The sequence below is a fragment of the Bidens hawaiensis genome, unplaced genomic scaffold (genome assembly GCF_021521415.1).
Source record: "Bidens hawaiensis isolate Kalapana, Puna unplaced genomic scaffold, B.hawaiensis_p1.1 tig00000636_1, whole genome shotgun sequence".
In the NCBI taxonomy this organism is placed as follows: domain Eukaryota; kingdom Viridiplantae; phylum Streptophyta; class Magnoliopsida; order Asterales; family Asteraceae; genus Bidens; species Bidens hawaiensis.
In genome coordinates, this window is record NW_027491038.1 from 5,256,041 (window position 1) to 5,328,129 (window position 72,089).

The 72,089-nt window shown below is 35.4% G+C and overlaps 1 protein-coding gene and 1 long non-coding RNA gene across 2 annotated transcripts; both read right to left on the reverse strand.

Annotated features, from left to right (window-relative positions):
- Window positions 1–3,112: 3,112 nt before the first annotated feature.
- LOC143529797 (uncharacterized) lies at window positions 3,113–5,688 on the reverse strand. The gene is made up of 3 exons (XM_077025508.1): window positions 5,394–5,688; window positions 4,098–5,204; window positions 3,113–3,705 (listed from the first exon to the last, which is right to left on the reverse strand). Exons 1-3 carry the CDS (start codon window positions 5,686–5,688, stop codon window positions 3,113–3,115), a joined length of 1,995 nt encoding a protein of 664 aa, XP_076881623.1.
- A 1,714-nt stretch (window positions 5,689–7,402) lies between these two features.
- Window positions 7,403–8,208, reverse strand: LOC143529516 (uncharacterized). The gene is made up of 3 exons (XR_013134677.1): window positions 8,030–8,208; window positions 7,796–7,858; window positions 7,403–7,705 (listed from the first exon to the last, which is right to left on the reverse strand). It is a non-coding gene; the product is annotated as an uncharacterized LOC143529516 (long non-coding RNA).
- Window positions 8,209–72,089: the final 63,881 nt, after the last annotated feature.

A 72,089-nucleotide genomic window follows, 5' to 3' on the forward strand; every position in this document is an offset into this window, starting at 1 on the left:
TTTAGAAAATATTAAAAATATACACGACGTGAACAGTATAAACATATATTTAATTTTCCCATATAGTTTCTCTATCCTCTACTCTTAATCATACCATATAATTCACAAAACTCACTCACATAAATATAACCCTTTTTATTTCTTTGAATGGCTATAACGCTCTGGTAATTAAATGATGATAAGACCATGTGTAGTCGTAAAGCTCCACATCCAGGGGTTATGCGCCACGTGGCGCCCAGTCAGAGTTATGGTTTTGTACAAAAACATGTTGTAGTCATAACTCTCCACATCCAGGGGTTATGCGCCACGTGGCGCCCAGTCACGTTTACACTTTTTTGCACCCACCACCGGATCCAATTATTCCGACCACCACGAAACCCACCGGATCCAACTATTCCGGCCACCGGATCCAATCACGAACAGTTTACTAAACACTTAAACTCACAAATATTTAAATAATAAATAAATAATAATAAAAAAGCACAAATATTTAACCTCACCGGATCCGTAGGAGTTCCGGCCACCGTGAAACCCACCACCACCATTTTTCCGGCGATCCCGTTACCACCCACCACCACCACCATTTTTCTCCTTCTTCTCCGATCTGTAACTCACCCACCACCACCATTTTTTCTCCTTCTCCGATCTGTAACTCACCCACCATTTTTTCCGGCGATCCCGTTACCACCCACCACCACCACCATTTTTTCCAGCGATCCCGTTAACAACAAGACCCACCCACCCAACGGCTATTTTTTTTATTTGTGTGCCAACCCCGCGTTTTGTATACAACGCAGCCAAAAACCAATTTCATATAACGCGGGGGGGGGGGGGGGGAGGGGGGCGGTGTACCGCCCGTGTTTTCGTCCTCAACGTTGGTGGCAACGTTGCCACTACGGGTTGTCTAAGAAATGAATCAAGTTACAATGAGCTGGCGAAGAACGAACTAGGTAAAATAACACATCAAGTCATAGCAACAAAAAATTAGAAAAAATTTCAGACTTAGATTATTAGTTTATAATAATAATAAGGGTTATTTCCCTATTTTGACCAAGAATTTCCAAAAATAACCTAGATTTAAAAAAAAATATTCTAAAATAGCCTATTTTTTCCGTCAGATCCAACATAACTTCAACACCGCCCGACAATATTTTGGAACATTTAAAATCGTGCCATGTGTTAAAGTATTAATGGATCTGACAAAATTTCTTAAAAAACCGAGACGATTTGACGGAATATTAGTGTGTTCGACGGAATTCTTTATCTTTTATCTGTTAAACCTTAAACCTCCATAACCAACCTACATCTCCATCTTCTTATTCCACGGAATCAAGCAAATAAATAGTGCAAATAGCTTAGTTTTTCGAGGTGAACACAACCATAGTGTTCAATTTCACTCTAAAACTCAATTTAAAAACCCCCCGAATTGAAAAATATAGGCTTCGTAGGACAAATTAAACAGTCGCATCCGACAGAAGCATGAACTGAATCGTCAAATCCGACTGTTTATTATTACATCGGGTTGTTTCATTAATCCATCGGACAAAACGGTAAATCGTCGGATTTGGCGGAATAGTATGCTTCCTGGCGCGTCATGATAGGGTCGTCATTAATCCATCAGATCATAAATGATTTTCCATCGAGTCCGACGGGATAATTATACTAGTTTGGGCATTTTGTTTGGTCTTTGGTTATTTCTAGAAACCATGATCAAAATATGCTGTTTTGAGATTTTTTCCTAATAAAAAGTCTACCAAAACACAAGTATATAAATATTTATAAGTTTTAATGCATGTATATTTTGGGTGTTAAATCATTTTGCTAAATATTTTGCTACAATATAACTTTGTTTTATTTATTGTTATTACAATTGTCATCAACATATGAAAAATGACATACATAGTTTCGTTTTTACCAAATTGGGGTTAGGGAAAAAAGTGTTTATCTAAATGAGGATTTTGAAAAGTATTTACCAATATTAGATGTTTTTGAATAAAGTTACTTTTCTCATCCTTAATATTTTTTTTAACGACCAACTAAGTAACGTTGGGTACTCCGTACGCGGCCCCATTGACTAGAGGTAGGGTAAAGATATTTTATATTAAACTTTTTTTAATTCAAATAATATAATAAAAAATGAATTAATAATAACAAAAGTTACACTTTTAATTCCGTAGCATATTTTTTCTAAAATAAGTTAAAATAATGTTTTGAAAACTGTTTTAAAATTTTTAAAATTTTGTTTTACTAGACCGATTCTAAACAAGGTTTTAAATTATTATTTACTAGTTTTTAGCCCGCGTGTTACGCGGGTTACTTAAATGTTTTTTAATGTACATAATATTGTGGAGTTTAGTGTAGAAATCAAGATATAACATCACCGTATGAATACAAAATAGTTAATAAAAAACAGTAAAATTACAATTACATTTAGTTCAAGTAAGAAAAGATTTCCTTGAAGACAACATTTTTTGTCTTGTTATTTTGTTTGCCATATTTGTCTAAAATAAGTATCTTCAGACCGTTTTTGCTTGTAACTCTTGATAAGCCAACATATAGTTGTCCGTGTGAGAAGACATCGTTCTTTAGGTACAAACCAATCCTATTTAATGACTGTCCTTGGCTTTTGTTTGTAGTCATAGCGAAACAAACTGATAAGGGATATTGTCGTCTTGTAAATTTGAATGCTATGTTTTCGTCAGAAGGTATTAAAGCGATTCTAGGTATAGATATTTTTTCACCAGTATTAGTTCCTGAAAGAATTTTCACTTCAATTACATGGGTACCTAAAGAAATAACCTGAAACCTTGTACCGTTGCATAAGCCTTTCTTTTGATCAATATTTCTTAGAAGCATAACCGGCACTCCTACTTTGAGTATAAGGCGATGGTTTGGTAGTCCAGCTATTTTTAGGCCGTTTAATAGCTCAGTAGAGTATAAAGTTGGATCAACATTTCCGTCTATATAGTCAGACTTTGATACATAATATGAGCTTAAGTACTCAACCGATTCACCTGGGAAGCTTTCGATCAGACGGTCGTTTATTTCATGTACGACCTCATTTGTTGGTGCAAGTAATACCCTATGTTGAAAGTAATTAGAGTCTTCTTTGTTATTTAAAATGTCTGGATACACAAACTGAATGAGCTTTGTGATAGGGCCCACCGACTTTACCCTCTTCAATGTCTAGCAACCATTGTGCAAACTTTTTTGTTTCCTCTATATCAGGAGATGGTTGACCAATTGTTAACCTTAAGTTCCTTGTTAATCTAAGGACACGACATTCATTCCAAAAGTATGAAGAACATAGAGATGCTTTTACTATTTGTTGTCTGCTTCCTTTCTGAATTACTGGCAAAATTTGTCTAAAGTCGCCTCCAAACACAACAACTTTTCCTCCGAACAGTAGTTTAGATTGCAACACATCTTTGCATGTTTTTAGAGCTTGGAACACATGTTTTTTGGTCATTGGTGCTTCATCCCATATTATTAATTTTGTTTTTTGTAATAGCTCCGCCTCATTCGAACCTCGTTCTATTACACAAGAGGAGCCCTCATTCAAGTTAATTGGAATGTGAAATCTCGAATGTGCTAATCTACCACCGGATAGCAATAATGATGCAATTCCGCTTGAAGCAACATTCAAAACAATATTACCTTCTGATCGTATTGCTGAAGTTAATGTCTTCCATAAGTATGTTTTCCCTGTTCCACCATAACCATAAACAAAAAAGGCGCCACCGTTTTTCTTGTGAACAGCTTCTTTTATTGTGTCAAAAATTGCTCTCTATTCTGAGGTTATCGTAGCGAAGAGGTTTTGGAATTCTTTTCTTTCAAATTTTTGATCGTATGACTGTTCATCAAGGATCACCCTATTATTGATAACAGATAAGGATTCTTCATCGGGAAAAGGCATCGTCTCATACCTACTTAAGCTTGTTTTGTTTTGTTGTAGTATTTTCTGGATTTCAAGTAAGGTAAGGTTCTTTATTTGTTCTTCAGTCAGTTGCAACTCTGTAGAAGTTTTAAACAAATTAGAATTGTAATCATTAAGTTTTAATTATGACATTTAATATTAGTTTGGACATAGCGTATACCTGGAGATTTTAAAAGTTTGCGTTGCTTATAGATTATGTCTTCCGAGAGGAGTTTCCATGTACTGTTCCATACATGTTCGGGTCTGGAGAGACTGTCAGTAGACAACATTGTAGCAAACAATGATCGTAGGTAATCACCTGAACCTGATAGACTTGCTTCTTCAATTTCCTCAATGTATTCTGTGTCAACATCAAGTAATCCAAGGGCATAACATGCATATCTGAAAGTATTGTATGTCTGGCCGTTAACGGTACGTATTTCTTCATAACTCCTTGGACCTTTCACTCTGTTTATAAGTACCCTTAAAAAATACGCTTCTCCAAGAGCAGGAGATATTGCGTGCACTCTACCAATACAGAATCCCGATTTTCTTCGTTGCCATCCACGTGGACTTGGATGCCAGACGAATTGTGTAGGGAATTCTGAGTATGTTAGTTTGCGTGCTTTATGATCAGTTCTGTTACATTCCATCCATAATTCGAACACTGAAGATGAAACAGTATCTGTTTTTTCCAACACATTTTCAATGTCATCATCTGTACCATAAATGACTTGTTTCTTACCAGGAAGGTGAAAAGGTAGTCTCATAACTGCTGGAACTTTGTGATGTACATCGTATGCAAAAATACGCCATGAAGCCTCACATGCTGACAGATATCGACAGTCATAGAACTCTTTAATCTCATCAATGTGTCGCTCTTCAGTATTTTTACCCTCTCCACCGTTAGCGAAATACATAGTTGCTCGATCAGGCCCTTTGTTTGTGTATTTGAAAAGATACTTGATAGACGACCCCTGATTACACCATTCAACATTTATGTGAGCCTGATATCTTTTTAAGAGTTTGATGTTGTATGGTACAACACTTCGGTTATCGAGCTTGATATCTAACTTTTGAACAAATGCACCATTATCACGTCTTCTGTATAATGGAAAGCCGTCTGTGTCTATTGAAGTTTCATCTTGAAAATTCTTCAGGAAGTTTTTGGTACACTTATTGTCTATAACACATGAGCAAGGTTTGTTATAATGCGCGCAACGACCGTGCACCATTAACTCAGACACAAGGTTGTATAATTCCGGGTCTTCGTTTTTATCCGGTATCTCTGCACTGATATAAGGATCAACATGCTATACGTTTGGGATTTTATCTTCTTTTTGCATAAATAAACAAAGATGGGCGTGAGGAAAACTAAGTTTTTGAAACTCCACTGTATAAACGACTACAAAAAATACAAAAAGCAGTTTAGCATATAAATAAAGTTGTGGGTTAGTAAGATGTATAGAATACCTACCTGCTTGAAGTTTACCAAGAACATGATTCTCTTTCAAGTCTTTAATCAATGAGTCCAGTTTAATTTTAAACAGCCTGCATAATATGTCTGGTCTATCATCTGCGTTTAGAGTTGTGTCTTTTAGGAATCTTTGAACCTCAGGCCATTTAGGATTGCATGTAACCGTGATAAAGAAATCAGGATATCCATACCATTTACAAAGGGTCATAGCATCCAAATAATTTTGCATCATATACCGAGCTCCTCCTGTAAATGAAGAAGGTAATATGATACCGTTGGCCAACCTTTGAGACATCAGAACACCCCTTATTCTTTAGAGATTTTAGGTTCTCAAATGTTACGAACCTTAGTTCTTTTTGTTTTGTTCTTATAAAATACAACCTTTCACTTTCAATCATCGTAAAAGCGTCTACCAGTTTCTGTTGTAACAGTCTTCTTGAGTATAAAGTATGGGAGAACTGACCAACTCTGTCTTGAAATATAAACGCAAACCATTCCCTCATTGTAGTATAAGGCCGTTTGTTACCATCATCATCTTCAACTCCTCTATGCTTTGATTTTAGTTCGGTAACCGTCCTCATCATTAATATATGTCAACGGGTACTGAAGAGGCATGTATAAAGGGTGTAGCTCATTAAGGTATTCTAGGTGTCCTATTTTTCTCACGACAATATCACGTGGCTCATACGATTCCTCAATATCTCCTACAATTAATGCTGCAACTTCTGAAGTAGTAGGAAGGTTATAAGTCCGACCATCTTTTTCCCTGTTACATATAAGGCGTAGCTTTAGTTCTTTATCAAGGTGTTCATTACAAACATCTCTTGCCATTCTATAATTTTTGACTAAAACATTTTGGCGATCAAGCATTTCTTTCAGCCATGTAATAATCTCAGTATTCAGTCTCTTTTCGTCATTTGACATACTAACTTTGTTGTCACTGAAATAATTATAATAATTACTATTAATGTTGGTAAATAAATACATAGGTAATAAAAATGATTAGACGATCATATGTGTACCTCAAAACTTTTTGTCTATTCTCAATTTCGTTTTCCGTATCATATATGTATAGTTGTGAGAATTTGGGTTTCGTGCCATCGTTGGGTAGAGACTGCCAATAGCATGATAATTCTGGCCGCTCAATTTGAACACATACGGACCTTTCCCCTTATTAACAGATTTGTCAATCTTTCCTCCCATGGAAGTAAAAGAAAACATCGAGTTATAACACCGAATGTTCTTCAAGAAGAATTTGCTTTTAGCGTCATTTGATTTAAATAATTCTTCATACTGAGGGTTCGATGTTTTTATTTGTGGTAACTCAACAGCCCCATATCGGCAACACAAATTAAAACTTACTTTTGATTTCTTTCGTTGACATCTTCTGCCCTCATTGATCCATAGTTTAGCATGACATATCTCACGCACAACTGACTGGTCTCCATGATCTAAGTATTCTGTAGTTAATAAGCAACAAAGTTAACTATTATTTTTAACCAGATTTGTAAATATGTAAAATCGTGTAGGAAGATTATGTAATTGTGCGAACCTTTAGAAACTCCTTTATATTTTTTATCGTCTTCAATAAAATGAATTCTTGTTCTCTCATAATCCATCTTTGCTCTCCTACTCATACGATTCTGTTTAGACACAGATTTAATCCTTGGATGAGTGAAACTTGATGATGATGCCATATTGGATAAGTAAGTATGTTTTCCTCTCTTAGCATCCAAAATAATTTTCCGTCTCACACGATATACTTTTGTGGCTTGGGAGTAACTAAGTTTTCCTCTTTTTGCATTCAACAATAATTTCCTTAGAAAACGATTGGTTTTTGAGATAGTCTTCTTTACCGAATGGCCTAAAACAATATATATATTTTTATGTGTGTGTGTGTGTTAATAACCAATCTAAATATGAAATATGACATAAGCTACTCATTATTAAACCATTTGATTCATTAGAAAACAAATGTCATTAAAGAAAATTGAAAACGTCAAATATTGTATCAAATCCCAAATAACCAAACCAAAAGCAATAGAAAGTAAAATAGTTTTAAAAAAACATAAAGATCATTCTCTCTCTTTTTTTGGGGTTAAGAGTTTGTTCTTGCCATAATTTTGAACGATAGCTTTTGAAGATCTTTTGGCTTTTGTAATAGGTTGCTGCGGTGGGTTATCAACATCATAAACATCTTGAAATTTTCTTTTGGAAGCTTCAGTATTCTTCTTGTCTTTGTTTATAACAGAAGTTTTTGAGATACTTTGCACAAAAGAAGTGACATTGTCATCCACAACATTTGTAGAATCCTAGAAATTAAGTTTTAACAATTTCATCAAATTAAAAATTATAAATATTTGGTTATAACTTTTTTAATAGTTTATTCTTTAATGATTTACCTTTTCCGATAAGCTTTCAATAGAAAATTCAACAGACTCGTCATTTGAATATGAAGGTTGCTCCTGCCAAATTAAAAATTAAATTTTTAAATATAACAAATATTAAATGCAAATAAATATAATAATATATTATCTACATATCTTATCAAAGTCAGCTCATGTTTTTCTTGTAGCTCAAATATAACAAATATCAAATGCAAATAAATATAATAATATATTATCTACATATCTTACCAAAGTCAGCTCATGTTTTTCTTGTAGCTCACTTATTATCTTAGGATCTTTGGTAAATTTTAAAATATTGTAAGAAGATCTTTCATTATTTATGTTGTATTGCTGAATGTTGATCTTCAAAGCATAAATATGATCCTCAATACCTTCTATCTCTTTAGGAATTATGTCTGCATTATCACCACTCTTCACATATATAAAAAAATATTCGTTTGTTAGGAATGTGTAATTATAGTTAATTGTAAAAAATGAATCATATATTTAAATTATATTTTCTAAACTTTGTATAATGATATTTACCTCTACTAACTTCTTAAAAAGTTCCATGGAAGTAATTTTGAAGATCGGTAAAGCTTGTCCTTCCCATAAAGTTAACCCCAGTGAACCAGTTGAGTCTTGAACATCAAAAGGAACTCGGTACCTGCATATTGATGATGAAATATGAATAATGTTATTATAAATAATATAATTATTTATATTAATAAAAGTTATTGTGCACGAACCTTGCAACTGCATCGACAACAGCTTCGTTGCATTTTTTGCTTGGGCACTTATACTTCCCTCTAAATTGGTTTATTGATTTTTCCGCAACGATTTCACCTTGATGACTTACCTTGTGTTCTTCCTTAAGTTGGCCAGTACATATTTTGCATGCAACATAATACCAACTATTGTAATTAGATGATGATATGCTTCCACAAATTACTACTTTTTTTGGCTGAAAAAAATAAACAAAAAAATATTTTTGGTAAACTAATTTTCAAATTATATTAACAGATATAAACATAAGAAAAAGTTACTGTTTCGATATCTTCGACTTCTCCAACATTACAGAAGTCCGTCTCATTAACAAACTCTTCAAAATAGGGATAACGGACACTTAATGGAGATAGGAGACTGCTTGAAGATGTGTCAGAACCAATCATTTGAAGAAAACTATGGAAAAACATTAAACTATTAGGTATAAAACATAAGATTTGTTAAAAAAATACGTGTAGTATTTTTAAAACTAAATATAACTGTTAACCTTTTTTTGAACTCCACAATATCAGGTATTTCTTCATTAATGATCAACTTTGTAATGTTAAGGGCATTAGAGATACCGGTACTCCTGAAAAACAAAAATAATATTTTATTTGAATTCTACTAAGTTAGCTCAAAATAAATAGAAACATTCATAATCTGAAACTGGTTTTGTTAGCTAACCGTCATAAGGTTTGTATATTATTTATTGGTTTTTATTTATCTTTGCTGTTTTGTTAAGTGTTGTATTATTAGTTTACAAGTTAGTTTTTTATGGTAGTTAAATTTTGAATTGGCCGGATTTAATATCGATATCGATATTGATGGGGTTCAGTTAGAAACAGTTCGGTTTGCTATAGATACTAGTTCGGTACCAACACTCGAAAAATTTACAATATTAAAAAGATATATACAGTAATTATTAAAAACATTTTCGTTTGAACAAAATCTATGCCGGAATGTCTAGAAAAAAGATAAACATAACTACAAAAATAAAAAAAACAAATGTGGGTACCGATTCCGATAAAACCGATAATGGGTACCCATGTTGATCAGTTAGAATTGCTTTGTTTTATCACAATATTGATATCAATACAATAACAATACTTGTGTAACTTACAAGAAAAATACACTATAGTTTTTTGTGTTAAAAAATTTACCGATATATTGCGAAGAAAGAAATTACAACTCGGTTTGCTAAAAATTTTAAATAACATATGTTAATGTTTCTATGTACCTGGTTATTTTAATGTTATGCGCTTTTTTTCTTTTTGCAATTTGCTATTTCGTGTAGACTTTTTTCCGAAAATATTTTCATGAATATTATTTCTTTTAATGATGGATAAAAAAAATATAAAAGAGCTGAAAAGTAAGTTTTATCATCTTATAATTTATCCTTTTTCTATCTTATATGAATTTAAAAAGTTTAATATAAATTATCTTTATCTAATAAGATAAGGGTTGAAAAAAAGTTACTTAACCAAAAACACCTAATTTGGTAAATACTTTTCAAAATCCCCATTTATATAAATACTTTTTTCCCAACCTCAATTAAAAAAAAAAGAAAGAAAAAAACTCAGGCTATATATAGGTGACGATATTTGATCAACATATGGTTAACTTCAAATTCATTTGTCGTTCATGTTATTTTGCAATAAGATTGTATTTTGGCTAATTTATCTTTAAATGAATTAAAAGTTTGACATTTTAGCATTAACATTATTGAAGTTATTATTTTTTTTTAAGATAAATTTCATTAACCAACAAAAACGAACAGCCACTAGAAGAAACAAAGCCCCTCCACCGAGCCCGGAGGAGCCACAACCAACACAACCAATTACATCAAGACAAACTTACACCAATTAACCCAATTACCAGAAAACAAACTAGATCTATTCTTAACCCACAAAAAACCCAAAGATCTAATTTCATCAAAAACCTCCTCCATTTTAGTGTCTTTGTCTTTGTGAATCTTCTTGTTTCTAGCCTTCCACAAACTCCAACAAGCAATAACCGTAATTCCTTGAATGATCTTCTTCTCTGTCTCGCCTTTGTTAACCTTGTTATAAAAATCTTTGGGTTTTTTGTGGGTTAAGAATAGATCTAATTTGTTTTCGGGTAATTGGGTTAATTGGTGTAAGTTTGTCTTGATGTAATTGGTTGTGTTGGCAGTGGCTCATTCGGGCTCGGTGGAGGGGCTTTGTTTCTTCTAGTTATTATTCTTTTTAGTTTGCTATATGTAGCGTATTAATAACTGGAAAAAAAATAACATCTATATACATATTGATACAATGATACATGATGGACCCTGTATACATATTAACTTTACAAAAATTCAGGGAAATGTACATTAGAAACAAGGGAATAAGGAAAAGCATTGCTGGTCATCACGAAGGTCGCCAAGTCAGGCACTTGACTTGACGAATATAATCTAGCATCAGAATTTCAAGAATTTCAAGTTGGCTTTTATGATGACCAGTAATGCTTTTCTTTATTCCCTTGTTTCTAATGTACATTTCCTAAGATTTTTACGAAGTTAATATGAATACAGGGTCCATCATGTATCATTGGGGCTTTGTTTCTTCGCAGTTATTATTATTTTTAGTTTGCTATATGTAGCGTATTAATATCTGGAAAAACAAATAACATCCTATATACATATTGATACAGTTATACATGATGGACCCTATATATATTCATATTAACTTCACAAAAATCTAGGGAAATGTACATTAGAAGCAAGAGAATAAAGAAAGCATTACTGGTCATCATAAGAGCCAACTTGAAATTCTGATGCTAGATTATATTCAAGTCAAGTGCCTGACTTGGCGACCTTCGTCTTATAAGAAGTGGGCCCACACCATCAATAAAATATATTATTATGAAACTACCTTTTTTTTCTTAATCTTATACCATTTTACTCATCCATTAGAAATGACTCAACAGGACATTGATATGATCGAGATACAAACCCTTTTAGGCTATCCAGTGTGGTTGAGGGAGGGTCATGTGTGACGTCCTACACATGCAAGAATGATACGAAACCAATCTCAGAGTGGCGAAAGTAATGAAGAAAAAAATCGCCTATAAATACGTCGTAGCAGGTTAGCTTTTTTTTAGATTATAACTAGTAGGCTGACCCGCCGCTTTGCGGCGGGGTGTCATAAGTGATATTTTCAAACAAAGGCACTTTCACATGTAATGCCTACAGAGTTTTACATACCAACCTTACAGCTCTCGTTACATCACATTCGATGGATTGTTAACAAAATATGTGAAGTGATCACAAAAGAGAGTTATTACCAAAAAATTCTTAGTTTGGTATTTAAGACATGTTAGTACCGCCAAAAGAAGGTGTTGTGTTGTCAAAGAGCGGACGGTCGTGCATGAGGTTCTGTGTCACCTGTTTCTTTGATCCCGAATCTGCACAAAGTTAATGAAATCGGATTTACATATGTTAACATTAAAGTTTAAAAATTATATTTATAGTAAGTAGAACTATAAGCACGAAATGGTCTTTTTAACCAACCATTATGACCTCTAGCTTGACCCAAACAACAAAAACTAATAAATGTAAAAATCAATGCATGGAAGAGTAACACCATCATTAAAGCTAAAAATGATTTGGTTTGAAGGATTACAATTAATCTAAAACTCAACAAAGGAAAATAAAAACAGAAATATTTTGATAAAATGTTTAGCTATAATGAATGTTCAGTTTGAAGTAATTTCTGAAACCTTTCCCATTAACTCCTTACATGGTACCATTGTTGCGATCATAAATCAAACTCAACTCAGATTGACCCGCCTGCGATTTCATAACAGGTAAATATGTTATTATTTTTGGCTTTGTTCTGATCCGAGCAAAATTTTTGTTTAATGTAATTTTTTTTACGATGGGTCAGATTAGTTTGTTCGGGTCGCAGATTGACCCGTTTGCGTTTATTAACAGGTGAAACGTTATGGTTTTAGTCAGAACGAAGTGCTTTGTTTTTATCATGTGAAGAAGCTTTCTTTTGTCGGATGAAGTAAAACATGATTTAAATTGACCCATTAGGTTTCTTGTAGTGAGTAAAGATAGTTTTGGTTTCAGTGTAGATGATAAATTGCATTTTAATGGATCGAAAAGACTGTGGTCAGGTCAAGAATAAAACTTCACCCAGATCAACCCGATAGCCTTTTTAGTACAGGTGAAAACAGGTTTTCTTTGGTCAGATAAAAAGCCTAACCAAAATCGACCCGTTTGTTGTCTTAGAACAGGTCTATATTTTTTTTGTAGTTGTTTCTCAGTCCATGTAAGTAGTTTGTTGTCTTACATGAATTTCGGCTGCTTATCCTCGTCAAGGTCTTCACATTGTGTTATTTATCTTTTGGTAGTATAGTTTCTTGGGCAGCTTGAGAAGGCGACATAAGCACAGTTGCGATCCTGCAATCAGCTTGAATGTCCATTATTTGTGCCAAGCATGTATAGCGGCTATATATAGGAATTAATTTGTTAATGTGAGGTATATAAATAGAGTAAAGAAGTTTTGTTATTACCAAGCTTTTGTGGGCATTCTTAGTGAGAATTTGTGCAATTGAGATTGTCGTTGGCGGCTATCAAAGCTGTTCTCCATAGTTTTTGGAGTCCGATATTGACAAAAAAAGTAATAAGGTGTTAGGGTTTCTTTTATAAATGGAACGTTGTTGAAAGTCCAAATTCTAGAGGCTAATTGTTTGATGTACCTTAACATGGCTGATTGTGTTTGCGGTAGTTACATTTATTGCAACTTTTGATGCAGGAGTTGTTTCTAGTTGTGGTGAACCTGCACAACATATGTTGTTCGATTAAGAAACTTAATTATAGAAAAAACAAAATATGATATTTCTATCTAGTAATTAAAATGTTAATACAACTCGTTGAAACATATATTACTTTTAACTAATTATCGTATATAATATGGTTTCAATCTAAAACAGATCATGTGTATTATCAAAAGTTCAAAGACATTATCTGGTGACAAACGCTAAAAAATTTAAGAAACCCAGCAACACATTATAGCTTTGATTAATCTTAGTCTCTAATAGAATACAGAGAAACTCATCTTAATATGTGAAAACAATAAATAAAAAAATTCATGGGCAAACAGTTTCACGTGACTTACATAGTTTTTTGTTTATGTAGAACACATGTTATAAGACCAAGATATCACCAAATGCCATTGTCAATACCAAGGTGTCTCCTGTCACCACCGGCTTTGTAAACCCCACCTTGTTAGTTCCCGAGAAAAAGAAATTCTCACACGACCCCTTACTTCCAGCTGCTGCATTATCAAACTACCAACTTGAGCCATTGCCTGAAATATCAATATGAAATTATTAACCAAGAAGACGAAACTTTAGCCTTTTGTAAAGAAAATATATCAAAACAGATGTACGAAAACCTGGTTCATCAATGGTTGTTAAAAAATAGAATTACAAATAGGCTCAGATACGTTATCATCATAGCCTTTGTCAACCAAACCGACCCACAGACAACACACCACTCTACCACCACCAAGGGTTCCAAATCGGAACTCGGCAACGACAGGCGACGGCGGACTTAGGGTCCATACCAATGCAGAGGACTTAGGGTCCGAAAACAATCACCATCGAGATGTCTGCATGACCAGTGTCATCAAGGGTCTGGAAATCGAACCGGACTGTTGTGCCACAACACTTCATCCATCACTATCGCCACACGGCCACAGCCTGCCATAACAACAACCACAACCCTAGAAGACCACCCCACCACCGCCAAGGGTCCGAAAATTGAACTCGGAAACAGTAAGGGGATGCCTAAGGATCTGTAGTGCTAAAATTTCCCTATATATCTAAAACAAAACATGATCAAATTTAAGTCGAAACAAAAAAAAAACACAAACTTTATCAAAAACCCAATAAATAAACATACCAAGATGAAAATAAGTGAATAACAACATACCTCAGGAAAGAAATTAAGGTTCTTGATCCGAGTTTCTACGTCCTTATCGTACTTAACTTTCGGATGTACTACCAAAATCGTCAATGTCACCGCCACCAAGATTCCGGCAAGGAAGACGGAAGGGTGGTGTAAAAGCAACATCATTGCTACAGTAGCCGATGACTACCTCAGACTGCCTTGTTGAAACATATCGGTGGAAACGACGAAAGTTCCGATTGAGATGGCTGTGTCGGGGTAAAGAAGAGGATGCGGTTGTGGTTGTGTTGTAGTTGTGGCCGTGGTTTCGGTGAATGAAGAACATTGTGGAAGTGGAAAGAAAGATATGAGATCATTTGTTGGTCCAATTAAAATCCAGTACAAATTTAGATGCACAGGGTACAAGACTATGATACACAGTTCTCCCAAAATTATAGTTATATTAATTAATTTGTATTTTTATTTAAATTTAAATGTGATTTTTTTTTTGAATGTTCAAGCTTTCCTCCTACTATTTACATTATACCGCCAATGCCAGGAATCAAACCCTGGACCTCTCACCCAAAGGCCAAAGCTTTTACTATCCCACCAAAGGCCAAAGCCTTTCCTCCTACTATTTAAATGTGATTGATACCACTAGTTTTAATTCGTTTCCGATTTTATTAAATATTATATTGAAAAGTATTAAATATAAATCAAATTAAAAACTAGGGTTGAGTTATTCAACAAATGCCAACAAAAATGAGAAGTGTAAGAATTCATAATTAATTGACATGTGTAGTATGGATCATAAGAAAAAAAAGTATAAAAGTAATAGTACACACTTTCTCTCTTCACATGCAAGTCACATGTTAATTTCTCAAATTATTTTTAAACGTCTATAACTTTTTCATATGATATTTTTTTAGAATTCAATTCACCATAATGACAAGCATTTTTTTATCTTTAATATTAGCATGATTTTGTTATATAAAAAGTACGTCATTGTGTCTTTTTGCTTACCGTTGTGTCTTTTTTCGTCATTGTGTCTTTCTGTTTGTCAATGTGTTTTTTTCCGCCATTGTGCATTTCAACTTATTATTGTGTTTTTTTTAAATACTAATAACACCGTCGTGTAATAATATGTAAATATAATGAAAAAAAACAACAAATTATCTAATACGTAAAACACAATGATTAATACATATTGCATAATAACATGTCACACCCCGAATTAGGGCCTAGGCGTGTGACCATAAATTGGTACCTATTTTGTAAATACATCATAGTTGAGGTTTATTTTAGCGGAAGACTTTGGTTGAATAAAATAATTTATTTGAAAAACTTCTCGGATAATAAATACTCGGTGTTTGATTTATAAATCTTGGTTAAATACTGTTTGCAATATTTTAATAACTTAAAACTGAGCCATCATTACCTTGAGAGCGTCTATCTCCATGAATGTCTATAATGTCTTGTTACCTGTGCTAATCTGTTTCCCTGAAATGTGAGGAAAAATACGTCAGCTATATGCTGGTGAACACATTTGACTCTATAAAACATTTGGATGACATTATAATACAAATATAGTTTTCTCGACAAACTCGGCGAAAGTATTTCTGCTTCCGGTATATGTACCACTGCCCTACACATATAACGGTATTCTCCGAGCCACAAGGCCTTGAACAGAGAACTAGTCATGACCGTTTAGTCCACGGCTACCTCGCCTTGATTGATTGATTTGGACTTAACAGTTATGTTTGGATCCAGACACATGCATGTTCGGTCTGAGTTGATTTTATTCTTTACTTTGTATTATAACGTTTTAGAGATCACATGATCTTATGTAGACAATGATTGACTCGTTAAGACAAACACCCGTTCGTCTCATTGAGTATAAATATGTTTTGACCGATCACCTTATTACTTAACATATGTTAAGTAAATATTAATGTTAAATACTTTAACCCGGTTTCGAGCAAACTTACATTTTTAAAGGGTTATTATTATAATTCTTAACTAGTTACATTATAAACCTTGAACTTTAATTGTTTACTTTTTGCAACAATTATTTTATTTAAAGATCTTCAAGACAACCTTTCTAAATCTAAAACTTTCTTTTATTTAGGCTTCATACGTTAAACTCGTCGTACCGTCAAATATCCAAATAATCAATCTTTCAAGTTTATTACTTGAACGTGAGTAACTTCATAGCCCGTTTTCTATCTTTTGTTTTGGGGGTGACATTTTATCTTATCTAAACTAAATGTTTTATACTTGGGTCTTAAACCACAAACGTTGTTGTATACTTTACTTGAATAATTGCTCGATTTGGTGTTCTATGCTTATTTGCCTATGTGTTTATTGCTTTTGGATGGTGGAACTATAAATCCTAGACCATTTGGCAACCCCTCATGGCAAGGTGTCGTTAATATAATGCAATTAACGATAACTATAAAATCCTAAACTATTTGGCATCCCCTTATAGTTAGGTGTCGCTAACTTGTTAGCGATAACTATTTTATCCAAGTTTATAGCTCTTATTTATTGTTTCGTATACTAGTTTTGTGGCTTTTCTTACTATATACTATTGTTGCTCAAACTTATGAATTGCTCACCAACCTTTGTGTTGACAAACTTTATTTTATGAAATGTTACAGGTTTACATCTCGGTTGATTCGATGCTTGTGGTGAAAACGAATGTCAAGACTTTTAAGTTATTAGCAAAAATGAACAATATTTGATTTGCTATATTTTGTTATATTTTGTTGTATTTGACTTATGAATATTTGGTTATGTGACATTTTCGATGTTGTGAAATGAAATGAGTTTGTTAAATATTGTCGCTTTAAATAGTGTCATGCGCTTATGGGCAATCGTTGCACCCCGGCATGTTCCGCCGCCTTTGGTAGGGGTGTGACACTAATTGAGCTTATAAATTGACCTCTCAACATTGCCCCTTCTTTGCCACAAATCAATTCACTCTCACATTGCATCCTTGCTGTCAATTTGGTGCTCAAGATTTCTTTGACTTTCAAAAGTCAAACTCAACCTCAAATCTTATCCTTCTTGATCAATCATTGGGTAATTGTTGTTGTTTAATTCATTTTTAATATCTTTGGAGTAAAACCCCTCTCTCAATTCCATTTGATTAAGTTGTTTCATGTACAATTTATCTAGATTAGGGTTTATGTTTACATAATTTGAGGATTTTCTTAAGTGAGGCATTATAAATATATAATCTTACTTATTGAACATTGCTATGATATTTTGAACTTGTCGGAACCAAACCACGACATAATGTCGAGTTTGGGTCCAACCAACCGAACCCTCGCTTAATTACTTAAACTTCTCTTTCATCACTTTAGATCAGTTCGCTTACTTTAATCGAACCTAACTCGTTAAAAATTGACTAACAAATGTTAGGTAAAGTTTTCGTTAAAACCCGAGCTTTATATATTATCACATAATCATTTTCTAAGTATTATACTAGCTTATTTACTTCATCTTTTTCATCAAAACCCCAAATTATAAACCGAACCTTTGATTTTCTTACTCGTTATTATAGTTCATTTAAACTCCAGTTTGAACCTAAATATATTTCAATATACAGGATACTCATTGTACCAAAGCTAACCGATTCACTCACTTAGCTTGCTTTTTCCTCGTTTGTGATTACTTTCATTTAAGTTTTCATAACTCTGTTTTACTTTAATTTGTTTTTGGGTGTAGCGTGTCTGCCTACAAACAAGTTTACTTTGATATTTATTATATTTGTATTATAACACGATATAATATGGCACAGTGCATTATGACATGACAAGACATGACACAACACAGCTTGACATGACATCGTGATATGATATTGTTTTAATATGATATGATATGACACCAAATCATACAGTATGACATTAAATGATACAATATGATATAATATGCTACAATATTATCCTATGTGACAAAATAATAGACGAAACGATAAGGTATAGCCTGATATGATATCTAAAAAGAAAATGGTACGATATAATATGATATGATATGATATGATACAATACAAAACATTTAGATATCATCTGAATAAATATGATATGATACATTCGGATATGACATGATATCTTAAGGCACAATAAGACTTGATATGATATGATATGCTACGATACGCCACCATACATGATACAATATATTTAGATATGATACGATTAGATACAATATGATTAGATACGATTAGATACGATACGATTAGAGATGATATGATACCATACTATTAGAAATGATACGATATGATACGATACGACATAATAAAACGATATGATATGGAATGGTATGGTATGGTATGGTATGAAAGGGCATGGTATGATATGATATGATACGATACAATATGATATGATATGGCATGGCATGATACAATATGGTATGATTTGATATAATATGATATGATTTGATATGATATGAGATGGTATGATAGGACATGATATGAGTATCATGGTATGATATGATATGATATGATATGACAAGGCAATGCAATGCATGGAATGGTATGATATGGAATGGCATGGAATGGCCTAACATGATATGGTATGGTATGGTATGATACCATATGATATGATATGATATGATATGGTATGGTATGGTATAACACGATATGATATGATATGACAAGACATGATATGAGAGGGCATGATATGGTATGGTATGGTATGAGAAGAGATGACATGGTGTGATATTAAAATATGACATGGTAGAATATGGCATGATATGATTTAATATAATATGATATGATTTGATATGATATGAGATTGTATGATAGGACACGATATCAGATGAGATGACATGGTATGATATTAAGATATGACATGGTAGATAATGGCATAATATGATTTGATATAATATGATATGAGATTGTATGATAGGACACGATATGATATGATATGATATGATATGATACGATATGGTAGGACATGATATGAGATGAGATGATATGATATGATATGATAGAATATGGTATGATATGATATGATATGAGATTACATGATATAGAAAGGCAATGCATGGTATGGTATGGTACGGTATGGTATGACATGGTATGAAATGGCATGATATAATTTGATATGATATATGGTATGGTATGTGTAAGTCCCGAATCTGGATCACTACAATATGATATCAACAAACGAGTATAGGTGCGGAATACTAACACTCGGTGATTCAAGAGCACGAATAAGAACAAATAAGTAACACGGAAATGCTTCAAAACACACGTATATTATTGAATACGTCGGGTGCTTAAGAACTTATAATACTTGATAATAATGAGAATGAACAACCATAACCCTATACATCACATCTCTATATATAAGGATAACAACCAAAAGCCGGCCCAAACAACACCAAGCCCACCGAGAACACATAAGTGTTCTCGGCTTACATGTGCACCCAAAACCCAAGCCCAAATACAAAGAACTAAGTACAAACAATCTCAAACCACAAAACTAGGCCCAACAATCTCCCCCTTGGTTTGTAGCTTGGTTTTTAATCTTGCTCCATGTAGTCAACATCAGCATCCTTTAAAGCACCTGCCGAAAATTTGCACCGGATTATAGTATCTACCATACTCGTGAATTCTTTAGCAGCCGTCTCAAAAATCGAATATGCAACTATCTGATGAGTACTAAGCGTCTTGATGTCTCGTTCTCCCAGCTTTAATAGATCTCTTGGCTCAACAAATTTGTACTGAACCTTTCCCTTTTTCAGCTTGATAATGACAGTGGCGGTGACACTATCATATATCCAGAATCTCATATCATCCAATGTGCCATCAGGTATCTTGTCAGGAACAGGAATGTGAGTAGCCTTGTTTGTTGCTGGCCACATAACGTTAACCATAGTTTTTCCAGTCCTCGAATCCAGGACTCCCTTGGCTTTCTTTAGAAAGGACTCAACAGTCTTCATGTTCGGGAAGCCTCGATCTACCTCTCATTTCAGGAAATTCCAGAAATCAGTACCTCTTTTATCATTAGTTGGATTAGTGAATGGAGAGTTGATTAAATCACTTAAATCCACTTTTGTCCAAGAGCCAAAATCTTTCATCTTCTTGTAGTATTCGGTGGCCCCTGATTTCCTTTTAACCCACCACATATTTTTATCCGCATCAAAGCCCCATGATAGAACTCCCGATCGATCACCATATTTACTATTAAAGCCCTTTTGAAACTCAATAACAAACCTGTCTGGATGATCCGACGATTCCACATTCTGATTTGAGTTTTTCATCACCAGCAGCTTTTTCTTTCTTTTTTCAAGAAGATTCTTCTTAATCCTGTCAGATTTCTCTTTGAAGACAGGATGAGCATCTAGATATTGTCGCATAGATTCCGAGTCATCAATATTTTCAACAGAACGAGCAGCAGAACTAGCACCTTGACTCACATTAGGTACTTTAGAGGATACATCATCACTGCCTTTAACTTCATCTCCAAACTTTTGAAAGAGATTTTGTTGGAGGTCAAGAAAGAGTGCAGTTAACTCTCCCATATTGGACTGTAATTCCTTAATCTTGGAGTCTTTATCGGAATTTCCCGCCTCCAATTCCTGAATACGAACATCTTTGACTACCGCATCTTGTTCGAGTTCAAAAACTCTACGTTGCAATGCATGAACATCAACAGGAGCATCTTCAAAAATCACCCCTTTACCTTTATTCTGAAGATAGGTTTCTTGCATTGCCAGAATCTGGGAAACTTTATCTGACATATTGGTGCTTGACTGACCCTGAGTGTCTGGGCCAGATGAGCCGGAGGGAATGTCTGTAGTGTCGGTGTGAGGAATTTCTGCCCCAACATCAAAGTCAAAATCATCACTGAAATCACTAGTCAGCAGACCGTGGAATGATGGCTCATCAGCAGGTATATCCTGTTCAGCTTGTGTTTCTGAAGCAGGTGTCTCAGGTTGTGTGGAAAATTGAACTGGGTTGGTTGTTTCGTTTGTTGTTGGTGTAGTGGTTGTTTCAGATTCATTTATCAGTACTCCAGGCCTCGGATCTTTCTTTCTCCGTTTTCGAGGACCTAAGTCTGCAGTTGGATCTTCAGCTATGTTTTCTTCATCGATTTCAGCAACAGACTGAGGAGGTTTCAGCGCAGTTGACTGTAATAATGCTTTCACAGCTTCCAAAGCACTTAAATCTTCAGTACTTTGAGGGGTGTCTGTATGACAGTGTTCAGTTTCATCATCTTCATCATCAGAAAGTTCGAAAGTGGCAACACGTGGTTGAGCGGGTGCCACATGCTCATCAGCCACCTGAGCCAGAACAGGTTCAACTTCTGTCTCAGCAAATCTTCCAAATTTCACCAGAGGATGTAGGCCCCGATAAACAATCTTGGCCCCCTTTCGGACTTGTTTCATCAACCCAAAAGAATTGGGTCCCAAAGACTTCATATCCAAGGTCTCGACAGATTTAATCAGTGCAGTATAATGAGAATAAAAAATCATCTGTAAAAACCTTGGATACATTAAGAACATCTCCTTCTTCTTTGCTTTCAGATTGCTCATCATTTCATTGAATACGAACTTGGAATAATTGTAATTCCAATCCATAATCAGAGCAACAACAGTAGATGTTTGAGTATGACTGATCTCATCTGATCCTCCCTTCCTTCCCGAGATACATGTGAAGAACGTGTGGAAAAGGTATTTCCAGTAAGGGTGAAACAACTTCTTGATGGCAGGAGGATAGGTACCTTCATAGCCCATCCTTGTAAGAACTTCTCGGACAGCAGCAGTTGAATACTCAGTTGGGTAATCAGGGTGATCTCCAAACAAAAGATCTTCTCTGATAATACTCTCTGTGATAACAATGGGCATCTTATGTATTTTGGAGTCAATAGACATAGCTCCATCTGGTCCTTGAGGATTGATTGATGCATTGTTCCAAAAATCAGAGATCATCTTCTTACATATGACAGGATTTTCTCGTAGTGCATGAGAAATCCTGCATGTGTTGAGAGCCACTATCATCGAATTGAATTCCTTGTGAGCCATGGGAGGATCATATAAGTATCCAGCTACATTATGTGACTCAGCAACCTTTAGTGTGCTCTGATCAGCCATGTCTGCACCAAACATATCAAGTTAGATAGAAGTAATAGACGTTTGAGCCATAAATTAAAGTACAATTTAATTATTAGGCATGGTGGGCTTAAAAGAACTTCTGTGGCAGTCCAGGTTACGTTGGAGAGGCCCAATAGTGTACCACAATGAGAATCTGGGCCCAAGCAGTGAGAATATGGGCCAGGCAGGGGGTCTCGGTCAAATTAGGGGGTTCTCGGTCAACAGAAATCAACAAAAAAACCGAGAACAAGGGTTTTCTGTCAATAGGTGACCGAGAACAATAATTGATAATCTATGGGAGTTCTCGGTCAACATAAGTCAAATCGAGAACTCCTTGCCAGCAGGGCAGAGAACCCCTTTGGATTCCACCTTGGAACCTGTGTCATCATCTTCCACCTACCGAGATCCCAAAAACCTTCGTTAAACCTATAAAAACGCATACATAAACAGACGAAAACCCCTAAATAACCACGAATAAATCCATCAAAAACCCCTTTTCCTCATAACACCAAATATCATAGTTCATCAAGTCATCCGTAAATACAGTTTGTGAGGCCATAACGATCGATCTTAGTGACATGTAAACCATATGTGATTATCTCCGGTACCTGCTAATTACCAAACACACTTGAAGCTTTGATTAGTGAAAAGGTTTCGATCTCGGCAAGAAGATAGAATAGGATTTCGGCTGAGAAGGTTTTGAGATTTAAGAAATAATAAAAGTGAAATAAAAAAAACTCCTTAATATATTTATATCAAAACTCAGCAGGCCGAGAACACTTTGTGGGCTCAAAGTGAGCCGAAAACCCAAAAACCAGCCAAGCAAATCTTTCAAAACTTTCAAAGCCCAGCCCAAAAACTCAGCGGGCCGAGAACTCATTGAACTCAAAATCCATCCAAATCTTTCAGAGCCCAAGTTTTTCTTTTTTAAAAAAAAAACATTTACACTAACGTTTTGAGAAGAGTAATTTCGAGAAAAAACAATATTAGACAGGACAAAACAATAAAAAATAAAACTGAATTGAAGCAAAAATATTTTCAACACAAAGACCAACTACCTTAAATATTTAACATCGAGATCAAATTTCAGTTTTTGATAAAACCACCGCCTTTTATGAAAGATCCGAACATGGAATCACATTGTTTAAGGTGCTGTCACAAGAATTCATGTTCAACGTTATTATAACATAAAGAAACAGGTTAACAGCAGGTATAACATACTTAGCATGATTTTCATTGCATCAGTGATATGATTAGGGTTCAGTTTGGCATAAAGCTTAGATGGACATCACTCATGGACCTGTGGTGCCTCCTATCTCTTCTCAAAGCGTATTTGGCTTTCCCCAAATCACCCCAATTTGACTCTAACCCCCTAGTGCTTGATCAAAAAATTTTAGAAACGCAAATTTTTTAGGCTTTAAGGTTGAACGTTGGATTTAGTGCCAGTAGACTGACAAACCTTTCATTCGAGACATGACAAGACTTACTTGTGTGCCCCCATCTCTGTAGTTCTAGTTTGTCCCTTTAAGTCTTTATTAAAAGTAATTTAATAATAGATAAGTAACTCATAAATAACTCTTTTGCTAATAATTTTTTTTTCAATAAACACAATAGCACAATATTTTTTATTTTTTTGGTGATCAAGACACTAACGGGCTCGTGTATGGCTGGGTAGTTGCTTTTCTGCGTATCATTCGGAGAGATGTATCTGAAGACATGCACCTGTCTTCAAAATGACCCTCCATATTAAGTTTAGCAAGTTTAGTTTATACCACTTTAACTTTTACATATCATGGAAAGCTACTGTACAATATCAATAACTGTTCTAGAGCCTTTTAAGCTTAATAACTTTACCCGTTAGGCACACAAAAACAATTTATCTATCATTTTTCAAGGGTGGATCAATTTCCATTTGAAAACAATTTAAAGCTCTTAAAAACTGTCAACAGAATAGTAATCACTTCCTGGAGAGTTACGTAAAACACACGTGTTAAGCATTCAGTCACCCCAGTCACTTTTAAGCCTTCAGGTTAATGGTTGTCCATTGTAACCACAAGTGGTTAACCGGACCAAACATGCATGAAAACACATGTCCCTCAAACTCAAAGTTACCGGCATAATTTTAAGTGAAAGAGCACGAAACACTAAAAGATATCATAATCGCCCCGGGTGCTTTCAGTCGTTGGGCAAATGGCTATCCTGTGAAACTACAAGTAGAACACCGAACCAACCATATACAAGTATATGTCCTTCAAACTTAGCAGCCGACATAATTTTAAGCGAAAATGACCCAAATTTTTAATAATAAATAAAACATAAAAAAAACGCACACACTGTTTTTGACCTTTTGAATTAATAAAAAACGCACACACACTGTTTTTAACCTTTTGAATTTTCTCCCCCTAAATTTGTGCAAACACTAAACAAAAATGTTCAAATTTATCCCCAAAAATACTCAATCCTCGAAACGAAGCATTTTAAGAAAACTCACAAGCACATTAAATTTTGCTGTTCCGACCGGTTTTGTAAATAAGTCCGCCACGTTATTAGCGGTGTGGACCTGTTCAAGATGAATCAATTTTCGATCGAAACAGTCACGAATAAAATGAACTTTAATATCAATGTGCTTGGTTTTAGAATGTTGAACAGGGTTTTTCATAATAGCAATGGCCGCATCATTATCACAGAAAATAGAAGTATCAAGAAATTCCAAACCGTAATCCAGCAACTGATTTTGCATCCAGATAACCTGAGAGCAGCAAGCGGATGCGGCAACATACTCTGCTTCGGCGGTTGAGGTGGACACTGTTTGTTGTTTCTTACACTGCCATGAGATGAGGCGGTCTCCGAGAAACTGGCAACCGGCTGACGTGAATTTCCTGTCAATGTCATCTCCACCATAATTGCTGTCAGCAAAAGCATAAAGATCAAATTCTGATTGTTTGGGATACCAAATACCTAACTTTGGTTGTCCCTTCAGATATCTAAAAATACGTTTAACAGCAGTTAAGTGAGAGAGTTTAGGATTAGCCTGGAAACGAGCACACTGGCAAACTGCAAACAAAATGTCAGGATGACTTGCCGTCAAATACACCAGAGACCCGATCATCGATCTGTAGTAAGTTTGATCTACGGGACTCCCGTCAGGATCAGATGACAGCAGTGGTCTTTTTGCCATGGGAGTATTGGCACTCTTTGAATCTTGAAACTCGAACTTGATTAGCATATCCTCAACATACTTCCCTTGATGAAGTAAAATCCCTTCTGAACTCTGACGAACCTGTAACCCCAGAAAAGTTGTCATTTCACCCAATGAGCTCATCTCAAATATTTTTTTCATAACACCTTCAAATTCTTTGCATAAGTTAGCACTGGTGGAACCAAAAATGATGTCATCAACATATATCTGGACCAGAATCAAATCCTTTCCGACGGTTTTCCGGAACAAGGTTTGATCGATCGTTCCCCGCTTGTAACCATGGTCAAGTAGATGCGCAGTTAGTGTAGCATACCACGCCCGTGGAGCCTGATGTAACCTGTACAGAGCCTTGTCTAACTTGTAAACATGATTTGGCTTCTTAAAATGAACGAAACCCGGTGGCTGATCGACATAAATTTCTTCTTTGACCTCACCATACAAAAATGCTGCTTTAACATCCATCTGATAAACTGTAAAGCCCAATACGATGCATAGGCAAGAAAAATTCTAATTGCCTCAAGTCTAGCTACGGGAGCATAGACTTCTGTGTAATCTAACCCTTCAACCTGGCGAAACCCGCGGACCACCAGACGTGCCTTATTACGAACAATAACCCCGGTGTCATCTTGCTTGTTCCTGAACACCCATCTTGTATCAAGAGCTTTCTTTCCTTCCGGCAGCTTAACTAATCTCCACACTTTCAACTTATCAAACTGATTTAGTTCTTCATGCATAGCATCGACCCAACTAGGTTCTTGAAGGGCCATCTCGACGTTCTTTGGTTCGATTTGATATATGAAACAGGAAAACATACAACTATTTATGTGTCCGGCCTGACTTCTGGTGGACACACCTGCTTCAATTGGACCTATGATGTTCTCAATCGGGTGATTCTTTTGGATTCTTGAAGGAATTGAATGATCGGAAACATCACTGCTAGATTGAAGATTAGTTACATTCTCCCCGGAATCAGTAAGAGGGTTTTTCCATCCAGACGTTGCTGTACTGTGAAAGTACGAGGTACTGGCAACGTATTCATCTGGAATGGCGTCGGGAAACAGTGTGCTTCCAAATATATGATGGACAGAACTCTCCCCCTCAACATTAGCAGTATTCTCAGACGAGATTGGCGAACAGTCTACTTCTGAAGACTGTTCAGGCTTATTGTCGGTTGAGGTCGAAGTACTAGCCGGCTCAGCAATCTCATCATCCAGTAATGGAGATATATGAGACAGTGACTAAGAGCTGACTTGCACAGCTTCCACTGTGGGGCCATTTTGAGATTCTGTGTTGATAACTGGAAATACATTGAAGGGCTTAAAGAATTCATTGTAGTCGAATAACCAATCGGGACCAACACGGGCGTCAGTCTCATTTTCTTCTAACCAACCAACTTCATAGGATTCTATAATCTGTTTAGTGGACTTGTTGTAAACCCTGTAAGCTGTATTTCCCGCATATCCAACAAAGTAACACTCATCTGCTGCAGCTCCAAACTTTGGAGTGTTTTCTAGTTTTAGCAACTTGCACGGACACCCGGAGGCTCTGAAATGTGCGACAGTGGGTTGATGACCATAAACGATCTCATACGGAGTCTTCATCTTGGACTTATTGATTATCACCCGGTTTTGAACATAACATGTCGTATTAATGGCTTCTGCCCAGAAAAACAGTGGCAGTTTGGAATCACACAACATCGTTCTTGCAGCTTCAATTAGAGTTTGGTTTCTTCTTTCGGCAACCCCATTTTGTTGCGGTGTCCTTGGAGCACTATACTGACGAAGCACCCCCTTTTCTGAGAAAAAATGATTCAGAACAGCATTCTTGAATTATGTTCCATTATCACATCTAATTCCTTTCAGCTTTAGGTTCAGTTGATTCTCTATTAACACTACAAATTTCTTGATCAGATATGCAGTTTCACTCTTATTTGACAAGAAAAATACCCATGTAAAACGTGAGTAGTCATCAGTAATAACAAGACAATAAGAGCTACGAGACAGACTTAAGACATGAACCGGCCCAAAGAGTTCCATATGAAGAAGCTGAAAAACTGACGAAATTGTATTAATTAACTTGGGTTTATGAGATTTTCGATGATGCTTTCTCAAAGCACAAGCCACACATTTTTCAACAGTCACAAAATCCTTGATTGGCAGACCAGGCACAAGATTGTTTTTAGCAAGACGATTCAGGTTTTTAGTATTTGCATGACCAAGCCGACGATGCCAGAGCATCGCATTATGTTCTGACACTTTTGAAAACAGACAGGTTATTTCATCAGGAACATTTTTGTTTATGTCGATCACATATGCATTATCTTTTCGTTGTGATCGAACAAGAATCCACTCTTCTGGTATGATAATACCAGGTTTCAGAATTAAGCACTCCTTCTTAGTAAAGTGAGTTGAGAAATCTTTGTCACAAATTTGTGATACGCTCAAAAGACTACGCTTCAATTCTGGAACAAAATTAACATTTTCAAATTTTAAAACACCGTTACTTACAATACCCTTTTGAGTGATCTTCCCTTTCTCTCCTCCCGCAAAGGACACATACCCACCGTTAAATGTTTGAATGTCGTGAAGCTAGGTGATGTCTCCTGTCATGTTCCTGGAACAGCCACTATCAACATACCAAGGTCTGATGATATTCCTCCATAGCTGTCCCTGCACGAAATGCGGGATTAGTTAGTTTTTGGTACCCAGTCCATACTTACACTGGGTGACCCTGATTCGTTTACAGTTGTCACGGATTGCCATGATATGTCCTTTTTATCATCAAAAATAGATTTCGTTGACTCTTTGGCCAGAGATTTAGGCAACCATCTATGTCCGTGAGACTTGGAGTTATAAGTATGAATAGTTGTCATGATCTCTGATGTTTTAGACGTAGAATGATTAGTTGAAACCTTTTTCTTCTCCTGTTTAGGTCTAGTGTTAGTGTTTATATGTGATTTTGAACTTGAAACACCTTTACTAACCCTTCTTTTGATCATTTTGGGTTTGGTCTGATGAGGACTAAACCTGTCAGATTTGTTTCGATTCCAATCATCGTCAAAAGAACTAGCCGAATAATGTCTAAACCCTTGTCTATATGCACAATGAGGCACATATGGCATATTTCTTTGATAAAATCCGTAGTATGGAATGTACGGACGATGTGGATAATTTCTGGCAATATGACCAGGAGTGCCACAGTTAAAACATGTCTGACGTTTTATGAAAAAATCACTCTGGGAAGCTCCTTGTCTGGACTGGTTGTGTGGACCAGTCTGTTTAGATTTGTGAGAATTCACATTTTGCCTTTTGAACTTATCACCTTGTTTGTCATTAGAGCATCCCTCCTTGACAAACTTAGGTGCAACATAATTTTCTTATGTGTTTGAATTTTTTGAAATTTTGCTTTTATTTGAAACCACATTATTAGATTTTAAAGTCTTAACCGAATCAACCACACAAGAATCCTTGCTCTTTAAAATAGAGCCCACACAAACAGTCGGAATAACAGAACTGAAAACAGGAGGTTCGAAAGAAATATCAGAAACAATATTATTATCAAAATCAAAACATGGGTCGTCATCCTCATCAGTCCATTCCTTCACAATTACTCTTTCTGCACATGAAGTAGAAACATTAGAATCATTCATATTTAAAGTGGACGGACCAGCATTCGTAGAGCTGGTTTCATCACCTTTGTCTGGTTTCCCATACTTCATATCCTTTATCTTTTCCTCCTGTTCTTTGGTGACAGGGGTAGGGACATAGTTGTGATTGAAAGGTGGAGGAACCTGACTGTATCCTATTCCTTCACCTTCATTTTCTTTCCACCACAGCTGATTTTCAATCATTGAATCAACTACTTTACTGGAACCATCGAATTTCTTAAAATCAAGTTCAGCCTTTTCAAATTTGCTAGTGAGTTTCAATATTTCTAGCTTGGAGGCTTCCAGTTTAGCAGTTAATTCTACTATTTCTTGTTTGGCATCACGATGGTGACAACTCTTAATGCTAAGATCAGACTTAAGTTTCTTAATTTCTTTGTTAAGAGATTCAATTTTGTCTAAAAATCCCTTTTCATTTTTCTTAAGTTTGAAACTCTCAGATTTTATTCTCTCCATATCTCTACTTAGACTGTCATTATGAAGTTTATACATTTCTATTTTCTCACCACAATTTAAAGAGCATGGTTGAAAACGTACCTCAGACAAATCTGGAGAAGTGAATGCCATGTATGCAAACTGGAGCTCCTTGACCTTCTTCTCAGCAATGTTTTCTTCTTCCGAGTCTTCAACAGTTGCGAAATTTGCAGTCTGATTTCCAATGTTTAGCGCAGCCATCTGACCTTCCCAAGAGAACGTTTGAGCAACCATACTTCTTTCACCATTTCTCGAAATTCCTCTAGTTTCACCCAGAGCATTTCCAGCTAGAACCAAAGCCCTTTCCGTATTCCCATCTTTAGCCGGATTGATGCATTCACGAGCAAAATGACCCGGCTCATGACAGTTATAACACCTGAGAGTCTCCTTGCTAAAACCCACTTTTTGATTATTTGGCATGTTCCAATTATTTCTACCCGTTTTTTTAGTAAACTTCTTAGCACGGAAAACCACCATGGCAATTTACCACGCGATGTCCATTTCTTCAACATCATCAGGATGAATCTGATCAAATTCAGTAGCAGCCATGGGTTGGACCAAGTCTCCAGCCAGAAATGCATGGTAACAGTTAATAATTCCTGCCATTAACGCGATATTCTCTTGAGTTTCTTTCGGTATGGTAGGGATCTGACTGAAGTTTTGACTAGGAGTGGTCTTTCCTGATTCATTTGTAGACTGACCAGACTTGGTGAAAAATACTAGAGCTGAGTTGGGTGACTTGGATGACGATGATTGACCGAGAGTAAATGAAAACATCTGAAAGTTTCCCTGTGGTGGTTGTTGAGTAGGTTTGAACAAAGAGAAACTATCTTGTGACATGAGAGCACTGTTTGATGCAACGTTATATCCAGCAGCACTATAAGAACTAGCATGATTTATTGCACGTTGTTTATCATCCATATCACAGGCCTTAATAGTAGCAATCATCTCAGTTATGCTCATTCTATTAAGATCTTTAGTCTTTTTGATAACTGCAACATTCATGTCCCAATTCTTAGGCAGAGAATTCACCAACTTGTTGTTAATCTCTGAGGTTTGTAGAAAGATTCCAGCAGATCTCATTTCAGTTACAAGAGATATGAATCTTTGAAGTTGGGACTCCAGTGTCTCTCCCAGAAGATGATTAAACATGTTAAATTTTTGTCTTAAAAGATCTTGGCGACTTCTTTTCATATCCTCATTACATTCATAGACCTCTATCAGTGCAGCCCACAATTCCTTAGCTGTTCTGAGCTCTCTAAATTGAAGAGCAATCTCGGGTGAAAGAGCCATGGTTAGAGTTGATAGAGCTTTCTCATCTTTTTCAACCTTAGCAAAATCATCATGATATTCAACGACCGGCTTTTCAAGAACCTCATTTGAATTTTCTCTTTGATAAGTAATCACTTGGGGTCCCCTCACAATGCCTCTCCAAATTTTCGCATCTTTCATTTTGGCATAATGTTCGAAACGAAATTTCCATTCACTAAACCCCTCATGGGATAATAAACGAGGTATGTGAGTAGCAGTACCCATGATTGAATCAAGTTCTTGGTGAAGTGACGAGTTGGTTGAGTTGCTACCATTGGTTAACTGGGCCATTTCAAAACTGTTACTGATTTATTTTAGGTCCAATTAAAATGTAAGTCTAATAGTAGAGGCCCAAACACAGACTAAGCCAGAGAACAAAGACTTTGGCCGAGAACTAAGTGAGAACCAAGGTTTACCTAGAACACGAAGCTGACCAAAAATTTGACCAAAATCTCTGGTTGACCAAACTTTTGACCGAAAACTCCCCTTGACCGAAAACTTAAAAATTTGACAATTCGTTAACCGAGAACTGCCCTTGTTGACCAAATCAATTGACCGAGAACTGACAGTGGGCGAGAATGAACAGATGCCGAGAACAGTCTTTATCCGAGAACTGATTAATATCAAAAGCTATAGTGGCCGAAAACTAAAGAAAGTCTTCAACAAACTTGTAACAAATTTCCAAAAATATGGGGTTCGATCTTAATTTCAAATCAAAGTCAATCTTAGCAAAAATAAAACCAGTCTTCTTCTCCGATCAGTTTCTCGCCGGAAACACACCTTGTAACCTTGCAAGTGATATTCTTGAATCGTTGATATCACAATAACGAGCCTGAAATCGTCAAAGGCTCTGATACCAATTGTAAGTCCCGAATCTGGATCACTACAATATGATATCAACCAAACAAGTAAAGGTGCGGAATACCAACACTCGGTGATTCAAGAGCACGAATAAGAACAAATAAGTAATACGGAAATGCTTCAAAACACACGTATATTATTGAATACGTCGGGTGCTTAAGCACTTACAATACTTGATAATAATGAGAATGAACAACCATAACCCTATACATCACATCTCTATATATAAGGATAACAACCAAAGGCCGGCCCAAACAACACCAAGCCCACCGAGAACACATAAGTGTTCTCAGCTTACATGTGCACCCAAAACCCAAGCCCAAATACAAAGAACTAAGTACAAACAAGCTCAAACCACAAAACTAGGCCCAACAGTATGGTATGGTATGGTATAATACCAAATGATATGATATGATATGATATGATATGATCTGATATGATATGATCTGATCTGATATGATATGATATGATATGATATGATATGACATGATAGAATATGTTATGATATGATATGGCAAGGTAATGCATGGTATGGTATGGTACGCTATGGTATGGTATGAAATGGCATGACATGACATGATATAATTTGATATGATATATGGTATGGTATAATACCAAATGATATGAGATGAGATGAGATGACATGGTTTGACATTATATGATACCATATGATATGGTACGGTGCGGTATTGTATGGTATGATATGATATGTTATGCTAGGACATGACATGAGATAACATGATACGATATCATGTAATATGATATAGCATGAGATGATATAACATGGTATGGTATGGTATGATAGGACTTGATATGAGCTGAGATTATACGATACGATATGAAACGATACGATACGATACGATACAATACGAGACGACACGACACGGCACGACACGACACTATACGATATGAGATGAGATGACATGGTATGAAATTATATGATACCATATTATATGGTACTTTACGTTACTGTACGGTACGATATGGTATGGTATGGTATAATATTAGATAGTCGGGTATAATATGATATGGTATGCTAGGACATGATATGAGATGACATGATACGATATGATGTGATATGATATGATATGATATGATATGATATGATAGGACTTGATATGGTATGACACGACATGAAATGATATGATACGTTACGATATGATATGATATGATATGATATGATATGATATAATATGATAGATTCTTACTAAATGTCCACTTCTAAGTTTCAAATAGATAATATGTGATTAAATTGCTAAATCTTAAACCATTATGAAGTAAAACTATGAAAATGACATAGACACATGTAATTATTGTTTAAATTATGGTAATAAGACAATTTCTTAATTGCATAACCCACTCTTTTTCTATGCTGCTATATCTGGCCAGCATTGCTTACAAGTGTTTATGCGATTGCCTCCTTTAGAGTTTCTATGAAAATGTGTCAATATTTGTCTTTTTTTGAATTAAAGTTTCTGGTGTTGCCCGATACCATCTTTAGAAGGAAGTTTCCATTTTGTGGTCATAGAGCAGATTGGCGTCATGTGTTTTAATATATTAGAATTTACAAGGGAATGTTTAATCAAACACATTTATCATTAAGTTATGTCTTAACTATTATCATGTCCTTGGCCTTTCAATATTTATAAGATCATCTAAAAGTGATATTCTTTGGTATTTTAGCACAAATTGTCTGTTACTATATATTCTCTTTTGGGATTTTGAGAGGGTCCATCTTAAAATAGCTCATAAAACTATTGTTTCGGGATCAATTTGTCATTTTTCAAAGCAAAGGTTCCGTTAAACCGCTAACATTTTCCCCCTAATCATGGGCGGACCTTATTAATGGCGGGGAGGGATTCTGGCTCTGTTTTTATCCTTAGAATTCTATAATCTGTGTATTTTATGAGAAAATAATTATACGAGAGTTGCAAGTTTCATATGTTGAAGGTGAAATAGTAAGAAATTGTAGTGTTTGGGAAGAAATTGAAATCTGCATTGGAACTTAGGAAAAAAATGTAATAAAGAAAGTTGTATTTTTTATTTATGTGGGCTCAACTTCTTCTAACTATGGACCTATAACATATTTTTGTAGAGGTGGTTTGCAGAAATACGCTTTTAAGTTCGATCTAATAGGTATTATGTTTCCTTCATATACCTCCAATATAATGTGTAAAAATTGTAATTTTAATTTATAAATTATTCGCTCCCCTATATTTGGTTGTTCAAGTTTTGCCACGGCTACTAATTGTATAAATAGCGAATGCATTATATATGGTTTGAAAAAACTAGATAATAATTTTCTTTTGTTACTAGGGTTTTTAAGTAGGAAATGGTTTTATTGAGATGCATATATGATCTATTATTATTAACTTCCTTAAAACTTTTCATGTACAAAATAAAGACCTAGCAATCATTTTCACACGATTTTCAAATTAAGTGTTGCTATGTTTCTCACAAAAACATCTTGATTATGCGCATGTTTTTCTATCGTAACGTTAAAACACATCATGAACATCGTGCCCTCGTGGAAAAATTTGCCTTGCAATGTAAACAAAATTAAGCAAAAAAAAAAACTCCAAATTAAACATCGTTATGAAAATCTTTACTCGTTTGTTACTCTCGATATTAAATCACAAATCTAGAGCAAATCTAAATTAAAATCTATAAATACGTGAAGTATCTACGAAATTGTACATGTGTTTCCTTCATGGTTGTTGAAACAACAATGCTCGTATATAAAACATCACATTTATGGAGAATCTAAAAAATTGTTCGTGTGATTCTTTCTTTGTTGATTCTAGAGTAAAGTGACGTTATACATAAGCCACAACATGTTGTATCACCTCCCATTAAATCACACACTGATATGTGAAACACATAATCATGATAGAGAAGTGCGGGGTTGTTGTATCACCTCCCATTAAATCACACACTGATATGTGAAACACATAATCATGATAGAGAAGTGCGGGGTTGTGACACCTATGTAATTCTTTATGTTCGTGGATATGTGTTTATTCGGTAAAAAGTGACATATTGTAGATACGATAATGTATATAAAAACTAATGTTTGTTATAACCACATAAAATTAAGCATGAAAATCATAAGCTAGAAAATGGAATAGAATAAAAACCACACCCTTTGCAAAACTATATATGAAAGGGGTATGCAATAGATACAATGTAACAAATGAGGGATTAAAAAGGAATAATCCCACACCCTGACTACTAAGTTCAACTATATATAACCCCTAATCTCCTTTCATCTCATACCGCCGCTCCTGCAATTGTCTGTAACCCTACTGAGCAACAATCGCCTGGCTGATATTGTTAGAAAACAATCTATATGGGTTTGGATTTAATGGTTAGTATTATTTAATTCTATTGTTTGGCCGCATCTATATATGTTTATATTATTTTCAGTTGTTATGTTACTTATGAGAACTCTGATTCATGATGCAGGGAACTGAAGAACACATGTAAATTATTATATAACATGTTGACTGTACATAAGGTGAAGCCTGATTCTAAAGATGATACAATGGGAGAGTATCTACGATGGGCTCTTGGTAATTTACCTTTTTGCCCTCGTTCTATATACTCTCCATGTTACTTGAACAATGCTAGTCACCGGCTTTGTGGTGACGAGAATGTTCAAGCTCTCATTGTATCATTTAACTTTGAAACCGGCCAATTTGGGGAGATTCCGGCCCGCCCACGTGACCAAGACCCATGCAAGTTTACCTGACAATGTGAAGAACATGGTTCTGCTTGGCGGGTGTCATCCGATATTTGATAACCACACAACGAAAACAAAGTTTGATGTTTGGATGATGAAGGAATATGGTGTTCAAGGCTAGAAAGGATGTTTGGTGTCATATATATATATATATATATGTATCTTTTATCAATAGGTTAGGAAGTCCTTATAATGTAATCTTCGTAAATTAGAAACTGAATGTTAATTGTTAAGATAGTAAAAAATTGATGATTGATGAATGAGAATTGTGTTTTAACTCTTATCCAATTTTTTGTTTTTAATTTATGTCCTTGATTTGGATGGTTGAATAATGATTTTTTGGGTCCTACACTAGGGACCTGAGGACCTCCAAGGTTTACAAATGTCTCTAATGCAAAAGAAGATAAATAAAAATAGAGTAAGTAAACGTGCATAAGAAGATAAATTTAAATGTGAATTCAATAAGTGATTAGTTCAGTTCAACATTTTGACCAAGTTATTAGCATAGCTTTTATAAGTAGTTATTTGTTAACGTTATGTTTCCGTTGCTTTGTAAGGCTTTATTAGCCACAGTTCATTTCCTTTCATGTGTATGCAGTTTTTGTTATTCGATTAATAAGAGTACAGTATTTACTTGTTCTAAAATAGTACCAGCCATAAGTGAATCTGCCAATCGTTATTCTATTAATAAGGTGATGTGATATAATTTAAAATAATGAGATATATTATGATATGATATGATATTATCATATCATATCATAGCAAATGTCATCATATGATATAATATGGTAGGGAGTATAATTTAATATAATGAGATATATTATGATATGATATGATATCGGGTTAATCAGGTTCGTTTATGGATCAGGGTTCAATGGGTTACCGGTTGTGGAACGTGTCAAATAGTAGGCAGCATAATAATGGGATCATACCCTTTGAAGATGCACGTTTATTAGTTGGACCTGGTTTTGCCATCAATTGTCACTGCATATAAACACAAGTTCAGCCTCAATACAACTCTCTGGTAGCAAGCAGAAGTAGATATTGTGAACAGTTGCCTTGAGTTAGTTCCTAAGGCTGAGGGGTGTGGAGAGCGAGAAAGGGCGCGTGAGGCCATCCGCTCGCGCCCCGGGGCGCGAGCACCACACCACCGAGGCGCGAGAGGGGCGCGAGCGCGGATTTCCAGGCGGGCGCAAGGGTGATCGTGGGAGAAGAGAGAGGAAAAGCTGGTGGGCCCACCCAAAAGAGCCGTTGAGCTCGGGTTTTTTTTAAAAAAACCTTTACAAAATCCTATATAATACCCCTAAATCAACCCATTTTAACCATATCAAACACAACTTCAATCTCCAAACTCATATATAATATCTCAAACTCCTTTATAAAACCCAAAATTTTTTTCCTATATATAACCCATTTCATATAAATCAATTACCACAACTTCAAAAAAAAATCCAAAAACAACCCATCGTCCCAATTTTTTTTTTTAAAAATAATGTCGTCGTACTCGTCTGATTCCGACTCCTCCGAAGAGGATGATTTGCTTCTTCATGTAGGGGGAGTTTTGACCGCAACCGTGGTCAATCTCCTGCAAAATCAAGCCCATCAACCCCGACTCCCGAGGGTTAGAGCACCACCTCGTGATCGTGATCGATCGGGTGCTAACGATACTTTGATGAGGCATTATTTTAGCCCTCAACCGGTATACGCGGAGTCGGATTTTCGAACTCGTTTTCGAATGAGCAGGCAATTGTTCACGCGTATAGCGAGTGATTTAGAGGCACGGTATCCCTTTTTTCAACAAAGGGAGGATGCTAGGGGTCTTCCCGGTTTTACCCCTCTTCAAAAATGCACGGCTGCTATCCGTCAATTAGCGTACGGCATCTCGTCGGACGCTTTGGATGAGTATTTACAGATGTCGAAAAGGGTTGCACGTGAATCCCTTCATTTTTTCTGCCATGGTAAAAAACATTAATTTTACTTTTTATTAAATATTTATTACATTTTGTAATATATATTGTACGTAGGAGTCATATCGACTTACGCTCGGAGATATCTGCGTAAACCTACAACGTATGACATCCAACGCATATATGAGGTGCACGCAGAAAAACATGGTTTTCCTGGGATGCTAGGTAGCATCGATTGTACGCATGTTGGATGGGCTATTTGTCCAACGGCCTGGCGAGGTCAGTTCCACCGTGGTGATCATGAAGGGCCGACCCTCATACTTGAGGCGGCGGTGTCACAGGATCTTTGGTTTTGGCATGCTTTTTTTGGTGTTGCTGGGTCAAATAACGACCTTAATGTTATCGATCAGTCACATTTGATCAACGACCTTATCGACGGGGTTGAACCACCTCAATCTTTTGTTGCAAATGGAGAACTCTTCAAGTACGGGTACTATCTGGTCGATGGTATTTACAACGAATGGGCTGTGTTAGTTCAAGCTTTTACAGATCCAATCGCCGACAAACGGAAGTATTTTACGAAGAAGCAAGAGTCTGCTAGAAAAGATATTGAAAGAGCTTTTGGAGCTATAAAAAAACAATATTATGTTCTGGCGAACCCGATACGTTACTGGACTCGGGAGAGGATAATGGACTTCGTCTACACGTGTCTTATCCTACACAACATGACGTTAGAAGACGAGGGCAAAGCTATATGCCAAAACTACCAAGGTGACATTCCGCCACAACCGTCCACAATCAGTGATCAACAAAAACTTCATAACATAGCAAATATCAAGAGCCGTGAGATACACGGGGAGCTTCGACATGAGTTGGTTGAACATTTGTGGGCGAGGCGACCAGATGATCTTGTATTAGATTAGTTTTATTATTAAATATTATTGTTTGTTTAATTTTTAGTATGTTTTTTTTTATTATGAATTTTCAAAAAAATGTGTGTTTTTTTAAATAATTTCTTGTTTTTTTAATAATACGTTTTTTTAATACATTTATAAAAAAATAAAAAAATAAACCGCTCGCGCCCCCTCTCGCGCCCCTCCACACCAGGGCCAGGGCGCGAGCACCACAACCAACACCCATCTTATCAAGTTTCTCTCTCTGCCACACGTCACAATATTATTGGCTGGAGCCCCCACTCGCGCCCCCCACACCCCTCAGCCTAAGAAAGGCATGAAAGTGTTGCTGCATATTGCTATTTTCAACCTGTCAGATGTCCCAAAGTACTGTTTGCATAACCAGTGACGGTACCAGAAACTTTTAGGCGGGGTCAATGTATATCTAACTTAGATTATATTCAAACCATAAACGGTGCAGTGAAAAAACCAAAAAATTTTAGTTTAATAATAATAACCTTTTACCGACTACAAAATTTTAATTTAGTGATAAACTAAAAGTCAACATTTCTTTTATTAATCAAATAAACGAACAAAGTGGAACTAAATATAAAGTAAAATAGTGGCTAAATAAAAGACTTTATGTTAATTTAATGATCCATAATGTTATTGGTATCTAATTATTATTACACAGCTTTTGAAACGAACCGTTTAATGCATTTTAGAAATATGTGACGGGATCTAGACAAATTAGACTTTAGCCTTTGTCTTTGATTATTTTGGTTTAATTATAAAATAACCCTTCTCGTTTCTCGTGCACATCTTCTTCTACACACATCACCCTCTGCATCTATGTATCTCACATAAAAACCTCCTGATTAAACTTTTTTACATTTTCTTCTTTAACTTCACCGCTCTTTGCCGCTGTTATTCTCTAACACAATTTAAGGGGTCAAGATAAGAAAAAACCTATTGGGCAAAGGAACAAAACATACATGGCCGGAGCATGACCGGAGTATCAATGGACCCCCTTGACCCTCCTGTAGTTTCGTCCCTGTGCATAACACAATCTTGACTGTTCTATGTTAGAATCTTTGATCACACATGGCAGTGAGTCGCCTTCTTCCTTCATGGTCGATTTTATAAAACTAAATTTTATATATTTTGCTATGGATTTATTAAGCTAGTTATTCAAGTAACTTTTTCATGATTTTGCTAGAGATTTTGCTACGAATTTTATCAAATAATTATCTAATTATTTAATTTCATGTTTTTGCTACGGATTTTGTTACCGATTTTATGATGATCTTTTTCTTAAATTTGTTTTCTCTATTTTGCGACGGATTTTGCTACAAGTTTTTGTTTGATACGGAATAGTCGTACCTAAAGCGTAGCAACATGCCTCCGTAGCTAATTCGTAGCAAATTTTGCTACCGATTATTTTCGTAGCAAACAATTTGTAGCAAATACGTGTTTTTGTTAGCCGACATTATAAACCAGGTTGATAGGCTCAACAGGCCTTTTCATACACCTTTGATTATCATTATGAGCCAAATGAACTGATAATAACGTCTAATTAGATTAAGAGGCTGAGGGAGCCAATATCAACTTTGGAGACAGGATCGATTATTGATGCGAAGTGGAAATGTTTAATTTGCCCACACATAATAACTTTAATCGTGACCATTTATTAGCTTTAGCTGCACATAAAAACTTTAATAGTGACAGATAAATATCTACAATTACTTTTAGTTCTGTTTGTTTCTTTCATTAAATGACTAAAACACACTACTATTTGGTCATACAAACCAATATAAGTGGTCATATCTATTACGGAGTAGCTTTTAACCACATGATTATAAACATACCATGGAAGTTGGTCACATTTGGCCACACTTTTCGACAATTGCAATTAAATGTCATATTTGTTTGTGAAAGTGCGTCTGAAGGGTTCAGAAATATGTTTTTTTTATCACATGAATTAATAATTAAACAAATACCATGACAGTTGGTCATATTTGATCATACGTTCTCGGGCTGTTATACAAGATGAACCAATGAAATGTGTGACTAAAAGTAGGCTAGAGGGTTATGAAACGTTATTGATGACCTTTAGCCACACATTTAATGGAAAGTGTGGGATGTCGTGTTTTGAAAAAGTGTGACCTTGGGTCACATTTACGTAGTGTTATTATTGTAATGAAATTAACCCTGGTCTAAGGTTGCTTAACAAGAACCAATTAAAATAATACACACGTAAATTAGAGTGAGACCTGTTTAAATCGGCAACCAAAATTTAGACTTCCTAGTTTAGCCTTCATCTTTAAAAATGTAGGCTAAATTTACCCTAACATGAGAAGTGTGAGAAGCCATAACTAATTAGCATGTGTCAAGCAGAGACCAAAGGAAAAATGGTATAAAAGTAATAATACAATTTTTTTCTTTCCACATGCAAGTCACATGTTAATTCCTCCATCATTTTTAAATGTCTATAACTTTTTCATATGATATAGTTTTTAGAAATAAAATTCACCATAATAAAAAGCGTTTTTTCATCTTTAATACGAGTATGATTTTGCTATATAAATATAAAAAAAAAATTTACGTCACTATGTCTTTTTGCGTACCATGTTTATCAATGTGTTTTTTTTACCATTGTATCTTTCAACTTCTCATTGTGTTTTTTTAAATACTAATAACACCGTTGTGTAATAATATGTAAATATAATGAAAAATACCAACAAATTATCTAATACATAAAACACAATGATGAATACATATTACACAATAAACCGAAACGTAAGACACAATGGTAAATACATATAACACAATGGCCTGAAACGTAAGACACAATGGTAAATACATATAACACAATGACCTAAAACGTAAAGCACAATGAAATCTACATATTACATAGTGACTTGAACGTAATACACAATAAACATAATACTATTTTTTTCAACTTAAGTGAATGTTGAGCACAATAACTAAAACACAATGATAAGTAGAAATACAAATGTCAAGCATAAAGACACAATGACGAACAAAAAGATACAATGAAGTAATCTTTGTTTTAACTTTTATATTTAATATGAGTATCAACTAAAAAAAACACAATGATCAAAACCCATAACACAATGCATAGAAAAATTCAATTAAAAAACACAATGGACAACCAAATAACACAATATAAAAAAACCAACAAATTTTTTTTTATTTTTATATAAAATATGATATTCATATTAAAGATAAAAAACACTTGTTATTATGGTAAAAAAAATTCTAAAAAAATACGTATGAAAAAGTTATAGGCGTTTTAAAATGATTGAGGAATTGACATGTGTCTTGCATGTTGAGACAAAAAGGCATCATAAGTGGTTTATTATATTCATGCCATTATCATCAATTTTTATATTTAAATTAATCTTCACATCCAAATTTAAGATCAATGGATATGATTCCTTCTCACCCTTCTCATTTTTGTTATACTTTGTATTTTAACTTTACCCCGAATTATAGAGAATGCTAAAATTTTAGCCTAAGCCATAACTTTTTTAAGGACAAGAAACCACATGTAAAGAACATGCTAAATTTTAGCCACCATAGAGGCACTTTTGTAGATTTTGATAAATCCATGGTCATTTTTGTAATGTTTTTGGCCAACATGTTAGTTTTGGTGAGTTTAACAATTCTAGATGCGTGTGTTGGTCATGTCATGCATGTTGGCTACTTGGATAAGTTGATTATTATTGTGTAAGTTTTTTCTTTTCGTTTCTAGAACTCGACTGCATATTATGATGTAATGCGATATGAATTGACAACTTGTAATATAATACAATACAATATATTACAGAATGTGATATAATGTGACCGCATATAGGTTTAAAAGAGAACTTCAAAAAAGTGGGGAACTCATTTCCCAACCCTTGATCAATTCCTCACATGCTTATCCTTATGGTGCACCCTCAATTACATTCATCACATTATTTTTGTAAGAGAAAAACAACTCTAAAAATAATTAAAAATTATAGAACAAAAAAATAAAAAAACCAAAATGTTTATCTAACATCCCCGGTCAAAAATAAAAAAAATGGAAAAAAATCAAAAAAATAATTTAAAAAAAATAAAAATAAAAACTAAAATAACCAAAGAAAAAAAAATCTAGCATCCCCGTACCAAAAAAAACTCAAACTTAGTTTAGCCTTTGAGTTTAAGTTTGTTTAGATTACCGGGGGCGGGGTTTGTAAACACTTTTAATTAACTTTTTACACGTAAAACAACAAAACTTATTAACATTGTAAAACAACAGTCCATCAATATTTTACATGTAAAATAACAGTTTTAATTAACATTTTACACGTAAAACAACAAATCTCATTAACTTTTTACATGTAAACAACAGTTCTTTAATTAATTTTTTAACTTTTTTGAAGAGTTATTTTATTTTTTGATTGGGGATGCCAGATAAACATTTTGGCCTTTTCATCTTTTTTTTTTATTTTTTTTTCTTTTATAAAATTTTTATTTTTTTGATTTTTTAGGATTTTTTTACAAAAATAATATAATGTAGGTCATTGAGAGTGCACCACAAAGATGTAAGAAATTGATCAATGCCTAGGAAGGGAGTTCTTAGTTCCCCATTTTTTAGGAGTTCCCCAATGAACTCTCCCCTATATATACATATATGATGTGATGTAATATGATATAATATGGTGTGATATGATATGATACGATATGATGATATGGTACGTGATCTTTTAAAAAAGGAGATATTTCTTTTTTATGTATATGGAACTTATGTTTTTCATATATCCATATACCTATTAAATACAAAAAAATATTAAAAAAAAAAAGAAAATAAATAGAGTAACCAATGTCAAAACTTTGCAAAACTAAATATAACTAACCAAATGTAAATGAACGTAAATAATGAAAGGGATAATAGATAGAAAGTAAAAAATCAAGGGTTCAAAATTAGAAAATTTCACAACCAGGTTGCGCCAAATACATTCACAAAGCATAACCTAATCCTCAAGTATTCTCACAAGTGACTTCTAATTAAGTGTTAAGGAATCTTAACAAAAGCGAAAAGCTCTAAATATGGGATTTAATTTTTACGTTACTCTGTAGATGAAAACACGAATCTTGAGTTGATCAACAAAAGCGGAAAACTCTAAATATGGAATTCAATCTTTACTCGTCGTCACTCTGTGGATGAAAGCATGAATGTTGAGCGGATCTAACCTGAAACCTTAACATTTTTGGTAGAATCTAGTAAATCACTCATGTGCTTAATTCGTGGTTGTTTGGCTTGTGTCTAGAGTAAGTGTCCATACCTACACTAGCCAACACATATTATACAGGGTGCCACTAATTAAACGCACCCCCTCATATCCATTTTTACTAAACATGTCTCCTCCCCAAGTTTTACATTAATACAATTTAGACCTTTTGTTGTTTCTTTTGTCATTTTGTTATCTTTTGTTATCATTATTATATTTATAAAAGTCTTTTTTTTTCTAATTTAACTTAACAATTTTTTTCTATTTATCTTTTTATGTATATTTAAAAGCCTTTAATAAAAACATATTTTTTCTTACTTAGGAAAATGTTTTTTTCTTATCTAAAAAACGTTGTTTTTCTTGTTTTAAAAAAGTGTTTCTTTTTCTATACTTGTTTTAATCCTTTTAGAGAGCGTTTTTTTTAATAAGAGATAGTTTACAATCTTTTATAAAAAATCATATTAATTTTTATAAATAAAAAAGTTAAATATATCAAGCATACAACTTGATAAAAAATTGACTTTATTTCTCAGGTAACATTAATCTCATATATCAAAAATAACAAAAAAAAATCAAATTGTTTTGAATATATTTTATAATATATATATATATATATATATATATATAGAGAGAGAGAGAGAGAGAGAGAGAGAGAGAGAGAGAGAAAACATACAAAACTTTTTAATACATGTGAAAAAATACACAAACTTTTAATAATATTCTAAAGAAATATATAAAATAAAATAAGAGGGACTAGCATGTCAATTACAAATGTTAAGGGGAAATGAAAGTTCAAGGGGGTGTAGGTGTATGGATAGCAAGGGAGGGGGGTACATTTAGCCTGACCCATTATACAACCTAGAAATAAATCACGTATTGATATGTACGTTGAAAACACACATTTTGTGTGGGAGAAGTGTGTGGTTGTCACGCCTATATATGTAGTTCCTTAATTATGCGGAGGTGTGCTTTAAACGAAGTCCATGAAAAGAGAAATATTATGCCTACAACTATCAACAATGTTTTAAATGAAAGACCGTTTTTGCGGGTGAAAGAAAAAAACTATCAACTATTATGCAGCTAATGTTTGTCATTTTTTTTAAAGCCGGAATTTCGTTAAAACGAACAACGAACGAACTAGCAAGACACTAGAACAAGACAAATTATAATCCCAAGACCTACTAAGGCAGAACTAGCAAGACACTAAAACGAAACAATCAAGGCCAGGACCTACCAAGGTGGAATTAATGTTTGTCATTAATGCTAATTATTACACAGCTACAACTTAAAAGGAAAAAAGAATAAAAAGAAGAAAATTAAATACAGTAAGAAACGGCATAACAAAATATAATTCTAATTAATTTTACATACTGAGCCTATATATATTATATAAGGTAAGGTAACCCTACTTCTCTTTTCATAAACACATAAAACATCGTCTTCTGTTGCTTATAGCGCACCTGCCACCCTTTGCCATCGTTGGTATTCTTTGTTTTGGTGCAGAGAAGTGAAGAGCTAGCGGTTGTTCATAGTTAATAACATGTTGATTGTTCATAGCCTTCTGGACACAGAAACAGGTAAATCCTCTAGTTACAATCCAACTTAATTTACCTCTTTTATTAACCCATGTTCAATATTGTTTCTAACATGTGGATCTATAATATTATTATTTCAGATGGGCCTTTGTGGTTGAATGTGATGTCTGGGCACCAGGTGAGTATATATATTTATGTTCATTGTTCTTAACATCTAGATCTATATGCCGTTGTTGAAAAAAATTGGTTGCTATTTGATCAAACATTAATTTATCCAAAATTCAGATTTCATGCGTTTGTTGAAAAAATGATCTTAACAATTCACAAAGGCATATCCTTTCTTCACAAGAATGTATTTTTTATTCATTTTACATCTAATCACCTGATTCTACTACTCTTCATGATCAGTACATACAAAATATTGTAATTGTAGGGGTGTGCATACATAAATAGGTTTTCCTCTAAAACCAAAAACGAATAAAAAATTCCGTTTTTTTCGGTTTCATGCACACCCTAACTAATTAGCATGTTGGATTTGTAATTGCTAAAGTATGAAGCATTATAATGTGACTGAAAACTTCTACAAACTCATTGTTTTAGCATATAGCTTCTGAAAGTGTTTGATTTGGTAACTAAAACTTACAATTTATATTACAACCAAATTTCTGAAAGAGGATATTTATTGTTATTTTACATTTATTAATCACAACATTCAGAGTTACTATTAAAATTTAAGGACTAAAAGTGTGCAGTAAGTTGTAGTGACCTAAATCGTTTTGTTATTTTTTATGTAATTACTTATGGAATTAAAAAAAAAGAGAGGAACCTGTTCCCAAAACCACAATGTTCTAGAGGTCCGACTCGTTGCCAACCTGACCGGCCCATTTGCCATCCGTTTAACATGCAGGTGCATGAGCGTTACAGGGTCAAGGGTGGTGAACAAGCGGGACCCCAAAGCCACATTAAACCCCAACCGGTGGAACCCCAAAACGACAGCCAAAAACGGGTCCTAGACTTCGACCTGAATGAATTACCAGAAGAACCAGTGGAAACCCCTCCAACAGAAACACTAGAAGATGCAGCGGTGCTGCTGCCTTCTTAAAGTGCCACTGTTTGCATGGTTGCTTCAAGTGGTGATCTGGTAGGTTGAAGATACAGTTGGGCTCAAATGTTTGGATTGCATTATTTTTTAAACTGTTATTAATTACTAACATTCAAAATTACACACAAAAATTTATTGAACTTGACCTCTTAATTAGAATGAGTGTTAATTGTTCCTAACATGCCGATCTACAATATTATTCAGATGGGCGGCCTATGAAAGAAGAAATGCAAAACACTGAATTAGAAAAGGTCCTGAAAAAGGATGAAGAGAAGACAAGGATAAAGTGTACAGATATACTGAAAAAGATAGAAAACAAGAAGACAAATATCATGAAGATGATTAAAGAAACTATAAGCATAAAGAAGATAGATACTGAGATGAATATCAAGAAAGTTGCAGCGGAGGTTAGGGAGTTGAAGAAAACCGCTAAGAAGTTTGAGGAGGTCGCTGGCCGGTTGTTTGAAACAGAAGATTGAGAAGTTTGAGCACAAGTTCCAGAAGGAGATTGATCCTTCATCATATTCTATGAATGAAGAGTGTGAACAATAATCAAACCCTCTTTTCAATGTTAATTTCTAGTTAGTAGACCCTCTTGTATTCAAGAAAATAAAGTTAGCATGTGATTGTTCATAGCAGCTTGACTACCGTTGAGCCTTAGGTTATAACATCCGTCTTATCGAGAATAACGAAAGAATTTTATTATGTTGTGCTATTATTTGTCTTTATTAATAAACTAGCTTTAGCAACCCGTGTATTACACGGGAAAAGTTAGTGTATAAACTACAATAAATAACTTAATACAAAAAAAATTAAGTCTTTTTATATTATTTAATTTTAAGACTTATTAAACATTGAATGTTTGAAAATAAACAAAAAAAAATTATTATAGTTTTTTAGATTTCTTAAAAATTGAATGTTAGTGTACTCTTTAAATATAAACTCTTTTATATACGTTTTAAATTTATAAAAAAATATATTTTATGAAATTTAGTTATTATATAAAGTTTTTTTCATATCAAGTATGCTTACAATATAATTTATGACATTAATAATTCAATCAATGGAGATTGACCAATCAATATAGTATATTGAATTTATAATATATACTATGTATTGAAAGATTTTTTTTTCCATCAATAGAAGATAAGTGATTTGAGTGAGAATTTGATAGTGAGAATTAATCTTAGAATGCCATGTATTCAGAATTATTTTCTTTTATTAGTATAGTTAGATATTAAGAATAAGATGGTAAAGGTGCACAAATCGGGTTTTCCAAATACCCGTGTTCGGGCACAGACCGGGTTCGGGTATGACCGAGTATTGGAAAATCGGGTATTGGTAATACCTGTGTCGGGTTCGGGTTCGGGTATTGTCTATAAAAACCATACCCTGTGCATCAGGTCAGGTATAGAACCGAGTATTCTAAATCGGGTATTTGAATACCCTATTTTCGGGTTTTTAGGGATTTTTTTCGGGTATACATTGGATTTTTTAAAAGGTTGAACTTTTTAGGGGTATTTTTTTGGTATTCTTAAGGTATTTTTCGGGTATACATCGGGTATTTGAAATACCCGGTTTCGGGTATTAAAAAACCCGGTTCTGGGTAGAAAACCGGTTCGGGTTTTCGGGTATTACCATGTACAAATCGGGTCCGGTTCGGGTTTTACTACTGAAATACATACCCTATCCGTACCCCTACGGTTAGGGTCGGGTTCGTGTATTAAAAACCCGAGTATTAAAAAAACCGATTCCGGGTTTTTATTTCGGTTCCGGGTTCGGGTTTTTTGTGCACCCTTATAAGATAGTGGCCATGAACCTAGTTAAGGAAAGATGGGCCTTGCCAAATGGGCTTGAGGTCCATAACCTTTATAAAAGGGTCACACCTCTAGTCATACTTTCCATATTTACCGACACTCAAAACACACACACTCTTTTTCCATAGCTTTGGATTCAAGATTCCAAAGCAAGATCCAACTCATTTTGTGTTAATTAAGCAACTAGAAAATGATCTAGATCAAGCTCGTTTAAGAATCAAGAATAAGTTGGATCTCATTTTAAGGTATGTTTTGATTAAAGGTTGGTCGTTTGCTATCAATTGAGCATAAAAATTAGTGTAAGGTTAGTTCTAGTGGTATGGGTTAATTAAGTCTCAAACTTGTACAAGAAAGAAAGAAAGAAAGAAAGAAAGAAAAAGGAAAAAAGGAATATGCGCTAGTTTGGTTTAAAAATGAAAATGGGAGCTCGTTCAAAATGAATCCTAGGCAACTTTTTGGAAAGATAGGTGGTTCCCAACCAGTAGGTTGCAGGTTCGAATCATGTCTTCACATTTGGTTTATTGGGAGCAGCGGGCAGCCTTAAAGGCCCGTAAGCTAACTGCCCAGATGCGAGCAACTGGGCTTGCTTATGTGAGCCCACGATTCGAATTGAATAACGAGCAAGGTGATCCGAACATTGAGCCCACATGTCATACGAGCAACATGAAGCCTATTATGCGATCAACTGGGTTCGGGCTAATAAGCGAGCAACTATTATGCGAGCAGGTGGGCCTAGTCCAGGGTGCGAATAGCGAGCAGACTAAACCAACTTGCGAGCTCCAATCCAAACAATGAAAGTTGGGCCTGGGCAATAACGGATGGGCCTATCCTTAGTAACTTAACAAACAAAGTTAATTCTGTTAACTTGAGATAACATAGCTAATCCCGTTAGCAAACACCGCTAGAATTAACAAGTGATGTGGCAAAGTTAATCTTGCTAACGAACTCAGTTATTACCACTATTATTGGGATAAAGTCAGTTAATAACTTCGGTTAACCCTATAGCCTTGTTAGAAAAGTTACATGGGTCCGTTATTTAAGTTAACCTAGTTAACTTGGCTAGGTTAGTAACCTAGTTTATCAAACTCCGTTAATAAAAGTAACCCGTTAGATCAGTTATACCTAACTAACAAGGTTAGGCTATTTAGTTAGCTTAGTTAACCCTGTTAACCAACATAGTTTGCCCTATTAGTCAGCTATATAGTTAGATTAATGCTTATTTTGATGAACATTTAGTCATGATCAGTTAAAGAGAGAATTACTATTAAATCAGAATGTAACAAAATCCAGGTGAGTGTCTAGCCCATTTTTCTTGAAATGTTTTCGGGATTGTGTGCATACTTGTAAGAAAAGAATTTATATACGTTATTTAAATATAATTATATATTGTAAGAACTTGTCGTATATGTTTATTGATTTATTGCATATATGATCGTAAGAGTCGTAAAATGGATAGAACGCAATTATTAGGGCAGCAGGCCCTTATAATATATGTGCAAGAGTTAGAGTGGCAGACCCTTATAATGTATGTGCAAGAGTTACGACGGCCGACCGTTCTAATATTTTTGCAAGAGGTAGAGTTATAGACTCTATAATATATGTGTGAAAGTTAGAGTTAGGGTGACAAAACTTTCTAATATATGTGAAAGACTATAAGAATATGTAAGAGGTAAGAATGTAAGTACAAGTTGTATGTAAGAATAGTATATTCGGATATGAATGTGTATGTATGTATGTATGTGTAAGCATGACATATTTTCTCAATTTTTACTAATTTTATAAATTATTTTAAAAATATTTTGCAATTCCATGACTATTTAAAACAATAAAAAAACTACATAAACCTGTTAAATATATAGGAAACTTTAGTGATATGATTGGAACAATTTAAAAACTTGGTTACTATTTCATAGAGTAATCCCTTATTTGCGGGTTTCTTGGTGAATGTTGCAAATTTAGTAGTAGGTTAACCTTGTTATAGCACAAGTTACATGAAATTCGTAGAATTGGATGTCCTTTGGTATAGTCAATATGGTTTTTGAATGAAATACTTGCTATCCATTTTAGAGTACAAAAGGAAAGTTATTATTTTTCACCATTTTGATTATATAACCACCAATGTTGGTAATCAGAAGGCAAACAAAAACTAGTTCGACTCCAAATTATATGACTTCGGCCACAACCCAAACTATCCATCTTGCATTAAACGTCTTCTGGTAATATTTGTAAGATCACTGCCTTTGTGGCACTCAACTACTTCTCATCTACCTTTTATGTTTATTTTTTGTATCTACTATTTCTTAAATTCCATAAGCGTTCAAAAATGTTTCCATCAACAATTGAAATAAAATATTTGCTTGTTCACGAGTTAAAATGCTTGAAATGTTTTCTTGTTTTTACTCTCTCAATCTAAAAGTTGGAGAGAATGTTTTGAGATTTGGAAAAATGATTGCCAAAGCATCATATGTGTGTATACACATTGGCGGATCTAAACTTAAATCTAAGGGTAACGTTTAATTTTTTTTACCGTATTTTATACAATGTAAACAAAACAAAAGTAAAAACATGATACTAAATATAATTAAACACATGGGTGTAAATTTCTCCTTTTCGGTTTTGAAAGCTTGAAATCGAGTCATTACACGCTCTTCTTTTATTTTATTAAACGTTTCGCTTTCGACATCACAAATTAAAACATTGTTTAAATACTCATCACCTATTTGCTTGCGCAAACCCGTATTGATAAGCTTAATTTTGAAAAAAAAAAAACATATTTCAACAGTTGCAGTTGCAATTGGTAAGCCAATGCTAATTTCAATATTCGATAAACCAAAAGAAAAGTGGTGTGCATTCCGGATTCCACCACTACACGAACAAGGTCACACATTTCACCTAATCAAGCGAATTTATCATTTTTTTCTTTAAAATGCGATAAGAGGTCGTAGGATCACCTAAAATACACGCTCTTTCTTCATTACTAAAATCATTCGGATAAATATCCGAAAATGTCACTATCTTATATATATCAATCTTGGAAAATGAATCTGATGTGCTTAAAACAGTCAATTAAATATTAACTAAATTAACAAGTAATAAAAACTAAACTTAAGACTCAACTACACAAAACACCGGCAAGTGAACCGGTCAATTGTACTAAAGCTAAGTAAGTCCGGAATATCGAACCCACATGACTCTATAAATTACGTTAATTAACTAATTAGACTCGACTTATGACGCGGCTATTTATTATTAATGTTTTAAGGGGGTTTTTAAATTAAGATTAAACTAAGAAAGTAAATAAACAAGTAAACGAGAAACAAGCAATTAAACACAAGATCGAAACCAATCAGAGAAGGAATCTACCTAGGTAAGAATCCCATGTATCAACAATCATCAAGCAATGGACAAATAACATGATTATGGAAACCGATTTCTAGACGTATTCATCTAACAAACCCTAAGGACCATTGACTGAATCAAACGAAATCCCAAAGAATGAATATTAGATTATTAAGCAGTTAGTTATATTGACTTCCTCACGGTTATCAAATAGGGTTAATTAATAGTATATTAGGCAATCAATCTCACGAAACACTAAACCCTAGATAACTTGATAAACTAACATGACATCATGAACAAGGATCAACAAAATAAGCAAGAATATTGTCACTACTATCCTAGCATGCAATTGACCAAGACACATGAACAACTCCTCACCTCACAGCTATTGGAATTTAGCAAAACATTCAAAATCCTAATTAACGATTAATAAGCTTCTATGATCTAATAGGCCTATTCAACCATAATAATCAAAACACCAAGTAATGATTAAACATGAACCCTAATATCTAAAGAACACAATCAATAGAAAGCAAGATCCATGTGAAGCAATAATTAATAATCAACCAAGATAATAAACATTCATATGCATCATGTAAACAAAATCAAGTCTTTTACTATTAAATCAACAAAACCATAATCAAAACACTATCCAAAGCAAGAATCATGCATCAAACATGTTCATCAAACCTAGGTAGACATGAAGTCTAGCCTAGAATCATTTTTAAAAATAATCATAAACAAGTATTAAAAACAAAGAGGAAAGACATGATAAATAATGAACAAGGAACAAAAATTAGACCGATAAAACCCTTTGTGATTGATCCTTGAACACCCGGATGAAAGCTTGATGATCCTCCTTGATTCCTAGTCTCAAAACCTTCACAAACCCTTGGAAAATCGGCTCCAAGAATGCTTCGATAGGCTGGGTTTTGCAAGAGATGTTTATATAACGAAAATCGGGCTTGGGCTTGCAATTTTTGGCTGACCAGAAGGCCTAGGCACCCCGCGAAGGCATATTGCCTTTTTCCTTAGCGCGGCGCGGCGCCCCTTTGGGGTGGCTTCCGGATTTTGTTGTTAATACATGTTAAATCTTTGCCAAATCTTGATAATTAGCTCCCTTGATCTCCAAGTAATGATGAGAAACTTCTAGAACTTGCTTCCTTTGCTTCTCCAAGCCACCATATATATGGAAACATAACTAAACATTAGTGAAGCAATCTCGTAACCGTTAACGAGCAAAACGAACTCAAACATATTATGAAATGATAGAAAGAATTAAGTTTAACATGTAAGACACCAAAAGATATAAAACATGTAGACATATAATAAACATGACTCAAAACCTAATATAATAAAAGATAAACCAAAACACGAACTAAAACGAACTCGAAACATTAAATAAACAAAACTTTACAAGGGATCCGAGATGTATAAATAGATGTATATCAAATATCCCCACACTTACTCCTTTTTCGTCCCTGAAAAAGTCTTATGCAGTTGGATCAGAATCAGAAAATTACAGTCTAACAAACATAAAGGTTAATTTTTAAAGCTCAGAAAAACGCAAAAACTGCGATCACCGATATTGTTGTCCACTTAAACCCATGCCTTAATCTTTACCGAGACAAATATGATCCGACAATAATAGTACTCAGTGGTTTACACAATTAAGACCCTCTTATTTTCAGCTTTTACCAGACCAAACCACCCCAACTTGATTTAAACCTCAAAATTAGCAGATTTAAAACTTTTTGTTGCTCTATTTTTTTCATGAATAGTTAAGACGATCAAGGGTATTGTTTATCCACCTAAGCTTAAGCATCAAAGTCTACCAAGCAGCCATTAGATATGATTAAGGTTCAATTAATTTATAGCTATTGTTCCCCACAACATAACATACCCCGTTATCAAGCAATACACCGAACCATCACCATAGGTGAGTATGCAAAATTTCATCTGCAGGGCTTACATGTGGCGTGTCCCTTGTGGTCCGTTTCTTAATGGTAATAAGACGCGAGCAAGAGGACCCCACATGGCTAACAGCGTAGATGATCAAGTCTGTAATGCATTTGTACTTTTGTACTTTTTGTGATCATGTTTAAAGACTTATGTGGCAGAAATCTGCGGGTTTGCTCTTTTTTAGCTTATATTTTAAATATTCACAAACTCATTTGGAATTGTGAATACCCAGATGAATAGTCGGCATACAGACCCATGGTATCCGGACCCATGGCGTCCCATCAATACAAAATTTAATGTCATAAAACCATACGCCAATGATGTGTAAAACACTAAACTAGCAGTTTAAGATTTATATCACAGGCTACACGGCATACTCTAATGTTAAACCTACCCAAGCATCATATGATCATGTATTCAATTTTTTTAAACTTTTCAAACTTTATAATATTTCCACTTTTTCATACCAAGAATTGAGGCTTGACTATGGCTGACCTTTCATTACTTATGTTCTACGGATATAACGCTTTACCCACAAGAGATTTCCGACCCATTTTATCAAATTGCTCTTTCATTTTCAAGGTTGAGCCTACCGATACATCCCAAGTTAAGTGCGCTTTCTATTATTTATCTCATATTATTAGTAGTTTGAAAAACCAATTTCCGATAAATATCATCATCTCCCACTTTAACGCAAAAACCTAGATTCAAGGGACATTTTTAAAACATTTTTCAATTTTTTATATATATTTTTTTCAATAAGTTAAATTTATACTACGACTCAAATATCCTATCCCCACACTTAAATTTTGCATTGCCCTCAATGTAAGGATAAGGACGACTTAAAATAAAAATAAAAATAAATTAAAAATAAAAATAAAAAACAAAAGAAAAATGAAAAGAAAATTAACAAGCTAGATACTGGAAAAGACTTAGCTGGTAATATGCGCATGAAACATGATGTCAAAGTCTTTTTCCAAGAATGCCCTCCAACTACGAATGTGCTCAGCAAAACAGTAACTCTTTCTCTCACACACGAACGTAAGCGGCCAAATAAAACAAACATATCTAAAAATATATCTTATCAAACTGATAGATATAAAGCATTCAAAGTATTTTCACCAACCGACAAAAATATATAAAATTATCATGAATAATTAGCAGCAAATAATAAATATAAAGTATACAGCTCAACTGCTCCATCCCCACACTTTTCTTTTTCAATATACTCAACCTTGGGGATTCGTCTCTCTAGCTCACTCAGTCTCTCTTCAAATCTAGCAAAACTCAAAAACACCAAAACAAAGAAAAGCTACAAAAAACTACGTTAGTGACTCGATTAAATATACAAACTCTACGAAACCTCCCCACACTTGAACTTAATCAGGAGGTTTCTCCTTGATCTGGACCATATCTAACCCGTTTAATTCCACCCGATACTTATCATACAGTAATATATCAATGATGGAACCGCAAAATATTAAATTAGAATTAAAAATCAGTAACGGGTCAAACCACCTATATTTAAACTTACCTTGCAAGAGCCGAATACGTTGTAAATATCGAGAAGACTGGTCATGTTTGACATTTAATGGCCTTTTCACTTTCGTAGACCATCTCCTAAAATATACACAAGTTCGGTTTTCAGGTAATTTCTCATCCTCGACCTTCTCCCGTGGTTTTAATTCCCGATAAGCATTCAAAACACAGTCCACGAGCCAGCAATAGTGTTCTTCCTCTAACACCACATCCTCATCTACACTGTCCTCTACAAGTAGGGCCTCGAAAAACGCAACATCCTCATTAACGTCTAATGTGTCTCCCCCGTCATAATCCGACAATCCATCCAACTCCAGATTCAGGAATTCATCTTCCTCGTTAAGCTCATTATCAACCTTAACCATATCCTCAACACCAAACATTAACTCAAGTGAATCCCCCAAATCCACTTCATCATGTATCTCTTCTTTCTTCATTAATGACATCTGATAAGCAGCCCACTCTTCTTCGTTTATCTCATCATCAGAGTCACTCCAAAAATAAATAATACCATGTGAAACCGGAGGTGGGACTTCAACATCCATTTTTGTCTCTGTTACTTGAGTGATCTCCTCATCTGACTACTCAACATATTCCAAGGATCTCAACCTCTCCATTTCATTTTCTTCATCCAGTCTCCTAGAAATTTCTTCTACTTGACGTTGGAGATCTGTAATAATATCCTGTGATTTTTGAAGATGGTATCATGCTCAAAAAACATCTTTTGGGTATCTGTAGCCATGTATTGGACCAACATATTTTCTATCCTACCCATAGCAGCTACATCCTCATCAGAAAGGCTTTTAGAAAATTGATCATAACACTACTCCTGGTTTTGCTGAGGTTGCTGATACGAATTATCAAAATAATACGGAAAAGGTCCCTGTGAAATATTTTGCACCGGCTGCACAGAAGGGTTAGCATAATTATGTGCCAAACACCCCACATATGACTGTTGCTGCACATAGGGGTTAGTACGATTATATAGACATGCACGAGTCATATGACAACCAGCGCATCTATAACAAATAAAGCGAGAACCCTTGTATGGACAATCGTAGTGTAAATGAGGATCACCACACGTATCACAATTAAGGTTACTGTAGTATGGACATTTAATGGTAAAGTGAGGTCCATTACAAATTTCATACATAATTACGAGAATATAAACAAGAAAAAGACACGGACAATTAGACACCTACGACTCAAAGAAAAAAAAATAAACACGTAAAAATCTAATTAACTAAAACCCTAAAAACTCAAAATCAAAAACACAATAGCACGTATATAGCAAGTAAGTCTAATCGAAGCTAATAACGCAATCGCCAAGAGTCCCCGGCAACGGCGCCAAAAACTTGATATGCTTAAAACAGTCAATTAAATATTAACTAAATTAACAAGTAATAAAAACTAGACTTAAGACTCAACTACACAAAACACCAGCAAGTGAACCGGTCAATTGTACTAAAGCTAAGTAAGTCCGGATTATCGAACCCACATGACTCTATAAATTACGTTAATTAACTAATTAGACTCGACTTATGACACGGCTATTTATTATTAATGTTTTAAGGGGGTTTTTAAATTAATATTAAACTAAGAAAGTAAATAAACAAGTAAACGAGAAACAAACAATTAAACACAAGATCGAAACCAATCAGAGAAGGAATCTACCTAGGTAAGAATCCCATGTATCAACAATCATCAATCAATGGACAAATAACATGATTATGGAAACTGATTTCTAGACGTGTTCATCTAACAAACCCTAACGACCATTGACTGAATCAAACGAAATCCCAAAGAATGAATATTAGATTATTATTAAGCAGTTAGTTATATTGAGTTCCTCACGGTTATCAAATATGGTTAATTAATAGTATCTTAGGCAATCAATCTCACGAAACACTAAACCCTAGATAACTTGATAAACTAACATGACATCATGAACAAGGATCAACACAATAAGCAATAATATTGTCACTACTATCCTAGCATGCAATTGACCAAGACACATGAACAACTCCTCACCTCACAGCTATTGGAATTTAGCAAAACATTCAAAATCCTAATTAACGATTAATAAGCTTCTATGATCTAATAGGCCTATTCAACCATAATAATCAAAACACCAAGTAATGATTAAACATGAACCCTAATATCTAAAGAACACAATCAATAGAAAGCAAGATCCATGTGAAGCAATAACTAATAATCAACCAAGATAATAAACATTCATATGCATCATGTAAACAAAATCAAGTCTTTTACTATTAAATCAACAAAACCATAATCAAAACATTATCCAAAGCAATAATCATGCATCAAACATGTGCCAAAAACTTGATGTGCTAAAAGTAGTCAAATAATTATTAACTAAAAAATAAACTAATTGAGACACTAAGTAATAATTCTAGACTCTTAAACTTAACTAAAACTACTAACCGGCAAGTGAACCGGTCGACTCTAGTACAGCTAAGTAAGTCCAGATATCGAACCCACGAGACTCTATAAATTACGAAACTAGCTAACTAGACTCAACAACAAGACATGACTATTTTTAAGAATATTTTTAAAATCTAATTAAACTAATATTAAAATCTAATTCATAAAAAACAAGTAAAAACGAAAAGAATATTTTTAAGAGTTTAAATCAAATGACGATGAAAAACCACCTAGGCTAGAATCCCCAAAGTTTCAGTTATCAATTATTAGGAAAATGCTTGTTATGGAATTGGGATCATAAAACAATCACTTAAAGGAAAACCTGAACAGGACCCCTGACCCTTCAAGAAGACACCTATGGATTTTTATTAAGTTCTTAAAAACACGAATTTTAATATTATACTTCCTTACGGTTATCTAATTAATTATGAACGAGTACCTTTAAACGACAACCTACCTTACAGCGCGGAAATCAAAGGTAGTTTAATAAATTCATTCGACTCAATAGACAAAGTTGAAAAATCAAAGCTAGACGGAGTCCTTACGAAGAACTAAATCTAGCAATCTTAATCAACAATGACCTATCAAAATAATCTATCACCTTACAACTTTTTAGATTAGCAGCGCACTCTTATTTATTTAATTAATAATATTGTTTCTATGGTCTTATTATAAATCAATCACAAACTAGTCAAGAACACACAGTAAATGACCTAACAGAATCATATTATATGACATACAATCACCAAGGAAACTGTGAAACAATAAAACTCATCAAATTAAACCAAGCACCCATATGCATCGAATAAATAATATTAAACTTTTTACTAATTCATAAACCCATAACGAAAAGCAAACTCCAAATAAAATCAAACTTCAACAAAGGTTCATCACAAGCCTAGACAGTCTAATAAGTTTATCATAGCATCTTAAAATCAAAGAAACAAAAATAACTAAGTTCAACAACCAAGCTCATAGTTAAAATAATAAATTCAAACTGAATAGTGATGATGCTTGGTTGAGTAGGTGTTGAACCCAAACGCTCACGGCTCGAACTAAAGGATTTTTCTCTATATAATATTCTTCTTGCGAAACCCCTCTAATAATAATGTTTTCTGTCGTGCGTAGGGTTTTGTGCCTCCTCCTCAACGAAGAAAAACCTTTTCTGCCGACTTCTTTATTTTCATTGGTCCGGCCCATTCTAAAATTGAATTAATTGAGGCCTAAACTAATCTTTTACGTTTTCTTGAATATTGATTGGCCCATCTACTAATTTGTTTAAATAAATATCGGTGGAATGTTTTTCTATGTATTCTTCGATGGGACCCACAGAATCCTTGATTTGCAACCAACTCGTATAAATCAATCAAATTTATTGAATAAGTAATATTATAATATAAATTATCACATTATCATTTTCATAAATTAATTTAAATTAGTAAATTAATTTAAATTAGCATGTCTGCCATGTAAGATATGATCATGTTATCACAAAAATAAGAAATCAAAGTATTTTGGCACTGTCAATCCAGAAATAGAGAAAAAACGGGGAACTCATCGATTCATCTAGTATTTAAATATATAATTCGACAAACTTCGCTTTGATTCCCTTGTTTCTTGAATTCATGTGCATTTCTTTTTTTCTTTAATGATTTCTCTATGCTAAGCCCAATCCCACGAGACTCTTGTACATATTTTCACCAACTTCTTTTATTTTGATGTCTCTGGTCAAAAATAACAAACGTATGTTGGTTATTATAATTCATAAAAATCCATATCATTTATATAATAAACACAAAGTTAACAATGTAGATAACAATAATAATATAAACTTGATTCGAAGTTTCACTCATTGGTCTCAAGTTTAGTAATAGTACTTTGTTTTAGCTCATTGTCACATATTAAAATAAATACTTAATTTTTAGCTCATTATCTCTTAGAGCCATTAAGACCCACGTACGAACCAATTAATAATAATATTCAATAAAACCTGCCTCAAAAGTACTTTAAAGTGTAGGGAATATTCATATAATAATATGTATAGTTTAGACCACATCAGAATCTCATAGATTTAAACTGGACATATTTCTAACAAACTAGTTAAGACCTCACTAAATCTATTTCCAACTTCTTGAATTTTCATATCCAAAACCATATTAAAAGTTTCAACCTCAAAATGATGATTTTTTTTAGTTTGTTTCCGCGTTTGATGTTTCCCGTTCAAACAAAAGAAAAAGAAAAAAGATTAATGGTTTTTATTTGCTTTGGACAATAAACTTTGTTTAGACTTTATTTGATTTGAACTTTTATAAAATGATGATTCTATTGAGCCTATTTTTGTTTGAGCCAATTTTTCGTTCAAACAAAAGAAAAAAAGGTTAACTACTTTTATTTGCTTTGGGTTATCAACTTTGTTTGGGTTTATTTGAATTAAACTTTTAAATTGATTGGACTTTAAACAAATAGGGGTAATATATTAACTTTCCATGGGTAACGGAATACGAAAATTGACCCCAAATGAAAAAAAAATACACTATTGACGAAAAGTTGAGGGTAACGGAGGCTACCCCTTGTTATACTACTCATCCGCCCCTGATACAGACATAAACGATACTTTAACCAATAAGGTGTTGCCATGTGTCTCAAAGTGGACTTGCAAAACTCTGTTATGACATAATTGTGCTTAGTACTTGCAGTGGTAGTTGACACAATCGACACTTCACATGGATTACGCTACGTTGAAGCCACTAACCAATAGTTCTCACATTCGCGCATTTATAGGGGACGATTGTGCTGATCATCACTTAAGTATGTTTTCTTTTTACAAGTAGTTCTCATGTCTACGCATGAGACACTAAGGTTGGTCAACATGACCAACCCTATCCCTGCCTTGACATGTTAGATGATTTTGTGATTTTTTTTACTTTGCAACTTTCTCTCTCACTAATAAATTTGGAAACAAGGCAATGCTAGTCCCTTACTTTCAAGTTTTCTTATTTGGTATTATTGGTCCCTAACATTTATGTTTTGTAGATATGATATGATACAATATTATATGGTATGGTATGAACATATTGTATGGTATGTATGGTATGTTAAGATATGGCATGGTGTCACACCCCGACCAAAGGCGGAACATGTCGGGGTGCAACCGATTGCCCAAAACACAAGACACTATTAAAGTGACAATATTTAATCAACTTATTTATTTCACAAATCAATAAACAATACATCTTGGTCATACAAACAAATTGAACACAAGTAAACAAATATATTGTTCGTTTTACTAATATCCTAATAGTCTTGGTAACGTTTTTCTTCAAGTTGATAAAAGTCAAACCTGTAACAATGTATAAAATAATATTTTGTCAACACGTATGTTGGTGAGCAATTCCATAGTTTGAGTATATATAATATGAGCGAAATCCACAAACGTATATGAGACTATAAATAAACGCATCAATCATGGTATATAAAAACATATGTAATGAGGATCCTTTCAACTCGGTAACAACCGACATACTCGGATAATGAGGCCCTATTCTACTAGCACAAGGCTAAGTAGTTAGGGGAGCGTATGATCATACTTAATGAGGCTCAACAACAGCATTAAAATAAACACTCATGCACGTAAAGCATATGAGGCATATAACACACAAAAGAGCAAGTATTCCAAGTATCATATACCCTAAAGTTTATGGTTTGAGAAAAGTGTATAATAAATCATTCTTGTTTTGAATAAGTATGCATGTTACCCCCAAAATATAAAAGTGAAAACGGGGGATGAAATGTACTCACCTCGATTGACGAATCGAGAAATAATAAATGATCACGAAACGAACGAATCCAACTTGAAAGCTAAATGAAAAAGAATAAATAAAATATATTAATGAACTTGAACTTTAGTTGAAACTTCATTTGAAACATTGAATGAGAAGGTTCGGTTGTTAATCGGGTTACCGGTAAATTTGTTAACGATTAGGGACTCGTACTTAATTGGTAATTTAAAATAAAATAATATTATTAATTATAAGGATAGTTATGATAATGATAATTCTAAAAATATATGATATATATATATATATATATATATATATATATATGATAATGACGATAATAATATGTAAATATACTACTAATCGAGAATTGTTGTTAAAACTAATAATAGTAGTAGTAATAATAAATATAATAATTATTACTTTATTGTTGAAAACGTTATTAATAGATTTATAGGTTTTAACAATAATAATTATTATTGTTATTTAAATAATTATATGTGCCATATTAATAATAACTAATACTTATTACATTTTAATAATAGTAGTATTAGTGAATAAGGATATAACTCGAGGTAACGACGACGTTAAATGGTAACTAGGCCCGACATGAGTTTCGGTTCAACAAAACAAGTAGATAATGTTAACAATACTATATTTTAATAATATTCCATAATAATCATAATAATAAAGATAATATTAATCATAATAATAAATAATATATTATTATGAAAGTAATGCTAATAATAATTGTTTTGTTAAAAAGATAATAATAACAATAATAATAATATTAATCTTGTTAATAATAATAATGATAATAATAATAATTATCGTGTTAATAATAATAATAATACTAATAATAATATAATTTAGATAATAAACATGGGTTGCCGGAGTTGATTCCGGCTGCCGGAGGCGCGCCGGAAAACGGAAATAAAGAGAGAGAAAAGAGAGAGAGAGAGAGAGACTTACTGTGAGAGAGAGAGAGCCCGCGAGAGAGAGAGAGGCAGAGAGAGAGTTAGAGAGATGGAGAGAGATGACGAGAAGAATGAGAGAGAGCGGGGAGGAAGAGAGAGGGGACGGGGAGAGAGAAAGCCGAAGAGAGAGAGAGAGATGACGGAGAGAGAGAGAGACGGTTGAGGGCATGGAGAGAGACGGGGTTACCGGCCGTCACTCCGGCCACCGGGGGTGGCTGCCGGAAAGCCGAGGGAAGGAAAAACGGGAGTGGTGGCTTCGATATTACGGACCAGGGGGAGAGGGAGACGGTTGGAGATAAAAACGGGGAGGAGAGATGGCCGGAGCCAATTTCCGGTCGCCAGAAAACGGCGCTAGAAAATGGGAGTATAATATGGGGGCGGCTGGGTGTTAAAGGGATAGGGTTAGGGTTGTGTTGTATTTATATGTAACACATATTTTAAAAAATGACCCCTCAAGTTTGGTATTTAGTTTATAATGATTTAAAACTTGCATAACTTTAAAGAAATCCACTTTAGTCCCTAAAATTTACTTACCGAGCATATAAATTGTAAATAATTGTATTTGAGAAATACCACACACGCTAGAGTTATAACATTAATAATTTGATAAAAATGCCAGTTCGGGTTTACAAGCTTAACCACAACTACGATGTATAATTTATTAAAATAAACGCGAAAAATCGACATGTTACAAAATGATTACAAAAAACGAATATAAAACGAGACCCGAAATTGATGAATATCACAATATCCCCAACTTTTTGGAGATTTCGTCCCGAAATTAAAATAAATTTAAAGAATAAGTAATTATTAGCTGTTGGTACATGATGTCAGTAGTTCAGTGTCTAATGTCTGTAATCGAGTCGTTTAGATTTGAGTTTGTATGTAAGCGAAGTTGCTAACAAGTTCGCTGATATAGGCGAACTTGTTAGACAAGCGAAGTTAGTGACAACTTCGCCTGAACATGCCAGGCGAAGTTGTCGTGATATATAACTTAAGCTACGGCTTGAGTTTGAAAACAATTCAATCAGTTTTAGTTTATGAGTCAGAGAGTCCTGTAATCAGTGATTGATATCACGTGTTTAAGGTTACAATATAACGAGTATTTGTTTATTGTAACTTGTGTTTAATCGTATCGTCTTCTACGCTCGTAATGTCTTACGTAGGGATTCCGCACCTACGTAGAATGAGATATCTCGTGTAGATCCGGCTGGGAACTTACAAGTGGTATCAGAGCCTTAAGCTCTTATGCTATGGTTCGAGATATGCGTTTTGGTGTTTCTGGCACGTTTCTGATGCGTTTCTGGCCGAACAGCGCCGCAGGCGAAGTTATGGGGTTTAGGCGAAGTTGTCGCTTAAATTTTAGGGTTTAGGCGAAGATATAAGGTTAAGCGAAGTTATTCACAACTTCGCCTACCTCACAAGTTCGCTTATCTCAGGCGAAGTTATCTGTCAGGCGATGTTTTGGTCAGGCGAAGTTGACTTTTAGGCGAAGTTGACTTCAGGCGAAGATAAAAAAAAAAGTGTTTGGAGTTTTCATCTGTATGGCCAGGTGTACACGATTATTGTGAGACCGAAGACGTTGTTCGTTCAACGAGTGAAACTTGTTATCTCTTGGTCTTTCGTGTGAACAAATACGTGTCAACTCTGGATATGGAGTTGAGGTTGTGAATGGGATATTGATTGAAACTGGATATTGACACATATTTGGGTGTTTGTGGGCAATGAAATTGTTGTTGTTCGAGGTTGACCAACTGAAGAAAGTCAAATTGAACTGAAGGTTTTCGTCATTACTGGATTGCGGTCAGAGCATATTATTTATGTTATTTTCAAGGCGTTCGAGAATTGGATCCTGAAACGTGATGCTTATTTATTAAAGTGAAAATTCTGGAACAAGTTGGATTTAATCGGGAATTAAAGTGTTATATGTTCTTGATCGTTATCCCTGGTGATTGAAGATGCTTCGGATTAATTAATGGTCATGTGTGTTAGATTCTGTCAAGGTGGTTTTGTGATGAAATTGATCACTTGATGTTGAGTAGTTGAAGATTAAACCTTATCGTAAGCCGACGTGTTGGTGAAGTTGTGTAGGGAGCCCAACTTCACGTGTTAGTGAAGTTAGAAGAACTTCATATGACAAACTGAAAATCTTTCTTACTTTTTCAGGCTCTCATCACGACTTGACTCAAATTTTCGGGACGAAAATTCTTTAACATGGGAATGATGTGACAATCGTCAATTTCAGGTTAACCCCGTTAACTCAACTCCGTCAATTCAAACTTTAAGATCGTTGAATCTATAACGCACACTTCATTACATTTAAACTAGGGTTTAAATGACGCTTAACACTTACTACATGTGTAGTCTTTCGGGATTTGCACCGAAACGCAAACGAGTTGACGCGAACGATTGATAAATAAACGACAAACGTCAAAACACTAATTATGTGATTATTATGTGTTAGATATATGTGTGTTACTTGATTGTTATGTGGAATGTTAAACAAGAAACAAGAACCAACTAGTTTAGGCTAGAGATGTAACACTTGAAAGATTAGGGGCTAGAGTGTAACTTGTATATCTATAAATATAACCTTAACTACAAACCCTAACCTATTTTATTAACCTAAAACCCGATCGGCCTCCCCCTTGCTCTCTCTTGGCTGCCGTCCACAAACACACACACATACACCATCAATTCAAGCCTTTGATTGAAGAACAAAGTGCTAGGAAGGTATATTTGATCATCCTTCACATCCTTGTTGATTGAATTTGATGTTTGTTGGGTTAATAACAAACCCTAGCTGGCCGATTTTGTTCATGCATATGATTAATATGATTGTTGTTATTTGAATAATGAATTGATAACTAGTTTGATAATATTGCATGTTAATTGTTGTGTCCTTGATTGTGAGTTCAAATAAAACCCTAACCATGTGTGTATGGTGTAATTGATATGCATGGATAGTAGTTATAGTGTCTAGAGGGTTATATGGATGCATGATAGTTCATAGATTGTTATTTTGTTGAGTTTTGATGTGAACAGATTCTGGACAGAATGTATATACGATGTTTAACTGACTGCAACGAAGTGTAAACGTGAAAATTGATTGAGATTGTGGGTACTGCAGTAAACTAGGTTGAGTCTAGTTTCTATAAAGTATAAATTCGTAATTTTTGGATAAGTGGAAGTATACTTTTATGATTTTACAAAAACGTGATGCAAAGCTGAGCTGTTAGACCTGCTGTTAGGTTATGTTGTAAATGTTATATCTCATGAACTACGAGACCAATTGGGTTGGTTCCACTTCTGGAAGTTGACTCACTGAGTTAGGAACCAAACCCAAGTGGTCTTGCATTTATTGGATTTTTCGTTTAACGGGAATTGTAAATAACATTCTGTTGCGCATGAATCTGACTGATATGAGTTTGCTGTAATGTTTTGGTCATTATAAGAAAAATATGTGGAATAAAAATAAGATAAAATATGTTCTGGAAACCTAAGATATGTATGCTTCTGTGGTGATTTTTGGTGAATTAATTGAGACGTTATGATCAGTGAACTAGTGCAATCTTTCAAGTAGAAATTCTGTCATAACGAAACTAGCTGCTGAGTTGTATAGGAATGCATGAAATATGATAGTTTTTATAAAATTGTTGTATTTTGACCAAAATACCCTTGCGGGGAATAGTTGCTAGTTGATTGCCATGAATTGACCAAATTGCCCTTATGGGGAATAATGGTTAGTTAGTCTTTGTTTGTTGACCAAAATGCCCCTACGGGAATAATTGCTAATAAGTATGTTATTAATACGTGACACGAAAGTAATTGCTCACTCATGTATCGTATCACAATTTTACTTGTTTAAGTCACACACGATTCACAAACGAAACACGAAACATGTTACGTGCATAGGTATTATGTGCCGAGTCTAGAGACTCGTTAAACATTCCGATACTTAGAAAATCTCTTTGTTATTTTAGAACGCTAGAGAGTTTTCTACGACGCGCATCACTCGGTGATCTAGATCGGATATTCTTCGCAAACAGTGAGTTCACTTACCCCACTCTTAAACTGTTTTCAAACGTTTTTCACTTGGGGGAGATAACATACTCCGATAAACATATTTTCTGAGATAAACGCATATGAAAGATTTTGTTATAAATTATATATCACTTGTAAAGGCTAAGCGGCATACGTAACATTTGAAGTCCCACACATCGGACCGGTTAATATTTGGAATAGCGAGTCACTTTTGGGTAGTACTACTGGGTTTGACAAACCCCACCCGACGCTAAGCTCAACTGGAGGTTGAGTGGGTGTAAATTTTGGCTAACACTTACCATGGTCTGGAGGACCTGGTGACGGGCACTTGATAAACAGTCGGGCACTTGATAAACAGTCAGCTTCGGTCGCGAACCACTTAGCGATACTTGTTGTATAGATTAGCTACCTATCGATATATAGTTTGACATAACACTATCTGGTAATGCAAAACACTTAAACGCTGTAACGTGGTTACACACTTAAACGCTGTAACGTGGTTACACACTTAAACGCTGTAACGTGGTTACACACTCAAACGCTGTAACGTGGTTACACACTCAAACGCTGTAACGTGGTTACACACTCAAACGTCGTAACGGGGTTACGCAACATTTAAACGTCGTAACGAGGTTACGCAAAACGCTAAACGATTTATCTTATTTTACTTGTGAACTCACCAACCTTGTGTTGACACTTTTAGTATGTTATTCTCAGGTAGCCGAGGCGGGCGCGCGGTTTAGGAGCATGCATTAATGAAAACACTTTTATTCTGCAAACTTAATTTTAACAGTTACATTTGGTTTTAAGTCGTCCTGCGTGACGCAACTTTTGAATTAAGGTTTTACGCTTCCGCACTTACTTTCATTTAAACGTTTTTCTTTGGTTTGGTTATAACTAATGATTCCGATCCTGCCAGTTCACACCCTCTGACGGTAAAACTCCGTTAGTGGATTTTGAGGGTGTGACAGATTGGTATCAGAGCCATTGGTTATAGCGAACTAGAAGCTGCATGCATACTAGACTATAACCGCGACGACCCATTAGTTATAATGATACGCACTGCATAGGTTTGTGTAGTCTTGAAATCTTATTTCTTTACCTCCTTCACTCTTACGCGCGCATATACACGGCTTACCTGTAGGAATGTCGACGCCACCCTCATCATCATCCGATTCGATGACGCATGTTCACGGGAAGGAACCGCAGTTACCTACTGCTTCGCCACCCCGTGTAGTCCCGGAACTCGAAGCTCCTGCACCGAAGAGGTACCGCCCATCCGGAGGCCTGTATGAAAACAACGTTAGCTGGGATTGGTACCCCAACATGATCAGACGTATGGTCTACCGTGAACAAGTTCCCCCATTGCCTCACCCGAACCATCCTGCTTACCCTAACACTCTACCACCCATAACCGAACCTGTGGAGCGAGTTCTCGCAGCTGTCGTTTCTTGTTTGGAGCGTGATGTGGGTTACATGCGCTACACAAGAGAGAACGTTTCCAGATTGTTAAAAGACGAAACCGAGAATAAGGAGGAGATGGCCCGCATGGCGGCGGCAATGAAAGATATGCAAGGGGCTAGTGATCAACAGATGAGGGTTATGATGAAGATGCAAGCCGAAATGATAGACTTGAAAGAGCAACTCCAAGAAGCAAGGACCCGAACTGAGATAGCGTTAGAACGTTGCGATATCCTACAAATGCAACTTGCTCAGAACGCAGCAGAACCTGAGGCAGAGCCTGAGGCTGAGCCCGAGGCAGAGCCTGAAGTAGAACCGGAGGAAGAACCGGCTGAGGAGGAGGCACATTCAGAAGTGTCCTCAGATGACGACATCTAGTGATGATGATACTTAGATGGAGGGGTTGTCTCCATCCTAACTATTATTTTTCTATGATTTTAAGGATTGATTGGAAATACTTTGTAGCGAATACAATGGTTTTAATCATGAATTTTTATTTAGACTAATATGTGGTTGTGATGTGATTTTTTTTTTCTTACCTATCTCCTATTACATGTATGGTGTGTTGTATATGAAAGAAAAATTCATGTTTAACATTTTATACTGTGATTCTAGGAAATGGCCGGAAGAAACGCTGGACGAGGACGTGGTAACATCAGCATGACTGCAGCTGAACTCCAAACTCTGCTGAATGACCATGTGGCGGCCGCTTTAGCCGCACACGTTCAGAATCAAACTAGAGGTCCAAGCGGAACGTGTACCTTCAAGAACTACCTTGACTGCAAGCCCAGTACGTTTAAGGGCACTGAGGGAGCTATAGGCTTCCTGCGTTGGGCTGAGAAGGCCGAGTCGGCCTTTGAGATGTGTAACTGTCCCCCTGCCGGTAGGGTCAAATTCGCTGCTGGGACACTTGAGGATTCCGCCCTCACTTGGTGGAATTCGAACGTCCAGATCCTTGGATTGGAACTGGCTAACGCGATGAACTGGGAGGAGTTTAAAAACATGATGCGAGAGGAGTACTGTCCGAGGGAAGAAATTGCGAAGTTAGAGTCGGAGTTTTGGTCGTTGAAGATGGTGGGCTCAGAAATTGAAGCCTACACTACTCGTTCTCACGAGTTGGCTGTGATGTGTCCGCGGATGGTGGATCCGCCGAGTAAGAGGATTGAAATGTACATTGAAGGGTTAGCACCACAGATTCAGGGCATGGTGACGTCTTCCAGACCAGCCACGATCCAACAAGCGATCCGTTTGGCTCACAAACTGACGGATCAGGCTGTGACTCAGGGTGCGTTACCACCAAGGGGTTCGACTGTTAAAGCCCGTGACAACCCGAGTAATGACCACGTCAGCAACAGTAACAACAACAGTAACCCGAACAGCAGGAAGAGAAAGTTTGACAACACCAGAACTTCATCCTCAAACCTCCCACCGCAACACCACTACCGTAAGCCCGAATTTACTCGGAGTTTCAATACTCAGAATCACAACAACAACAACAACGACGGTAGCGGGCAGGTTTCGAGTGGATATGCTGGGAAATATCCAAAGTGCAACAGGTGCAACTTTCATCATGTTGGTCAGTGTGACCGTGTCAAGTGTCAAGGATGCGGAAAGATAGGTCACCAAGCGAAGGAATGTAGAGTTGACCTTGCGGCGAAGGGTGCTCCTAAGCCACCGATGATGACTAAGGGATGTTTTGAATGTGGACAGGAAGGTCATTTCCGGAAGGATTGCCCCAAGCTGAAACAGAATGACAATAATGGGGGTAATGGAAGTGGCAGTAACGGTGGAGGAAATGGCAAAGGAAGAGCGTTTGTGATTGGATCGGGTCAAGCCCGCAATGATCCGCATGTGGTGTCTGGTAAGTTCCCTGTAAACGATTGTTTTGCTTCTATTTTGTTTGACACTGGAGCTGATAGGAGTTTTGTGTCAAAAGCTTTTAGCCAACTTTTAAACCTTACTCCAACCCCGTTGGACGCTAAGTTTCCTGTTGAATTAGCTAACGGTAAAACTGTAGTAACAACTCATATACTTGCGGGATGTAAGTTGAAACTGTCAGGTCATGTCTTTGACATCGACCTTATTCCTTTTACGCTTAGTAGTTTCGATGTCGTTGTCGGCATGGACTGGTTATCCGAGAACCGAGCGGAGATTATATGCCATGATAAGATAGTCCATATTACCACCCCTTCTGGCGAGATCATTTCGGTCCGAGGCGAGAGAAGCGGCATGACCACCAGCGTCATTACCCTTATGAAGGCACAGAAGTATTTACGAAAGGGTCATCCGGCAATTTTGGCGCAGATTGTTGAGAAACCCGCGGAGGAGAAACGAATTGAAGACATACCGGTTGTGCGAGACTTCCCGGAAGTTTTCCCGGAGGATTTACCTGGACTCCCTCCTATTCGTCAAGTCGAATTTCAGATCGAGTTGACACCCGGTGCAGCACCCATAGCACGAGCCCCGTATCGGCTCGCACCGGCGGAACTTCAGGAGTTGTCCACCCAGTTGCAAGATTTGTTGGATAAAGGTTTTATCCGACCTAGCTCATCGCCATGGGGAGCCCCTGTCTTGTTTGTCCGAAAGAAAGACGGGACTTTCCGAATGTGCATCGACTACCGGGAATTGAACAAGGTGACGGTCAAGAACCGTTATCCTTTACCCCGAATTGATGATTTGTTTGACCAGCTTCAAGGATCGAGTTACTACTCGAAGATCGATCTACGATCCGGTTACCACTAGCTGAGAGTGCGCGAAGAAGATATTTCAAAGACAGCTTTCAGAACGCGGTATGGTCACTACGAGTTTTCGGTTATGCCTTTTGGCCTAACCAACGCACCAGCCGTATTTATGGATCTCATGAATCGAGTATGCAAGGCGTACCTCGACAAGTTTGTGATTGTTTTCATTGATGATATTCTCGTCTACTCCAAGAACGAGACTGACCACGAAGAGCACTTAAGGATAATTCTGGAACTACTGAAGAAGGAACAACCGTATGCTAAACTCTCGAAATGTGAATTTTGGCTTCGCGAGGTTCACTTTTTAGGACATGTGATCAACGAGAATGGTATCCATGTCGATCCCGGTAAGGTAGAGGCCATCAAAAACTGGGAAGCACCTAAGACTCCGACTGAGGTGCGACAATTCCTAGGACTGGCCGGCTACTATCGGCGTTTCATCGAGGGATTTTCAAAGATTGCTCAACCCCTCACCGCTTTGACTCACAAGGGCACTAAGTACAACTGGGGTGACGCGCAAGAATCCGCTTTTCAACTGTTGAAAACCAAGCTTTGTAGCGCCCCTATTTTAGCTCTCCCTGAGGGAACGGAAAATTTTGAGGTACACTGTGACGCATCTATACAAGGTCTCGGTTGTGTGCTGATGCAACTCGAGAAGGTTATAGCCTACGCCTCTAGACAACTACGGGTTCATGAGAAGAACTACACGACCCATGATTTGGAACTCGGAGCTGTGGTGTTTGCTCTTAAGATATGGAGGCATTACTTGTACGGTACCAAGTTTACCATTTACACCGACCATAAGAGTCTCCAACATATCTACGATCAGAAGGAGCTGAACATGCGACAGCGTCGTTGGGTCGAGCTGCTTAAAGATTATGATTGTGCCATCAAGTACCACCCTGGCAAGGCCAATGTGGTGGCCGACGCCCTCAGCAGAAAAGAAACAGATAAACCCAGACGGGTGAGAGCATTGCAACTCACGATTCATGCCAGCTTACCCGATCAGATTCGCGATGCGCAACTGGAAGCTTTGAAAGGTGATAATTTTCCATCGGAACTCATGCGGGGCATGAGCAAGCAACTTGAAACCAGATCGGACGGGGTCCGATATTTTGAGAACCGGATTTGGGTTCCACGATACGTAGAGTTAAGAACTCTAGTGATGGACGAAGCTCACAAGTCCCGATATTCTATCCACCCTGGCTCAGATAAAATGTATCATGATTTAAAGGCACTTTACTGGTGGCCGAACATGAAAGCCGACATTGCCACCTACGTGAGCAAATGTTTGACTTGTGCCAGAGTCAAGATAGAATACCAGAAACCATCTGGCCTTCTGCAGCAACCGGAACTCCCAATGTGGAAATGGGAACACATCTCTATGGACTTTATTACGGGTTTGCCTAAGACACCGACGGGATGCGATACCATCTGGGTGATCGTTGAC

Excerpts from the sequence above, each read along its gene's own strand:
- LOC143529797 (XM_077025508.1), bottom strand. The coding sequence starts at position 5,688 with ATGTCTCAAAGGTTGGCCAACGGTATCATATTACCTTCTTCATTTACA. Across the intron at positions 5,205-5,393 it reads TCTTGGTAAACTTCAAGCAG|AGATACCGGATAAAAACGAA; the intron begins GTAGGTATTCTA and ends ATATCAGTGCAG. Across the intron at positions 3,706-4,097 it reads CAAACTTTTAAAATCTCCAG|GGAAAACATACTTATGGAAG; the intron begins GTATACGCTATG and ends ATGGTGGAACAG.